Here is a 69,158-nt window from a genome sequence, read left to right as displayed (position 1 = left end):
CATGGCAGGCATGGCAGCTATGCCCCAGACTATGTATGGGGTTCAGCCAGCTCAGCAGCTGCAATGGAACCTTACTCAGGTAAGACACCCCGTTTTATTTGGGACAAGAGTTTCCAGACTTCCTCAAGGCCATTTCACCTTGTGTCTCCCTCTTATCCTTTACATCTTCACAGTAGATGAGATAACACGAGAGACATTTATGCTTAGGTTTGCGTTCTTTTCTTTCTTCTTTCTAGAAGGTCTATCCACATTCAGACTTTCTGCAGAGTTCTGGATTCCTGTAGAATAAGGATAACTGCCAAAACCTAAATCTCTCCGTGCATCCATCAAAATCAAAAAACAACCTATAGCCAAAACTGGTTTGGCTCAGTGGATAGAGCGTCGGCCTGAGAACTGAAAGGTCCCAGGTTCGATTCCAGTTAAGGGCATGTGCCTTGGTTGCGGGCGCATCCCCGGTGGGGGGTGTGCAGGAGGCAGCTGATTGATGTTTCTCTCTCATCGATGTTTCTAACTCTCTCTCCCTCTCCCTTCCTCTCTGTAAAAAAAACAAACAAACAAACAAACAAACAACCTATACTGATAAACAAGGAGCGCAAATAAAACCTCCCATAACTTACCCATGGCTACCGCGTCCAGTAGACAGAAGGCTACAGACTTCAAATTACATGGCAGTTGGCATAGAAACACCTAAACCCAGCAGAGCCAGCATCACGGAGAAGGCAACAGACCATAGATGAAGGCATCCCCAGAAAGAGAAAGACCTGCCCTGACCGGAAACGCGCTGAGAAGAGATCTGAGACCTGGTAGATTGGGGCTCTGGTTATATGGAGAATCAAAAGTCAGGGATTGAAATATATAGGAATTCAGGTGATAGCACTGGAAAACATGGCTTCTAGGGGAGGTGGGGTGACTTACAAGGAGAATTGCTCTTTGAAGGACGGTGTATTTCACCATCTTTCTCCCTGCAAAATAGTCATTTCCCTGTACTAACAGAAGAGGGTGCTCTTGAACTAAAAATGGCACTGATGGGTTGTAACACACAGAAAAATGACAACTAATAATTGTAGAAAAATAGGTATCACATATTCTCAAAGAAACAGGCTTCAGGTGTGTATTAATTACAGTGAAAAACATAATGACAGTTACCACCTTACCAAGTGATCAAAGGTAAACTTACCGACAGTGGCACCAATTACTTTCGTGTGCTTTCTGGTACCTTGCACTAAGACCTAAGAAGGGCACAATATCACCTACATAAATTCTTATTCAAACATATAAAATCCAAATGGAAGGATTTTCTGCCAACTAAGTGGCCTAGATTCTTAAAACTGTGTCAGGAAAAAAAGAAAGAGGTGGCGGGGGAAGTGTTCTAGCTTAAAGGAGACTGAAGAGACATGAAGATGAAATGCATATCAGAATATTGCATTAACCTTAAATCTCTTAAGCATGTGCACTGGATTGTGGTTCCAGGAACGTGTTCTTTATTATGAAACGCTTACTGGCGTAATGGGTGAAATGTCACAATATCTGTAGTTTTCAGTGCCCATCAAAATTTTTCAAGTGTATACAGATGAATACAGAAAAGATGGCGAAATGCTAATAATTGGTGAATTTAAGAAAGGAATAGATGGGCTTCGTTGTACTATTTCTTCCAGCTTTTCTGTAAGCTTGGCATTTTCTCTAAAAGTTGGCGGGAGAAAAACAGACCCCTAAAGAAAAGGAGCCTCTGGAGAGAATGTCCTGGGCTTAGGAAACGGGAGGCATTCTGCTTTGATCGATTGTTCCTTCTGTTCTCTGCCAGAGGCCGGTCTCCGTCTGATTCAGAAAGAGGCCCCGACCCCACTGCCTCTTTTCTCCCCACAACTTCCCTCCCAGGCACCCAAGACTCGTTGGGCTTTTTGTGTGCCTTCCTTCCTTTGTCATCTGAACACTCCGCTTCTTTCTCTCTCTGCCTGAGCGTGCGCAGGCGCTTTCACTGGCAGCAATAGCTCTGCTGGAGACCAGGCCGGGCGCTGGCAAGGCGGTTTCTCTGTGCCCGCAGGGCTGTCTTTGGAAATGAACAGTCAGCCCCTTCTTTTTTTAAAAAAAAAAATATATATATATATAAATTATTTTTTATTTATTTTATTTATTTATTTTTTTAAATACGTTTTATTGATTTTCCACAGAGAGGAAGGGAGAGGGATAGAGAGCTAGAAACATCGATGAGAGAGAAACATCGATCAGCTGCCTCCTGCACACCTCCTACTGGGAATGAGCCCGCAACCAAGGTACATGCCCTTGACCGGATTCGAACCCGGGACCTTTCAGTCCGCAGGCTGACACTCTATCCACTGAGCCAAACCAGTTTCAGCAACAGTCGGCCCCTTCTGTTTAGGATGAGGGCTTGGAAGGAAAAAACAATAACTTCTCATCTGTTTTTATGTTGTCTAGCTCCAGGATTCCTTCTTTCCCTCCCCAACTATGACTAGTCTCTGTCACTATCTCTCTTCTGAAAAGTGCTTCATTTATGTGGCCTGGTGCCCTGAGATGCTCTGTTGAGGTTCAGAGCAGTTAAGAACCATCGCAGAGTTCTTTGTCTCGTTCCGCCCATCCCGCTGACAGAGGACTCCCGCCCTGCCTTTCGCACGGACTGGCTGCGTGCCCACATCCTGGTCTGACGCCCTCTCTCCCTTCCAGATGACCCAGCAGATGGCGGGGATGAACTTCTGTGGAGCCAACGGCATGCTGAGCTACGGACAGTCGATGAACGGCGGGAACGGGCAGGCGGCAAGTCAGACTCTCAGCTCTCAGATGTGGAAATGAGAACGAGTCACCCGTGTGGCTGCCGCTCGCCTCTGCCCTCCCCTCCTCTCCTCTGCCCCCCCCTTCTCTCCTCTGGCCCCCCCCCCCCTTTCCTCCTTCTCCAACTCTTCACGCCGTCCCCTTTTCCTACCTCTCCATTTGGTTTAGAAATGGCTCAGTCTGTCATTTGGGGTTTGGCATTCTGCCCAGCCCAGCCGCCTCCCGGACACGCAGACCTCTCTGTTGTTTTATATTGTACGTGTCCCCTGCCATCCCGACTCCCTCCCGGCCGCCCCAGTCCTCTCCTGCACCAGCACCTTAGCACCTGTGGGCAGAAGGCACTTACTGTGGAAGGTTAGGCCTCCAGTCAGACTCTCAGAAGTGTCTAGATATAGGTTTTGTGTTTTAGGCCAAGATGGGAGGGTTTGGAGGTGCTTCCGTGTGTGAATAACTGTTTCTACATATTTAAGTTATTATTGAAGAGGGAGGCATCACGCTCCCATGATTTGTGGGAATGAAGAAAGTGCTGAAATAAAATCAAATGCTTATACTGGGTCTTAGATCGGGTTGGCCCCTCGCCTTGGGGAGACACAAGCCCCAGCTATGAGGATGAGCAGGAACGTCCCTCTCCGGCCCCCTGCACTGCTTTCTGGATCTGAAGCCTCAGGACTTGCTGCTTAAGTCAACCTTTATCAGCACTAAAGACTTACGAAGGCCCTCCCAAAACACACAGCCCTTTCCTGCCTCATCCTGCCTGCAGTGAGACCTGGCCCCAACTTAGAGGACCAGCCCTTCCGGAGGGAGTGCAGAGCTTAATGCCTGTGTGCGTGAGTGTGCGTATGTGTGCATGTGTGTGCGCGCGCACGTGATTGTGTGCGTGTGTGTGCGTGCGCGTGAGAGTGTGCGTGCGTGTGTGTGCGTGAGCGTGTGTGCGTGAGTGTGTGTGTGTGTGTGTGTGTGTGTGTTTTCCACCTCCCACTCTCTCCCCATCTGCTCTGGGTATTTTTGTTTTTGGTTTTTCAGGTTTAGGTTTACAACAGAGAGAAATTAATTTATCAACAACCTAAAACTGTTGCCAGTTTTTCTTACAGTTAAAAAAAGAATTACAGTCTCATTGAGGGCTCTCTTCCTCCTTTCCCCTCTCCAACCTGCTAATCCCCCGTCCATGCCTGTGTGTCCCGGGCTGCTGTGCTCCCCACCGGTGCCGGTGTGTGAGGCGGAGAGCCGGCGGCTCCCTCTCAGTCCTGTCCACCCCACTGGAACATTAAAACCAGAACACATTGCTTAGAAGCTTCCAGCTGTGGGAACCGCGGTCCCAGTCGCCTTTCTCCTGTGTGCGTGTAAATCCTTAATAAACATCGCAGGGAAGCACTGTCCGCGTGCTGTCGCTGTGTGTCCCTCCGGGAGGAGGGTGAGTCCCACCCCATTCCCTGCTCTGGGGGCCAGTTCCCTCATTTCCCGTGTGGGGCAAACCCAAGGCCCGGCCGTCAGAAGGGGCCTTTATCCCGCAGTGTCCAGGGCTGAGAGCTGAGGCAGCGGGAAACCCGCACGTGCTGGGGTCACAGAACGTGGGACCTGGAAGCATTTCCCCTCCCTGCCTCCCGCCTTCCTCTGAGTGCACCTTGTGAACACTTCCAGATGGGAGAGGAAGGCACAACGGCTGAGAGAGAGAGCGTGGGTCGGGCTGTCGGTATTCATATCCCTTCTTACTGTGTGACCTGGACAAGCAATAAGCCCCCTGCCTCGGTGTGAAATGGGCTGGTGGTCATGCTCAGGTAAAAGGAAGCAGTTCCCGGGGTGCGTGTAGCACAGTATGGAGCACTTATCAAGCGTTAGCAAGTGGCATGTGCCAGACCCATGTTAGGCATGCATTCACTCAACAACTGCTTAGTGTTTACAGTGTGCCAAACAGTGGCTTAGGCTCTGAAATGAAGTAATGGACCGAAACTCCCCAATCTTGCCGAAGCCGGTTTGGCTCAGTGGTAGAGCGTCGGTCTGCGGACTGAAAGGTCCAAGGTTCGATTCCGGTCAAGGGCATGTACATTGGTTGCGAGCACATCCCCGGTAGGGGGTGTGCAAGAGGCAGCTGGTCGATGTTTCTCTCTCATTGACGTTTCTAGCTCTCTGTCTCTCTCCCTTCCTCTCTGTAAAAATCAATAAAATATATTTAAAAAAACAACAACAAAAAACTCCCCAATCTTGCTGGAACCGGTTTGGCTCAGTGGATAGAGCGTCAGCCTTCGGACTGAAAGGTCCCAGGTTTGCTTCTGGTCAAGGGAATGTACCTTGGTTGCAGGCACATCCCCAGTGGGGGGTGTGCAGGAGGCAGCTGATCGAAGTTTCTCTCTCATCAATGTTTCTAGCTCTGTATCCCTCTCCCTTCCTCTCTGTAAAAAAATAAAATATATATATTTTTAAAAACTCAATCTCATAGGGTAGTGGGTAGGAGAGGTGGACATTAAAGTAAAATGATTTCATTTCAAACACCAACAATACAAGGCACGTTAAGGGGGAGGAGCGGGTATGGGACCATTTGAGTGGAGAAGTCAGGAGGAGGTGCCATTTGAACTGAGGCCTGAAGAGGCAGCCAGCTGGGTGGGCATCTGGAAAAGGAGCAGACGGACGAGGTCAGCGTCTGTGCTGGAAATGGTTGGGCTGGAGTGTCGGTCTGGGAGCTGTTGGAGATTGGCGGTCTGTAAAGCCTTGAGCCGGGGCTGTCACCTAAGAAAACCCCACAAGAAGAGGACTGAGCCGGGGACCCATTGGCTTCTAGGATTTGGAAAGGAGGGATCAGGAAAAAAAAAAAATTGACATAGTCCCACTCTTCTGCTCAGTCTCATGGGGCAGGAGACCTAGAGGAGAGGCGGTAGTTGACCGGTGGATGGAGAGGAGTATTCCAGACAGACAGTAGGGCGTAAACAGAGGGAGCCCTATAAGAGCACAGAACATTCGGGAAGCACAGCAGTTCCATGTGTCTAAGGCATGTGAGTGGGGGCAGGGGGACAGGTCACAGGGGCTTCCTACGCCCTAGGAAGGGGTTTAGCTTGAAGTGTGAGCCGTGGAGAGATGGATTTGAGTTCTAGGCAGCTACAGAGAACAGTGTGTTTGAGGGGAAAAGAGCAGATGTAGGGGACAGAGGAAAGGTAAGGGCTGAACTGGGGCGCGGTAGAAGGGGTAGGGAGAATGGAGTGGCAGAGAGCAGCCGTTCACGAACTGCTTATGAGGTATGTGAGATGCTCAGAGGTCTTTCAAAACAACGCTGAGATGCGTTTGGGAAAGATTGTTGTGTTGCCTCTTGTGCATCTGGAATATAATATCCAATAGTAATGGCTCTGGAAAGTCTTGTGGTAAAGACTTTTTACAAAATCAATTCTTTCTTAGTGCAGTTTTAGGTTAACAGATCTGAGTGGGAGTCCAGAGACTCCCCACCCACCTGCTGCCCCCTCCCCAACCTCCGCTTCTTTTGACCTCCCACCAGAGAGACATTCGTTACCACTGATGAGCCTACACTGACTGCGCTGTCGCCACCAATTCTCATTTACATTAGGGTTCACGTTGGCCTGCATGCTAGGGGTTTGACAAATGTATAAAAACACCAGCTCAACGTTATAGAATCACACAAATTAGTTTCCCCATCCTAAAGATCTTGTGTGGCCTACCTCTTCACCCCTCCCTCCTGGCAGATTTTTTTTTACTGTCTCCATAGTTGCGCCTTTTTCAGAATGTCCTATAGTTGGAATTGCATTACAGCATTTTGAGATTGGTGTATTTCCCTTAATAATATGTATTTAAGTTTCCTCCATGGCTTTTCATGTCTTGTTAGCTTGTATACTTTAAATATATTTTACTGATTTTTTTACAGAGAGGAAGGGAAAGGGATAGAGAGTTAGAAACATCGATAACAGAGAAACATTGATCAGCTGCCTCCTGCACACCATCCACTGGGGACGTGCCTGCAACCAAATACATGCCCTTGACTAGAATTGAACCCGGGAACCTTCATTCCGCAAGCCGACGCTCTATCCACTGAGCCAAACCGGTTAGGGCAATAACTCGTATACTTTACAACTGAACATTATTCCTTCGTCTGGGTATACCACCGTTTATTCACTCACTGAAGGACATCTTTGTTGCTTCCAAAGTTCTGACAATTATAAGTAAAGTTACTATAGGAAAGAGGAGGGGACAAATTACCAGGGAGAGCCAATAGCTTAGTGCTTTATTTCCTAAACTACAGGAAAAATAAGCAGGTGATTATTATATGGATCTTTATACTTTTTAGCATCTTTTAAAATGATACTTTGTATAGTAGGATATTTATGTGACAAGGATTAGAAAATATAAACTACTAAAAAAATAATTTTAAAATAAGTTACTATAAACATTTGTATGCAGGTTTTTGTGTGGACACAAGTTTCCAGTTCATCTGGGTAAGTACGGTGGAGTGTGATGACTGGATCGTATGATAAGAGTGTGTTTAGATTTTGTTGGTGGTGGTGGGGGGGTCCCAGAACCCACTACCTGGACCCGCTGCCTCCTTGGCCTCCTTAGCTCCGGCGGCCAGGCCAGGAAGAGCCCCGCCTTCCTGCACAAAAGGAGGCTTTGAAACTGGAGGGAGGGAGTGAGGAAGGAGGGGTCACCTGGTGTGTGTTTTTGGATTATTTCTCAGAAATCTGCTGCTCCTCCTCCTCCTCCTCCTCCTCTTCCTCCTCCTTCTCTTCCGACACCACGGCAACCAGGCGGCAGCTGGGGCAGCCACCTGTGAGCGGGGCTGAGTTGTGGGGAGGAGTGGGGAGGAGGGGCCTCTGCTCCCTCTCTCTCAGCCTCAGTTTTGGCATCTAGAACAGCGGTCACCAACCGGTGGTCTGTGAGGTCTCAAAGGTTGGCAACCGCTGATCTAGACTATGGGCATGACAACCCAGATGCTGGCTCCTGTCAACCCAGGTGCTCCAGGAAGCGGAGGTCAGGCTGGGCTCCTCAGGGGGAAGGCCTGGGAGGTAAGGGCGGGGCTGGGGCGCACGCTGCCTCATCCTGCAGCTGGTACCCTGGTGCAGTCCCGCTGTTTGGGGCGAGTGCCGTATGTGGAGAATGCCCTGCCTCCCCTCCCTGTCTGTGACTCAGATTGTTTTTCCTGGGTCTGGCTTCCGCCACCTGTCTCCCTGGCAGATTTTGTTTTACCTCGAAAATAAATTGATTGGAGGTCTGCAAACTGGCTGACTTCCTGCATTCGCTCTGTGAGACGTGGCTCTGCCCCTGTGTCGCCGCCCTATCCAGGTCCCTCATGCCACCCCGCCTGCCTCGGTGGCAGCATCTTTCATCCCCTGGAGCCCCATGCAGCACAGCACCCTCGGCGCTCCCTGCGGCTTCGGGGACCTGCTGAGTCTGAGCCCCAGCCTGCAGCTCCAGGGTCCTTAAGCCAGCCTGGGAGGGGTCCGTGGGGTGACCCCCTTGGACAGAGGGTGCAGACACCAGGTGGGCACTTTGCCCACCCCACCTCACCCACTGCCCCTCCCAGACGTCCTATGCTGCTGTCCAGCTCCTGGAGGGCTCGGCCTGAGCAGTGCAGCCACCAGAGAGGACCTGTCTGCAGAGTGGCAGGCAGAACAGGCCTCTCCGGGCATCTGGATGCCCACCTGCCCCCAGAGCCCTCCTTCAGCCTCCCACCTGCCCCTTCTAAAGGGTAACCAGCTGTGGTTTCAGCCCAGCCCAGCCCAGCCGCCTGCCTTGGGAGGAGGCGGCAGAGCCTGTCGCCATCTGCTGTCCAGTGTCTGTTACTGCAGAAGGTAAGGGTCATCCCTGCCGCCCAGCCAGTCCAGCACATCATTCCCATTTCACGGGTCATCGGAAGGTCCCTCAGCCCGGCTGGAGCAGAGCTGCATGGGGAATCAGTTCGGTCTCTGCAGCTGATGTGTGTGGTCCCCGTTTTCACGAACCCAGGAGGCTCCAGGGCCCTCTGTGCATTTGTCACTGTGGCTATGTCACTGCCTTTCCCTGCAGAGCAGTTGCAAGAGTTAACGCCCCCCACACACACCCTGAGTTCTCTGAAGAGACAAACGTGCAGAAAGACTTTTGTCAAAGGGGAGTAACGGCCCGGCCCCTCTCCTCTGGTTGCCTCCAGGGGGCGCCCACACCCTCCTGGAGGGAAGGGCGGGTCTCCAGGGCTCCTGTTGTGGGGAAAGTGAGACCCGGATCCCTCAGAGCTGGAGAAGTGCACTCGTTTGAGGGAAACTGAGGCACGGGGAGGCCAAGGGTCGTGCTCTTTGTTCTGTTGACCTTGCACTGTCCGCCCTGGTGACATGCAGCCCCCAGAATGCCACACACAGTCGAAGCTGTCGACTCTCCTGCAATACCCTCCCTGGCCCTGATCTGACCTCCATCTCCTGCGTCCTGTCGCAGGGCTGGTGAAGTGTGCGAGCGGTGAATGAATGGATGCACAAACCAACACCCGCAGAGGCCACGTGGTCTGCTGAGTGACATAATGTGATGGGCAAGAGCCAGGCCGAAGCTTCCTGCCACCCTGGGAGCACCTGATCTCGGGGCCTCCTCTCCCCCGTTTCACTCCTTCTGACTGGTCATGGTGTTTTTTTTAATTTGCTATTTAATGGGTGTGATTTTAAAAAATATATTTTATTAGTTTCAGAGAGGAAAGGGAAGAGAGAGAGAGAGCGAGATGAAGTATGAAGGGGGGCCCCTGCTAGCTCTGAGCTGCAGGCACTGAGCCAGCGTGACTTTCTCCAAATCCAGTTGGGCAGCCGGGCTGGAAGGTGCTGGGATTTCCGGCTCCCTCGCTCCCTGGTCAAACTCTACCAAGGTCTCCCCAGCTCGGGGGTAAGGGGCAGGGTTCACAACTTAAATACACCATGTGATGACAAGTCCTTTGGCCCCAAGAAAAGAGCCTGGAAAAACCCAGCTAGTTGTCACATCAGCACCCTGTCTTCCAGTGCGAACTATTGTGGCTGAGGTTGGTGTGGATGGCTTCCTGGGGAGTGCAAGTGGCTCTGGCTCAGTGATGTGCTCAGGCCTCTGTGTGTGTGGGCACCTGCACCTGCAAACAGGTGTGAACGTGTGTGTGAGTGTATGTGTGTGTGTGTGGCTGTTTGTGGCTCGGAATGAGGGACAGCTTCTGACTCCACCACCCTCACCAACATGGACGCTGACAGTTTCCATTTGCATAGCAGTGCCTCCCCGTCTTCACACAGAAGCCCTCTTCTGCACATCCCACCCCCCAGGGGATGGGCACTGAGACAGGTTTATAGAGGAAGAAACACCCCCTTACAGAGGTCCCTTCAGGGCACAAGCTGGGACACGGTGGCCAGGCCTGGTACCCAGCCTCTAGGATCAGAGCCCTCTGCTCTTTCCTCCACGTGCTGCAGGGACATCCCGCCAGACGCTCCGCTCAGAAATAAGAGGCACCTGTGGGAGCAGAAAAGAGCATTCGTGAGTTGAATTTAGCTTTGTCAGGAATACACACACTAAAACATGGAAAGGACATGGCATGGAAAATACAGAGAAAGAACATTAGAGAAATGGGAGACAGTGTAAAAGTGTAACACATGTGAGATTCCGGTCTTAGGAGGAAAGGAGAGGAGAAAGCAGAAGTATCACTAAGTATTTCTAAATAGCACCAATCCACAGACTCCAGTTCTGAGAAGCCCTGAGTGCTCCCTGCCAAACTGGTGAAAAATGAAGTTAAAGAGGAAACTTAAAAGTAGCCAGCAGAGCCGAAAACGGTTTGGCTCAATGGATAGAGCGTCAGCCTGCGGACTGAAAGGTCCCGGGTTCGATTCCGGTCAAGGCCATGTACCTTGGTTGAGGGCACATCCCCAGTAGGGGGTGTGCAAGAGGCAGCTGATCGATGTTTCTCTCTCATTAACGTTTCTAACTCTCTATCCCTCTCTCTTCCTCTCCGTAAAGAAAATCAATAATATATATATTTTTTAAAAAAAATAGCCAGCAGAAAAGACACAATTATGCTAAACTTGAGGCCCAGTGCACAAAATTCATGTATGGGTAGGGTTCCTAGCAGCTGCCGACCACTGCCCCGCCTCCCTTTCCCTGGCTGCCTGCCTGCCTCTGGCTGGCCAGGGCTAAAGTGGGGGTGTGTGTATGCGTGCGTGTGTGCGTGCGTGTGTGTGTGTGTGTGTGTGTGTGTGTGTGTGCAGGCAGTTGGCTGGCCAGCCCCACTCCCTGGTCATACTCCGGGTGGGTCAAACTCCCAGTTGAGGGGACAATTTGCATTTTAGGCTTTTATTACGTAGGATGGAGCAAGCAGCACTAGGCTAGCAGACCCTTCAGAAGGGACCATGAAGAGGTATCTCACCAGCTCAGGATTTCTCACCAGCTCACCCACACTCAAAATAAACATTAAGAGGTCATCAGGCAGTGGGAAAACTATCCCAGATGAAGCGAGTAAATAGAGTAAGAATAAAGAGTGCCAAAGTAAAAGGTAGATAAAACTAAATAAATATTGGCTGTTTTAAATAATATCTTGTGGCCGAAACCGGTTTGGCTCAGTGGTAGAGCGTCGGTCTGCGGACTGAAAGATCCCAGGTTCGATCCCGGTCAAGGGCATGTACGTTGGTTGCGGGCACATCCCCGGTGGGGGGTGTGCAGGAGGCAGCTGGTCGATGTTTCTCTGTCATCGACGTTTCTAGCTCTCTCTCTCTCCCTTCCTCTCTGTAAAAAATCAATAAAATATATAAAAAAAATAAAAATTTAAATAATATCTTGTGGGATTTAGAACATATCCACAATAGACATAATTAACAAAACAAAAACTAAAAAGTTGTTGAGAACTTACAAATCTGGAATCCAAACAACTGAGACGGTAGGGGGATGGAGGCGGCAACAGCGCCTCCCCAAATACTGGTGAGCCTACTGCCACCCAGTGGCAGCATACAGTAATTTCAGGGAAACCTAGGAGAAAAGATTTATGAGATGTAGTAAGCAAAAACCTAAAGTTATCAGTAAACATGGCAACCTGGCATCAACTTGTTCAATAAAAAATAAAAACTATCATCTGTTCATTATAAATAATTCAGTAAAACATGCTGAAGTGAAAAAAAAACCAACCCGAATCCCTCCAGCCTGAATAACCAATAACATTAGATGAATATCATTTTGACAACTTAATATGCAAATATAAGAAGAGAAGCATGGGTAATGAATAGATGGGTAGAGATACTTTTGTAAAACTGTAACAATCATATTTCGGATACAGTTTTAAATTTAATTTTACTTGAATTTCACAAAAGAAAAAGAAAAGTTGATGGAATTGCTGAATTCATATAAACCTTTCCTCTAGACAAGAGATACTTCCCCTAAAATATCCCTTCAAGATTAAAAAAAGAAGAAGAAGGAGAAGAAACTAGGAGGGCATTAAAGGTTGTAGTCATTTTGATTTTTCCCAAGGAAATATTTTCATTTTGTTTGTATAGACTAACTTCTTGCTGTGAAAGATGAGTTCATTGGCCCAGCCACACTGGCATGAACTTGCGATTCTGGAAATATTGAAGCTCTTCTGTAAAAGTTAGTGAATATTACCCACTCCACTCTGCCCAGGGCTCTCCCTCTCTCCTGGCTGCCCCGTCCCACTGCCAGGACAACCTCAACCCCATCTCGCTGGGACCCAGGGCTCCAGGGGGAAGGGGACTCTGGTCCATCTCCCTGAGGGGCACCTTCAACACACACCACTTGGCCCCAAGCAGCTTACCTTGGGCAGGACTGCCAGGAGGAGGGGCCACGGGCAGTTGGCAGAACAGCCCTGCCCCCTGGTCGAATTCTTGATGGAACTCCTCGTTGAGAGGACAATTTACATATTAGCCTTTTATTATATAGGATTATGTATAACAGGATATTATAAAAATTAAGTTATGAAATTTTTAGAGCGTCGGTCTGCAGACTGAAAGGTCCCAGGTTCGATTCCAGTCAGGGGCATGTACGTTGGTTGCGGGCACATCCCCGGTGGGGGGCGTGCAGGAGGCAGCTGGTGGATGTTTCTCTCTCATCGGCGTTTCTGGCTCTCTTTCTCTCTCCTTTCCTCTCTGTAAAAAATCAATAAAATATACTTTAAAAAAAACAAAAACGTTTCTTACATATATTATATTGGCTGCACCACAAAAATATTCATTGTGGGCCGCATGGGGCCACGAGTTTTGGTGTACGTTTAGGGTTGTTAGGGTCGTTAGGGTTTGCAAAGGGCCATGGTCAAAGGTGAGGGGTCAAAGTGTAAAACAAAAGGTCAAAAGGCACGTTTCAGGCATCAAAGGTCAGAGGTCAAAGGGCAAGTATCAGGGGTCAAAATCAATAGTCAGGATCAAAAGCCAGATGCCTAAGGTCAAATTTCTAAGATCAGGGGCCAAAGGTCAAATATCAGCATTAGGGTTAAGGTTTAGGGCTTAGGGTTGGGTCAGGGTAAGGGTTAGGATCAAAAGTAGAAACAGTAAATTTGCTTTGCAACAGATGAATTTGATATGCCCAAGATGAATTTGCTTGGCAAAATATGAATTTGCTTTGCAAAAGAGGAATATGAATTGGAAAAGATGAATTTGCTTTGCTAATGATGAATTTACTTTGCAAAAGGTGAATTTGCTTTCAAAAAAATTAAATTTGGCCCTGGCTGGTTTGGCTCAGTGGATAGAGTGTTGGACTGCAGACTGAAGGGTCCTGGGTTCAGTTCCGGTCAAGGGCGCATGCCTGGGTTGCAGGCTCGATCCCTAGTGGGGGAAGGGTCCAGGAGGCAACCAATCAGTGATTCTCTCTCATCATTGATGTTTTTATTTCTCTCCCTCTCTCTTCCTCTCTGAAATCAATTAAAAAATAAAAATGGTGGTGATTAAAAAAAAAGATGAATTTGCATTGCAAAAGGTGAATTTGTTTTGCAAAGATGAATTTGTTTTTCAAAGATGAATTTGCTTTGCAAAAGATGAATTTGAAGTGAAAAGGTAGGTTAGGGGTAGGGGTAAGGTTAGGTGGGGTGTGATGGGGTTGGTATTGGGGATGGTGTTAGGGTTAGGGTTAGGATTTTTAGGGTTGTTAGCATTGTTAGGTTTGATGTCAAGGGTCACATGTCAAGGGTTAGTGTGGAAAAATCAAAGAACATGGGTAAGGGGTGAAAAGTAAAAAGTCAAGGATCGACATGTCAAGGTTCAAAAACCTAGGATATAGCACCAAGGATCTGGTGTCTAGGGTCCAGGGTCTAGGGTGTAGGATTAGGGTTGTTAGGATTTGTCTTAGGGTCATGGTCTAAGGTTGGGGTCAAAGTGTAATATGATAAGAGTCAAAGGGTCAAAGGGCAAGTTCCAGTCATTAAATGTCAAATGTCAAGGGTTAAAGTAAGGAATCAAATGTCAAAGGTTAGGCTAGCATTGTGGTTAGGGTTGTTAGGGTTAGCATTAAGGTTTAGGATTTAGGGGTTAGGGGTTGAGGTCAGGGTCGGGGTCAGAGTCAGAAGTGGAAAAGGTGAATTTTCTTTGGAAATGGTGAATTTGCTTTGCAACAGATGAATTTTATATGCAAAAGATGAATTTGCTTTGCAAGAAATGAATTTGAAGTGAAAAGGTTGGTTAGGATTAGGGTTAGGAGTAGGGTTGGGTGGGGTGGGGCTGGGAGTTGGGGATAGGGTTAGGATTTTTAGGGTTGTTAGGATTATCAGGCTTGGTGTCAAGGGGTCAAATGTTAAGGGTTAGTGTCGAAGGTTGGGCTCAGGTCCAGAAAATCTGCTGGGTGAGGTTGGGTCCCAGAACCCACGACCTGGACCCTCTGCCTCCTTGGCCTCCTTAGCTCCGGCTGCCAGGCCAGGAAGAGCCCCGCCTTCCTGCACAAAAGGAGGCTTAGAAGCTGGAGGGAGGGAGTGAGGAAGGAGGGGCCAACTGGTGTGTATTTTTGGATTATTTCTCAGAAATCTCCTCCTCTTCCTCCTCCTCCCCCTCCCTCCCCCCCCTCCTCCTCCTCCTCTTCCAGCACTACTGCAACCAGGCGGCAGCTGCAGGGCCTCCTGTGAGCTGGGCTGAGTTGGGGGGAGGGGAGGAGGTGGGGAGGGACCTCTGCTCCCCCTCTCTGAGCTTCAGTTTTGGCTTCTAAAATATGGGCGTGGCAATCCAGATGCTCCAGGAAGCAGAGGCCCAGGCTGGACTCATTAGGGGGAAGGCCTGGGCGGTAAGGGTGGGCTGGGGAGTACCTGCCTCATCCTGCAGCTGGAGGCCCCACAAGGCTGCGAGGAGTCCCTGAGCCACAGAGTCTGCACTTCCCACCGAGCAGGCTGCCCTGGTGTGCCCACTGCACTGTCGCTGCCCAGGCGCCCAGGGGATGGGAGACAGGGCCGAGGTGCAGATACAGGGGTGGATCTCTCTGTGAGCCTGCAGTGAGGGGTCCAGGGGGCCTCCCCTGCTGGAGCACAGGGCTCTGCTGCCCACAGAACCCGATCAAAGCCCCCGAGGAGGGGCAAGGAGGAGTCTGTTTTCTGAGGCCGCTGCTCCAGTGACTACAGACTGGCCCAAACCAGCAGAACAGTGTGTGCGCGCTGGCATTCTGGGGCCAGAATTTAAAATCAGGGTGTCCGGGGTGTGCTCCCTCAAAGGGCTCCAGGGGAAGGTCCTTCCTGCCTCTTCAGCTTCTGGGGCTCCTGGCCACGTCCCTCAATCTACTGTCTGTGGCTCAGATTACAAAGTAGCCTTATTTTTCCTAGGCCTGGCTTCCGCTTGGCAGATTTTGTTTTACCTCGAAAATAAATTGATTCGAGGTCTGCAAACCGGCTGATTTCCTGCAGCCAGTCTGTGGCTCTGCCCCTGTACCACCTCATCCAGGTCCCTCATGCCACCAACCTCCGTGGCAGCATCTCTCATCCCCTGGAGCTCCATGCAGCACAGCACCCTCAGCGCTCCCTGCGGCTTCGGGGACCTGCTGAGTCTGAGCCCCAACCTGCAGCTCCAGAGTCCTTAAGCCAGCCTGGGAGGGGCCCGTGGGGAGACCCCTTGGACAGAGGGGTGCAGGCACCAATGGGCACTCTGTTCCCCACTCCCTTGCCCCAAACACCTTGAGAGCGGAGTCTGCGCTGCCACCAGAGGGGACCCGTCTGCAGAGTGGCAGGCAGAACAGGCCTCCCAGGGCAGCTGGATGCCCACCGGGCCCCGGGCCAAAGCCCTCCTTCAGCCTCCCACCTGCCCCTTCTAAAGGGTAACCAGCTGTGGTTTCAGCCCAGCCCAGCCCAGCTCCCTGCCTTGGGAGGAGGCGGGAGAGGCTGTCGCCATCTGCTGTCCAGTGTCTGTTACTGCAGAACGTAAGGGTCATCCCTGCCGCCCAGCCAGTCTAGCACATCATTCCCATTTCACAGGCCAGAGCCATTTGCTTTTCTTCAAAAGCAGAAAAATTTGCTTTTCTTCATTGCTGCCTATAGGTGAAAGTTATTTGTCCCATTACTGTCAGCTTTAATCCAAGTAACTGCCTGCCAAGCTTCTCCAGTGTACTTTCTCCTTTTGCAATTAATATGTATCCCTTTCCTCACCAAACTTTCAAGTGATTCACTTATTTGTATTAGTACAGATTCATGGATCCTATTTTATTCAGTGAGATGTAATCTAATGCTTTCATCACACACACACACACACACACACACACACATTTTTTTTTTTAATCTTTACCTGAGGATTGAAAAATGAAACTCCAACCAAGCTACCCTCCCAGGCTTGTCATCACATATTTTGTTTTTAGTTTTTAAAAAAATATATATTTAATTTTTTACAGAGAGGAAGGGAGAGGGATAGAGAACCAGAAACATCAATGAGAGAGAAACATCAACCAGCTGCCTCCTGCACACCCCTTACCGGGGATGTGCCCACAACCAATGTACATGTCCTTGACTGGAATCGAACCTGGGACCCTTAAGTCTGTAGGCCGATGCTCCGTTCACTGAGCCAAACAACTTTCAGCTGTCATCACATATTTTGATTCTCAAATTGTCCCAGATTTGAACAGTGGTTTTGTGTACTTTTGACACGTTCCTATTGTTCTTTGAGTACTTCCTTCTTTCTGGAACAAAATGATTTCTCTTGTATTTTTCCTGCCTAGACCTGGAATCACCCATTTCTCCAAGGGGCTCTGGTTTCTTTTATTGGAGAATCAAGGCCTTTGTGGGCTGAGCTAGGGAAAACATATATTCTCTGCATGGACACATATTGGCATATATATTTACTTACATTAAAGTCTGCATTTATTTAGTTTATACCAATACCTTAACTCTGCAGGGTTCATTTTTTTTTTTAATTGATTTTTTACAGAGAGGAAGGGAGATAGTTAGAAACATCCATGAGAGAGAAACATCGATCAGCTGCCTCCTGCACACCCCCCACTGGGGATGTGCCCGCATCCAAGGCACATGCCCTTGACCGGAATCGAACCTGGGATTCTTCAGTCTGCAGACTGACGCTCTATCCACTGAGCCAAACTGGTTTTGGCAAGGTTCATTCTTTTTTTTCCTTTTCCGTATTTGTAATTTCATTCTCTATTAGCTCCCATTATCTTCAATATCCCACCTACCCAGATTCCCTTTTCTCACCCTGCTTAGACTCCAATACCCCTCCCTACACAAACCTATTCCCTCTCCTTTTTTTTAATTTTTTTTTTTTTTTTTTAAAGAAAGCAACTATACTAGATGATGGGTACAGAGGGGTTATTATCCATCCTTTTGCTTGAAATTTCAAATAAAAAATCCACAAAGGACTTGTATGTATGCTGCATGCATATAAGCCTAACCAGTGGTCATGGACAACAGGGGGGTGGGGGCATGTGGGGAGGGGTTTGGGATGGGAATGGGGGAAATGAGGACAAATATGTGATACCTTAATCAATAAAGAAATTAAAAAATAAATAATCCAATTAAAATAAAGGTTTGCAGATTACTGGACTTTATTAAGATGTAATCACTGCTAAGTACATAGAAGCAACTTGCCTAACCAAAATCCATGAGGTGTTCACATGAACTTGCAGTTACACAAATAAGAAACAAATGGCATCTTCAAAACCACAAGGAACTATCCTGCTGCCCAAGGGTGATTAATCTGCACATTTATTTCAAGCTGCTGAAGAGTTTGTGGGCCACCTAGAAGGAGGAAAGAAAAGGAGTCATTAATTGGCAGCTTTAATGTCATGGCTTACAGGGTTCTGTATGACCTAGACTGGTCCTGTCCCTTCTCTCACGATTCCCCTTCTCACACACCCACACCCTCCTGAGCACAGTGAACTCCCCTTACCTGAATCTCCCTTCTACCTGGAACTCTTTTCCATTTGCTTTCATCTTTTTCTTTAAAACTTAACATGAAAGCCTTCTCTAAATAAGCCCTATTTTCACACAAATCTGTTCCTCCGTCTTCCCCACAGAAATGTATACCTCCCATATCATAGTGCTTATCAATTCCACAAATATACAATTCTAAATGCCAGGTACCGTTCTAGGTGCTGAGTTACAAAGGTAAACACAATCTCTCTGCCTCTTATGGATGGAACTTGGAGAAATATAATATACACATAAGGTCGCTTCTGAAAGTGATAAATCCTGAAGAAAGTAAAAAGATGCATCTTTAAATTCTGGGTCAGTGAGACCACCCTAAGATGGTTAAACTCAAGAGACTTACCAATTTACTAACTGTTCTCTGGCTCATAATGAAGAAAGAGACCCATCTCACTCCCAGATGTTAATCTAGTGCTTTTGCTCATAAATATAACCATTTTTTTTAAAATATATATTTTATTGATTTTGTACAGAGAGGAAGGGAGAGAGAGAGTTAGAAACATCGATGAGAGAGTGTCATCGATCAGCTGCCTCTTGCACACCCCCCACTGGGGATGTGCCTGCAACCAAGGTACATGCCCTTGACCGGAATCGAACCTGGGACCCTTCAGTCCCCAAGCCGACGCTCTATCCATTGAGCCAAACCGGTCTCGGCAATATAACCATTTTTAACAATACATTTTTATGGTACTAAGTACATTCATACTGTCCTGCCATCATTAATCTCCAGATTCTTTTCACCATCAACTGAAACTCTGTGCCAATTAAATAATAATTCTCCATTTTCTCTTTCCTCAAACCTTGGCAACTACCATTCTAGTTTGTCTCTATGAATTTGACTACTTAAGGTATCCCATATAAGTGGAATGATATTTGTCCTTTGTGATGGATTCGCTTAGTATGTCTTTAAATTTCCTATTTTGTTTATCCATCCATTAACGAACACGTGGGTTGCATCCACTTTTGGATATTGTGAATGCTGCTATGAACATGCATGCATAAATATCTTTTTCAAATCCTTGAACAAAGCCTCACTTCTTTTGGGTATATACACTGAAGTGAAACCGCTGGATCAATACAATAATTCTATGTTTAGAGTTTGGGGTAAAGTGCTTGATTTCCGTTTTTTTATTTTTGAGAGGGAAGGAAGAGACAGAACAGATTTGCTGTTCCACTTATTTATAAGTTCATTGGCTAATTCTTTTTTTTTTTTTTTTTAAGGTATGTTATTATTGATTTCAGAGGGAGGAAGGAAGAGGGAGAGAAAGAAACATCAGTGATGAAAATCATTGATTGGCTGCCTCCTGCACACCCCCTACTGGGGTTGAGCCTACCACCTGGGCATGTGTCCTGCTCAAGAATCTAATTGTAATCCTCTGGTTCATAGATCGATGCTCAAACCATTGCTCAATGGCCGGGCAGCTGGCTGATTCTTACATGTGCCCTGACGAGTGAAGGACCCTGCCACCGTGGTGTATAAGGATGACTCTCTAACCAACTGAGCCACCCGCCCGAGCCTTGATTTCTTTTTATTGCCAAAGAATATTTCACTATATGGATATATCAGTTCATGGACACTTACATTGTTTCTACATTTTGGCTATAAAGAATAATGCTTCTGCTGGGCCAGTGTGGTCCAGTGGTTGAGCATCTACCCATGAACCTGGAGATCACAGTTCGATTCCCAGTCAGGGCACATGCCCACATTGCAGGCTCAATCCCCAGTAGGTGGTGTACAGGAGGCAGCTGATCAATGATTCTCTCTCATCACTGATGTTTCTATCTCTCAGTCTCTCTCCCTTCTTACTCTGAAATCAATAAAAACATATATGTATATTTTTAAAAAATGCTATGAAAATTTTTGTGTTTTTATGTAGACATTTTTTTTTTAAATATATTTTATTGATTTTTTTACAGAGAGGAAAGGAGAGGGATAGAAAGTTAGAAACATCGATGAGAGAGAAACATCGATCAGCTGCCTCTTGCACACCCCCCCAACTGGGGATGTGCCTGCAACCAGGGTACATGCCCTTGACCAGAATCGAACCTGGGACCCTTCAGTCCGCAGGCCTACGCTCTATCCATTGAGCAAAACCGGTTTCGGCTGTAGACATGCTTTCATTTCTCTTAGGTATATACCTGAGTAGAACTGATGGGTAACTCTATCTTTAATCTTTTGAAAAATGACAGTTTCCTACAGGCTTTACCAATTTACATTCCCATCAGCAGTGTATGAGGTTTCCAATTTCCCCATAGGCCCATATTGCTACCCACTTTTTTGTTAGGAGTCAATCTAGTGCAGCGGTTGCTAACCAGAGGTCTAAAAGGTTGGAGACCGCTGATCTAGTGGATGTGAAGTAGTATCGCATTGTGGTTTTGATCTGCATTTCCCTGATAGCTATGGTATCGAACATCTTTTCATAATGCTTATCAGCCAACCAGTTTTAACACAGGCAACCATATCCCTATAACTTATTATTATTTTAATGTATTTTATTAGATTTTTTTAGAGACAGAGGGAGAGTGTGCCTACCCTATAGAAAATACCTTATTATTATATGTCAGAAAGCCAAACAAGTTTACTTAAAAAAAAAAAAAAAAAAAAAAAAGCCTTTTTGGACCAACTGCTATGTAAAAGACACACTGGAGGATATAAATTATTTTAAAGAACAGCTGTTACTTAAAAGTACAAAATCCAGCTTCCCCACTTTTTAGCAGTACAAGTTGGGATATCGTTTATCTTCTGAGTCTCAGTTTCTTTTTTTTTTTTAAATACATTTTTATTGATTTTGTACAGAGAGGAAGGGAGAGAGTTAGAAACCTCGATGAGAGAGAGTCATCAATCAGCTGCCTCTTGCACACCCCCTACTGGGGATATGCCCGCAACCAAGGTACATGCCCTTGACCGGAATCGAACCCGGGACCTTTCAGTCCCCAAGCCGACGCTTGAGCCAAACCGGTTTCGGCCTGAGTCTCAGTTTCTTATCTGTAACATGGGGGTGATATCTGGCTCAAGTGAAAGTGGTAGGATTACGTAAGATTACGTATGTAAAGTGCTCATTACTGTGCCTGACATATATTGGGCCACGATAAATGCTAGGGTGAAAAGGTTGTCAGAACCAAGTCTTCCCCGGCCACTGTAAGCTCCCCCCTCTCGACCGGAGGCTGACTTACACAGTGGTCCCTGGCGTGCAGGAAGTCAAAGAGCTCCTCCGTGCAGTCCTCCTCCGTCTGTGACCTGGAGGAAACGCGCTCATCGCAGAGCGCCAGCCGCTCCCGAGCCTTCACACATTTCTCCAACTGCTCGCACTGCTCTCTCACTGTGGTCAGGGGGTCCTGATGGAGAAACAAACAAACAAACCAGAAAACAAAATGGGGGTTTCAGGGGGCAATCTACAAATCATATGCTTTGATTAATACAACCACTAAACCAAGGTGCTGCCTAATTACCATGCAGAAGGCTAGCTGGCAGAGCCATGCTGTCACCAGAAACGGCAGAATGGGGTCTCATTCAATTCTGATGCTAAGCAGTAGGAAAAAGGTTCACATTTCTGCCTTCCAAGGCTGCCAGTATGTGCTGAGAGCCTCAGTCCTATCTGAAATAAGGCGATAAAGGAAACCTGGCCAAACTTGAAGTAGATCTATAGGAGGCCTGACTTGTTAGCATAGCATTTGGGATTATGTAATGTCTGTGAATTTCAATCTGACAGCAAGGCCTATCCACCCCAGCTAGAAAGGCAGTGTTAACATAGAGAAGGGCCGCCCAGGAAAAGATCCTTTCAGAATTCTTCATTAAACCACAAAGACCGAGTGCTAGGCTTTCAAAATGCTGCTATGCTCCCTGACACAACTGGAGAAGCCCCAAACCCAGAAAGGACCAGCTTCCCAGGCCACACCCCTAAACACTCCACTGCACCAAGCCAAGCCTTCACCACTCCCACTCTCTCCAGCTTCAAACACAAAGACTCTTAAAATGGCTTCAGAGTTTTAGGAAGCTCAACCTTCCTTTTATTGCGACGGTTCCAAAACGGAGACAGCTCTTACCACTAATTCCTCCTCCTCTTCCTCCTGCAAAAGGAAAACAAAATTAATGTTAGCAGCATTTTTATGACATATGTATTCCCAATCATATTTATCCTGTAATTATTGATGACAGACATTACATTAACCATGTTTTAAAATTTCTGTATTTTATGATGTTTTGACATTTTAGGGGCCCTGCCAATCCAGGGCAGATAATTTCTAGAGAGTGCAACAACTCGCCTGGGGACATGCCTCTCATATGTAAAACAACCAATCCAAATACCTAACCAACAACTACTTACTTAGCTAACTCTCCCACACTAAACCAAATATTGCCCCTGCCCTAACCACCCCAGGGCCAAACAACTAGGGACCACCCCCTAGCCCAGAAGCCTCAGAAACGATTCTATCCAATCCTAAACTTGCTAAAGCTTGCCTATCCTCCTCACCTACTCCTCCCCTTAGAAACCAAGGCTCTCTCTCCTTTCCCTGCTTCTTCTGCTCCTGAGTGGTCCAGGCACTTCTCTACATGGCCCTATGTGGTATGGCCTTATTACTTTTTAAGTTCTTTGGGGAACTATCTATAATAATAAAAGCGTAATATGCTAATTAGACCAGACAGCTGAAAGACCTTCCAGATGACTTCCAGACAAAGCTGGAGCTGCCAGGGCCGAGGGCAGCCTCTGTGGCTGTGAGGGCTGGGCCCATGCACAAATTTCGTGCATCGGGCCTCTAGTAAGTAATAAACTCTTCTTTCAAAAACAATCCTCTCAATGTCTGTAAGCTTACCATACTGCGTTAAAACAAATCCTGGGTTACACTTCAACAAGGACATACTATCTCACTTTCATTAGCAACGACCTAAAGCAGTGGTCACCAAGGGTGGCCCACAAGGCCTGAAAGGTTGGCGAATGCTAAGAATTCACAACACTATCAAGTGTATAAAGCACTCTCATATGATTTGGTTAATCACAACAGCACTAAGGGACTTCCAGTCGAGAGATAACACTAATTAGACATTTTCTGATATAAATTCAAGCTGCCGGATGTTCATATGGAACATTAAAAAAAGTATTTTGTTCTGCCCTAACCAGTTTGGCTCAGTGGATAGAGCGTTGACCTGAGGACTGAAGGGTCCCAGGTTTGGTTCTGGTCAAGGGCATGCACCTTGGTTGCGGGCACATCCCCAGTAGGGGGTGTGCAGGAGGCAGCTGATTGATGTTTATCTCTCATTGATGTTTCTAACTCTCTCCCTCTCCCTTCCTCTCTGTAAAAAAATCAATAAAACACATATTTTATTAAAAAAATATTAAAGAAAGTATTTTGTTCTAAATTATGGTGAGTCCCATTATTACTAGAAATAGCTAAATTTAGTCCTTACATTCTAAAACCAAGTTAGGAGAAAAATTAACATTTTTTCCTAGATTATGAACTTTTGAATTGAATTGTGAATATGAAAATGGCCAAACCAACACTCTTCTTTAGCCAGAGCTTAACTAAAGATGGTTACAGCTGCTACTTTTTGGCTTGCAGAACTCCCAGGGCTCTAAGTAGACTATCAATATAAGATGTTTACATGTTTCCATCCACAAGCTTGGAAACACCAGGCCCTTCCTATTTATTTCCGATTCTGGTGCACAGCCTCAAGCTTAGTTTTCTTTCTTCCAAAGAGAACAATATCAAAAAAGATTCCCTAAGGGAGCATCAGCATAGGCCTAAATCTGGGGCAGAAGAGTCTATTTGATCAGTATTTCAACCTGTCATGCATGTGTCAATTTTTGGGAGAAGGGAAAGTGTAGAGTGCCTGGGAAGGCACAAATGCATTTCTTTCTTTCTTTTTTTTAAAAAAAATATATTTTAATTGATTTTTTACAGAGAGGAGAGAGGGAGGGTCAGCTGCCTCTTGCATAACCCCCATTGGGGATGTGCCCGCAACCAAGGTACATGCCCTTGACCAGAACTGAACCCAGGCCGAAACCGGTTTGGCTCAATGGTAGAGCGTCCGTCTGCGGACTGAAGGGTCCCAGGTTCGATTCCGGTCAAGGGCAGGTACATTGACTACGGGCACATCCCTGGTGAGGGATGTGCAGGAGGCGGCTGGTCGATGTTTCTCTCTCATTGACGTTTCTGGCTCTCTATCTCTCTCCCTTCCTCTCTGTAAAAAAAAAAAAAAAAAAAAAAAAAAAAAAGAACTGAACCCGGGACCCTTCAGTCCACAGGCTGACGCTCTATCCACTGAGCCACACGGGTTTCGGTGAACCCAGGACCTTTCAGTCCGCAAATAATCTCCTTTGTCTTGACATTTAGTAAGACTTGCTATTTTTTTTTTTTTTTTTGCTGTATAAAATAAACTCGCTGTATTGGCTCTGGGTCCCTGTCCCTGTCAAAGGACTGTGGTCCCATCCAGCCCCAGCTTTTTCCTTCCATCTCTGTGTCTGTCTCTTTCTTTCATTTTCTCAATCCCCAGCAGCCCCTACTCAGGAACCAGGCCAGTCTCTAGCCGTGTTGGACATGGAAACCAGAGAAATATTTACAGGGAAGAGAAGGTATAGAAGGAAATAAAAGAACTAGCTCAGCCATCCCTCAATGTTTCCAAAATTCCAACACAATCTGGCTCATTCTCTACCTGCTCTTCAGAAAGGACCAAAACAAAGCCTATGACAGCTGGGAGGGGTAAAGGAGTTCAACTGTAACCCAGGCCATTTATTCCCACCATCGGCAAAGGCCTCATCTAAACATGAAGATGTTGCCCTAGCCCAGTGGCTGGCAAACTCATTAGTCAACAGAGCCAAATATCAACAGTATAACGATTGAAATTTCTTTTGAGAGCCAATTTTTTTAAACTTAAACTTCTTCTAACGCCACTTCTTCAAAATAGACTCGCCCAAGGCCGTAGTATGTTGTGGGAGAGCCTCATTCAGGGGCCAAAGAGCTGCATGTGGCTCGTGAGCCGCAGTTAGCCGACCACGGCCCTAGCCGGTTTGAATCAGTGGATAGAGTGTGGGCCTGTGGACTGAAGGATCCTGGATTCGATTCCGGTCAAGGGCCCATGCCCAGGTTGTGAGCTCAATCCCTAGTAGGGGGCGTGTCACTGATGTTTCTATCTTTCTCTCCCTCCCTCTCTGAAATCAATAAGGACATTTAAAAATAAACAAAGATGCTATTTAGGAAGTAAAATTTTAGTTCTCCATTAAATAAAGTTTCTTGACTTTGCTCTTTAAAGAAAATCCATACTAAAAATATCTTTATTTTTATTTTTTTTTAATTTAATTTTATTATTATTTTTTTAAATCAATCTTTATTGTTCATATTATTACTAAGGTTCCTCTTTTCTTCCCCCTTAAAAATATCTTTAGCCGGGACCGGTTTGGCTCAGTGGATAGAGCGTCAGCCTGCGGACTGAAAGGTCCCAGGTTCCATTCCGGTCAGGGGCATGTACCTTGGTTGCAGGCACATCCCCAGTGGGGGGTGTGCGAGAGGCAGCTGGTCGGTGTTTCTCTCTCGTCGACATTTCTAACTCTCTATCCCTCTCAATTCCTCTCTGTGTAAAATCAATAAAATATATATATTTTAAAAATATCTTTAAAAAACAAATCACATTCTGCCTGAGTTTAGAAACCAGAAATTAATTATCTTAGGAGCAAGACCTTTACGTCATTCCCCTATTAGCAATACTACTACATTAATTGTTCTGTGTCTTTGGTAATTTTGTGACAAAGGTATCATGGCTTGTTTTGGAAAAACAAATCCAACTACAAGTCTGGTTATGGAATACTTCCTGTAAAATTTCCAGTCAATGAGGAAAACCAACATCACACGAACTAAAAAGATTTAATCTCCAGGAGACCTCCATTTTCTTAAATTTAAAACTAACTACTTATTTATTTTTCTCATCTACCACTGTAGTGAGCCCTACTGAAGAGTCTAATATTCTCCCTGAACTTCCTAAGGCTGGCTCCACATCTTTCTGGTCCTCTTTCTGAAAATAAGAAGACTAGGAAAAATTATGGGATAAACTAGTTTCCAACTATTCTGAACCCAAAAGCACAAAACTGCCAGAAGACAGGACATGTGATTGGAAACAAACGCTAGGTGGCCTCTGGACGGCTGCAGAGCATTGGGGCTAAGTCTTAGCTCTGAACCTCCTCTCGGTTCGGTTCCTGGCTCAAGGATTCAGGAGCTGTGTGTCCTTAGACAAGATGCTAACCTCTCTACGCCTGTCTCCTCCTCTGTAACACGGCAGTGCTAGTAGCTACTACCTCATAGGATGACTGTGTGGCTTAAACGAATTAGCACACTTAGAGCACTTGAAATGGTAAGCAATCATTACGGGCATTCTTACTCTGGAAAAGAACACATTCCTACACTGTCCCCCAAAGAAAGGTACCTCTCCCCAACCCCCTCAAAGGAAAAGAAACCATTTTTTCACAGAAACGAGTGAAAAGGCAAATCTCCACAGAAGATGTGGCAGGGGCTCCTGACCTGAGCTGCTTCCCCAAACACGTCAAATCAAGACACCCGACTGACTGAAAATATAGGTAGTATTTTAATGTTTTTTAAATATATATATTTATTGATTTCAGAGAGGAAGGGAGATGGAGAGATAGAAGCATCAATATTGAGAGGGAATCCGTTGATCGGCTGCCTCCTGCCCGCCCCCTACTGGGGACCAAGCCCGCAACCCAGGCATGTGCCCTGGATCGGAATCGAACCCGGGACCCTCCGGGCCGCAGGCCGATGCTCTATCCACTGGGCAAACCGGCCAGGGCTATAGATGGTATTTTTACAAGAGTAGTCAACATAGCATTTTCGCTTTCGTTAAACCTTCACCATATCCATAGACGAGGAAGGTCGAGGCCCAAAGACTCGTCACCTGCTTGCCCAAGGTCACTCGGGGGGTTCTGGGGGCCAAGGGAACCGGCTCTCCCTTCCCTGCAAACTCCGGGGGGGAGGGGGTGGAAGCAGGGCCATGAGGGCCCGGCGTTTTGGCGGGCTGGGTCCTGACCCTCGACCGCCGTCTCGCCTCACCTCCTTGGGGTCTCCGGACCCGGTCAGCATCCTGCGCTCGTCCTCCAGCCCCATGTCCGGCTGCGGTTCTGGATTGAACAAGAGCGGCAACAGCAGCGCCTACTCCACTTCACAATCCAGAAGGACTCGCAAGGGTCACTCGCCGGATATCCGGCGGCCTGGCCGGAAGTGCGGCAGACTCCTCGCAGCCCCGAACACACGCTCGGATTGGCACGTACCAACCGTCCGCAGGCAGGGCTCAGGGGGAGCCGGTCTTCCCACCTGAGAAGGATTCACTAAAAAATGTCTCTTTCGTCGCGCCAGACCCACATAGGTTGACGTGGGTGTTTATCTGAAATATCTCCTTCCCAGACACGTTGTAAGTATGAAGATCTGCTCGCCGCTCCTGTAAGCGCCGTTCTCCGTCTCACCCACATTTGCGGATGAACCCGTCCTAACTGCTGACCTTTTCAAGATGGCGGCCGGCGGCGGCCGCCCCCGGGCTCGCGCACCTCCCCAAGATGGCGGCGCCCGAGGCCTGGCGCGCCCGGAGTTGCTGGTTCTGTGAGGTAGCGGCGGCAACGACCATGGAGGCCACGTCCCGGGAGGCGGCGCCAGCGAAGAGCTCGGCCTCGGGCCCCAGCGCTCCCCCCGCCCTGTTCGAGCTGTGCGGGCGGGCGGTGAGCGCCCATATGGGGGTTCTGGAGAGCGGGGTGTGGGGTAAGTCGCGGGGTGAGGGGCTACCTCCGGCAGCGAGCGGGGGCGGCCCGGCGGCCGGGGGGCGCGGGGGGCGAGGCCGGGAGGCCCGGGGCAAGGCCCAGCTCGGGGCGCCGGGCGCCGGGCCGTGTGGTCGGAGCGTGGATTCGGTGTCGGACTGACTGGACCGGGCGGAGGGAAGACGGGCACCGCGCCGGCAGGTGGACCCGCTCCGCGGCCTGGCCGGGGGGCGCGGGGGGCGAGGCCCGGAGGCCCGGGCCGGGGCGAAGGCGGCGGGGCTCGGACCTCAGAGGCCGGACTGGCGGGCCGGTTCGCGGGCGCCGCGCTGACACTGGCGCCGGACCGGGCAGCGGAGGCTCGGATGCCGAGCGGACGGGCAGGGATGGCCCTGCCGTTTGGGGGCGGGGGCCGAGGCGGGGAGGCCCGGCCTGAGGTGAGGAGGCCCGGCCCGGGGCCACCCAGGCTGATTGACAGCGCGGAGCCTCCGCGCTCTGCCCGACACCCATGGGTGCTGCGACCCCGGAGGCCAAGCCGATGGGAGAGGGCAGCCCACGGGATGGAGGCGGGAGGGAGGGCCGGGGCCGGGGGGAGAGGCCGAAGGGCCTGGGGTGCCGAGGCCTGTGTGACGGCCCGGGGCGGAGGGGGGCGAGCTGAGGTCGGGGGGCCTCCGGGCCGAGCTGATGGAGCGACGGGCGGACGGGCGGACGGGCCGGGCCGGGGGCGCCCGGGGCCGCGCGGACCGGCCGGAGGGCCTGGCAGGGCCGAGCGCGGGCGGCGGGAGGCCCGGAGGGAGCGGTCAGCAATCCCGGGAGGCCCCGATGACGGACGGGCGGGAAGGGCCCCGGAGGCCCCGGCGGGGCCGCGGCCCGGTGTCCCGCGCTGGGAGGGGGCGCCGCGCCTCGCCGCTCGGAGGCCCCGATGCGAGTGGGAGTGCAGGGAGGAGGCCCCGGGCCTGAGGGCGGCGGCGCCCCCCGGGCCCGGCTGGGGTGGAGGCCGGCGGCCTGGGGCGCGCGGATGCGGGGCCGGGAGGACGACGCGGACAGCCTCGCTGAGGGGCCGGAGAGCGTGGCAGGCCGCGGTGGGCCGAGTAACGGAGGGGAGGAGGCCTGCAGCCCGTGGGCACTCGGAGGCCTGGCTGAGGGGTGGGCACGCCTGGCCGCAGCCCGGCCGCTGGTGAGTAAAACTCGGGTGGGCATCGCGGGGACTGACGGCGGGAATGGAAGAGAGCAAAGCGAGGGCCCCGGGAGGACAGGCCTGCCCGCGCAGGGGACAGGAGGCCCGGGGCCTGACAGGCGGTGGCTGAGGGGTGGGGTTGAGGCCTGGACTGAAGTTGGTGTCTATCACAGGCCAGGCCAGGCCCAGGCCTAAGGGGGAGGGGTGGGGAGAGGAGGCCCTAGGCCTGGGCAGGGGGGTTCTGCAGAAGGCCTCAGGAGAGGTGGGGGTGTCTCTGCCTGGAGGAAGGCCCTGCTAAGGTCAGGATGGATGGCTTGACGGCCTGGGATGGGGCTTTGGGTTATATTCTGAGGAGGATGTGGAGAAAAGGCCCAGGAGGATGGGTCTTTTTCGGGGGGTGGGGGCCCCCTAGGAATAAGCCCCCAGGCGGTGGAGAGTGGTTGAGGAGGCCCAGGGGGTGGGAAGGCCCTGGTGTGGGGGGGTCGGGTCCTGAAGAGGCCCGTGTCTTTATGTCCTGGGGGGAGGCCGTGGAATACCTCAGGCCTAGTGGGGGAGGGGATTGTGGAGCCTCTGTGCCAAAATCTAAGAGAAGGGTCAGGCTGGCCCACAGGAAACAGGAGGAAAGTCTCCGCGGAGTGGGCAGGGGGTGCAGGAAAGTGCTGGGGCAGGTGGAAGAGGTGGCCGGGATCCGGCTGTGTCAGCCTGGAGCTTCTAGGATACCAAAGGCCATGAGAAAAGAGGGCTCAGTGTGCAGGCCCGGGCTGAAGGCCCCGGGTTAAGAAGAGGAAGCATTAAAGGTGTAGGCTGGAGAGAAGCAAGGACGAGCCTGGCTTAAGAAGAATGAAGAAGGGAAGAGAGGAGTGTGTGGATGATAGGGGCTCTGAGAGTGGATGGCTAACCGGGGAGTAGATTGGAGGAAGAGCTCCATGGCCTACTCCAGGTAAATGGTCACACAGGGAAGCTGGATCTTCAGGCCTCTTAGAGGCGCCAAGGAAGAGGCCTGTTGAGCAGTGCTGTTTGGGAGGGAGGTCTCAGTGTGGCCTGAACAACCAGGAAAGGCTTCCCGGAGGAGGTGAACTTTTTTTACTTTGTGGAGGAAGTGAATAGAAATAGCAGAAAAGTATACAATGAGGAAACTTAAGTAAAACAGGTATGTGATACCTTGAATGCCAATATATGGGTTGGATTTATCTGAAATGCAATAGAGAACCTACATTAGTGTAATAGCATAGGGAATTAGTGCTTTTATTCAGCAAGTACTTTGAGTACCCAGTATATACAAAGAATTGTACTAGGTTCTTAAATAGCAAGATTCATTTATTCTACAGATAAATATAAAAAGAGATACTAAATGGAAGTTTTTAAAGATTTTCATTAGTTATGGTATACTCCCAAGTTCTTAAACTTATTCTTGGCTGGACAGAGATGCTATTGACAGAATAAGAATAGTAATTGCCAACATTTAGTGAGCTTATTATGGCCAGCATGGCCTTAAAAAGATTACAAGCATGATCTTTAATTTTCACAACAATGTTATAAGGTAGTTATCTCTGTTTTAAAATTGAGGAAATTTAGGTTTAAAGACATTAATTTGCCCATGGATTCATAATTAAGCAGTACAACCAGCATTTCATCCAGTTTTGTGCAACTCTAGGGACCAAACCATTTAGCCATAATACTGTAATGCCTCTCAGATCTAGGGAAGTCAGCAAGCAAGTTTTGATTTTAAGACATTGAATTTTGAGTATAGAGCCTAACTATTTCTATTTTTCTTAGGAGAGTACTAGTTTTGGACATAGTGGGTGCCCAAAGAATGGAAGTAGCCAACCTGGAAGAATGGGAAGGGAATTCAGGAAAGGCTTAATAAAGTGCATGTGATACTTGAAAGATGAGTAGTTGTTATTCAGAAAGTGACAAGGATATTCTTGATGGGAGAACAGTTTAAGAAAGTGAATCTCATGTACAGAGGCAGAAAGCAGGTTAACACCTTAGATAAGTGAAAAAAGTAGTTTAGTGTGGCTGAAGTGCAGCAGACAAAGCAGGGAGCTGGAAAAGTGTGTAGGGCCCAGATTATGAAGGACTTACTTAATCACCCATATTCAACAGGACATTTAAAATATAGGATCATTCATTATGCTTGGACAGAAATAAAGTGACCAGCTCCTAAATGAGCATATTAGCTTGCTTTGTGGGATTATCTCACCCTTGTAAATGTGTAGGGCCATGGAATTCTAGCTGCCAATAAGTGGCTAAAGATAAGTGGACCAGAGTTTGAATTATCTTCAGGTTCGTGTCTATAGGTTCCATTTGTCAAAAGAGATGTTTGCTCTTCTTTTTTCCACCCCCAATAGGATAAATAATGCTAAGAAACCTGGCAGAAAAAAGTAAATTTTGTGTTTTGTGGTTTTTTTTTTAGCCCTCCCAGGCCCAATACTTCAAAGCATCTTACCTCTGCTCAATATATATTACTTGGAGAGGATTGAGGAAACTGCCCTCAAGAAAGGTGAGTGTCTTTCTCTCTCTTTCTATGAATGATTGTAAGACACCATAATGTTTTTCAGGTAAATATTACACCTGATACTTGTGTAAACTTCAGGATTTTCCAAAAGTACCCTCACTTCTACTTTCTTATCTGATTCTTCAGTGCCCTGTAAAACATAAAACAAGTGTGTGATTCCTGGTATACTAATAAAAGTGAGACCACAGTCACACCACAATTAATAGTAAAACAAGACTAGGACCCAAATCTTCTTAATCTTTGTTTTTCTATTTTACCAAGTTACCTCTCAAACCCCACAGTTAAGAACTAATATTTATCTAACTCTGATGTGCCAAGTACTGTCCTAGGCACTTTTCCTGAAGAAACTTATTAAATCTTTTCAACAGTTATGTGAAATAGTTATTATTAACTACATTTTACAGATAAGGAAACTAAGGTACAGAAAAATTAAGTAACTTGCCCAAGGTCACACAGCTAGAGTGTGGTTTGCTGATATTTAAACCAAGGCAGTATGTTTTTAGAGCCAGTTGCTCTTGTGAATCCAGAGGACAACAACATTAAAAGGCTGATATACTTCACTCTTGGTGCCCGAGGAGCAGCCGAGTAAATGTGATATTTCTCCCTACAGGCCTCTCCACTCAGGCCATCTGGCGCCGACTATGGGATGAACTGATGAAGACAAGGCCTTCTGGTCTGGAAGTAAGTTAAGACACCAGGTAGAACTCTGGCCTGACTGCACAGTGAAAAGCAGGAGCAGTGCACAAACATAAGTTGTGTATGGGTAGAGGGCAGGGAGGGATGGAGTGAATTTGGGAGGAGGGCTCTGATGGCTTATCACAAGATACCTTACCATTTGGCCTTTATCACTGACTTGTTCGCTCACCGTGTTTACAGGTGACTCAAAACAGAGAAAGCAGTAATCACAATGATGGCAGAACCCCAATTCACAGAGGTCTTAACAGGCCTGGGGCAATGGTAAAACTTAAGATAAAATTTAACATGATAATCCAACTCTTTTTATTTTATTTTTATTGATTTCAGAGAGGAAGAGAGAGATAGAAACATCAATGATGAGAATCATTGATTGGCTGCCTTCTGCACACCCCCTACAGGGGATCAAGCTGCAACCTCAGGCATATATCCTTGACCAGAATCGAACCTGGGACCCTTCAGTCTGCAGATTGATACTCTATCCACAGAACCAAACCAGCTAGGGCCAACTCTTCAGTTGAGTCTAAAAAATTCCAATTGGGTGACCTCAGGGTAGGAGATGGAGGGATCTGGCTTGTATGAAAAAATTAAGGCGTTTTAGTCAACAGTGTACTGAAACCACTTATATAGAGACTGTACCCTGAGCTGTGTGAACTAATGTAACTATAATATAGACCAGAGGTCAAGGGAGAGAGTAGACCTGCCTGGCTCTGCAGTAGCCAGGCTACTCCTGAAGTATGGAGAAAGAAGTCAAAGCCACATCACGTGAGTCACATATGGAAGACTGGAGATGTTTTTCCTGAAAAAAGAGAAGACTTGGGGAACATGAACTGTTTTTAAATATTTGAATGGTTGTCTCATGAAAAAGGGATTAATTTACTTGTTCTATGTGGAACTAAAGGAGGATAAATGTTTGCTAAACTAAATGTAGAACTTTTAAACTCTCAGTTTATTGGTGATGAAACATGAGAATTCCAGTTGTAAGAAGCTTCCCATTTCTAAGTGTTCAGAGAGATCCTAGATCACTATTTGACACAGGATATTGTAGAGGAAATTCAACATGGTAAAAGTTTGAACAAGATGAGTTTTAGGGCTCCTTTAACCCTGAGATTCTATTCTTCATTGGTTCAGATATAACTCATTGGAGATCTCATTTAAGCAGAACTTTATTTTTTACTCTATAATTAGGTAACAGGACAAATTGAGTTCAATAAACATTTACAAAACTTACCACATACCAGATATTGGAAATACAGACACAATTCCTAATCTTGAGGAATTACCAGTTTAGTGGGGAAATACATCATGTATGGTAGGATAAGTGGTGTGATAGAGAGTAGCAAGGAGACTGAGGAAAAAGAGGAAAACATCTTTTCTAGGAAAGAGTATTTGAACTGGGATTTATATGGTGAATGAGGCCAAATGACAAGGCAACCAGCTCTTATCAGGAACTGGAGGTTGCATTTCTGGGATGCACTGGGTTCAGTTATATTCAGCTCCATATCCTTCAGCCTTTTCACTTTCAGATTTGGACACAACCCCTGGAGTTCAGTGTGATGACACTGAGGAAAATACTCAGGCACTATGTATAGGAATTAGCTCTTATTAGGAAGAGAATTGAATGTAAAAATATTAGAAAACAGTAACAGCTTCATGCAACCTTTCAGAAACATGAGGTTCACTTTGTTCCAGTGTTTCCAAAGCAGTATGGTTGACTAGCCAGTGGTGGAGATTGTGATATCTTTCTCTTGGGGAAAGCCCCCCCCCCCCCCCCCCCCCCCCCGCAACATTAGCTTGAGCTTCCTGGAAAAAGAATGTATATTTGTTAAATTGTTTTTTTTTGTTTCAGCTTTTCAGAAATTTAGGAAACCCCAGACTTGGTGACCCAACAATCACCTAGACAGGGGTCCTGACTTGGAGCATACTCACTTATTCCAGAGGGTGTCTTCTTCTGCTTCCCACTTTTGCATGACAGTAACTTTCACTTCATTCAGAATTCGAAAACACTTACTGAATGCCTGCTCAGTTCCAGGCACTGTGCTAGCTTCTAGCAATACAGTGGTGAGCAAGTTAGACATAGCCCCTGACTGCTTACAAAGCAATAGTATTTCTAACTGTGTAGTACTAGTGTGTATGTATTAAGAGATCTGTAGAGTACTATAGATATTCTGGAGACAAAGCAGTATGGAAATGAAGGATTATTCAATAAATGATTCTCTAATAATTGATTAACCATTTGGAAAAAATAGTCTCACTTTTCAGTACACTAAAATAATTTCTATATGGATTAAAGATTAAATTGTAAAAAATAAAAACACAAAACAACTAAAAAAGAATAAAGGTAAAAAAAACAAAAAAATAAAAAAGAATAAAAAATAAATAAAGGTTACTGGTGCTACAGAGTGCTAATTATTAAATGAGCAGGATCAAATAAGAAAACATGAGCATATTTCACCATATAAAATGCCAAAACTATGAATACAATCTAAAAGATAAAAACTGGGAAAGCATGGTTGCAACAACATTTGCAAATCAAAAGGATACAGAAAATAAGACAGAAGCCCCAGTGGAATAAAATGAGTAAAGATTTGGATAAGTCACAAAATATATAAAAATCTCCAATAAAGTGAAAAATGTTCAATCTCAATAATAAAAAAAGAGAAAGTAAAATTGTACTTCTTATATTGTAAAGTCTTGTTTTGATTTGATTTTGTTTTAAAAGGTAATTCTAGGGGTGGGTAAAACTTGCATTTTAATATGCTATTGATGGGAGCAGAAAGTTACAACTTTCTTGGTGGGCAATCTGGTGATAATTGTCAAGAGTCTTTAAAATATTCTTTGGAAATTCTACTTATAATTTATAGTATATAAAAATTGAGATACTCATGAAAATTTATTTCCAGATGTTCATTACAGCAAAGTTTAATATCAAAAAGCTAGAAACAATTTAAATACCCAATAGTGCAGGAATTATTAAACACTAGAGGTCCAGTGCATGACATTCGTCCACTGGGGGAGAGGTCCCTCAGCCCGGCCTGCACCCTCTCGCAGTCTGGGACCCCTTGGGGGATTTCCAACTGCCAGCAGTCTAAGTCAGCAGTCTTACATCCTCCAAGGAGTCCTTAGCACTGCTGCGAAAGTGGGAGAGGCTCCCACCACCATTGTTGCATTCGCCAGCAGTGAGCCTGATTCAGGGCTTCTGGCTGAGCACAGTGACCACCAAGGAGCAGTTCCTGCATTGAGCGCTGCCCCCTGGTAGTCATTGCACATCATAGTGACCAGTTGTTCCTTCGTTTGGTCAATTTGCATATTAGGGGTTTTTTTTATATAGGCTAGTACATCCATATTTTCAAAATATTCATAAAGTCATATTCTAAAAATATTTAAATATATGGGGTAAAAATGTTTAATGAAATGGTGCTATAATGTTAAAAAAAAACTTTGAAACTTCTGAATTGTCTCAGTTTTATAACAAGTATCTAAAGTTATTCACATACATATATGTACACTCCATAAAGTTGGTTTACACATGACTTTTTTATTGAATACAGAGGAAGGAAGAGGGAAACATCAATGATGAGAAAAAAGTTATTAGCTGCCTCCTGCATGCCCCCTACTGAGCCCCCAACCTGGGCATGTGCCCCTATGGGAAATCAAACCTCAACTTCCTGGTTCATAGGTCTATGCTCAACCACTGAGATAACCTAGCCAGGCTGCACATGATTTTTTGCTTCTTTATAATTCCACAAAAAAATATTTCTATTATCAGAAAGGCAACAGTGAACAATAGTTTAATAAACACTTGCCGGCTGAACAGTTTAGTACAAGAAAATATTTCACAATTCCTAACTTATACACACACTTCTTCCTCTCCCCCCCCCCCCAACCTGAGCTGCCAGCCCATTGTGCATAGGCCAAGGATTATATTGAGGGCAAATATCATTTCCCCTGCTATCACTAAAATAAAAGTGTGTGTGTGTGTGCGTGTGTGTGTAATTTTTTAAATTTATTTCAAAGAGGAAGGGGGAAAGGGACAAGTAGTACCATCAATAATGAGAGGGAATCATTAATTGGCTACTGCCTGCATGTCCCCCGCTGGAGACAGAGTCCACAATCTGGGCATGTGCCCTTGACCGGAACTGGACCTGGGACCCATCAGTCCATAGGATTACACTCTATCCACTAAGCCAAACCAGCTAGGGCTAAAATTAAAGTATTTAAATCAGTTTTCATTGTCTGAGTTATACAGGTTCATAAAATGAATGGCGTGGACTAGATTTCTCAGGTATTTTTCAGCCTTAAAGTTTTAGCATAGATTTTAAAAAGTAGTGATGGAATAAAATGCAGTGAAAACTGCTGTCTGCTCATGCATTAATTCATGAGAATAAAAGCCACTGCAATAGTGGTCATAACTAACTTTATTACTCATTTAATCCTTACAACTCTGATGTCAGTATATTTATCTTCTTCACTTTGCAAATGATGAAACAGAGGCAGAAGGAGGTATAGTGACTTACCTAAGGTTATTTGTGAACAGAAGACCCCAGGATTCAAGTTGAGGCAGTCTGGCTCAGGAGCATATTCTCCTAATCACTATATCATGCTGCTCTCACATGATACAGAGAGCTTGAGGTGTTCCATTTCTGATGGAACCAGTACTCTTCATCAACCAATAAAATATCTGAAAAATCCCAGTCTATAGTTATCTAAACTACATTCCTCATGGTTGGAAGCGGCCACAGTATCTTGGTTCACATCTTTGTCCATATTTTAGGCCTAGATCTACCATAACCATTTAACCTCATTTGTGAAGTTGAAGCCTTGCTAATGTTACCAATGTTTTTCAAGGATGTGTGTGTGGGCCAGTGAATGTGTAGGAAAAGTGCTAGAGTGAGGTAGGATTTAGATTCAGGAATAACCCTTTTGCTGAGTAGAGATTTGGTTGCCAGGTATTTTTTTCTGGCCCCCTAACACCTCCAACTGCTACTGGTGAGAGAGGTCCTCTTGTTGCCATGCAGTTACTTCAAGCATGAAGAAGTCATTCCTAATTAATATTATAGCAGGCAGGCTTGGTGAATAGTGAGGGTAAAGGGAATGACAGTTTTGCCTCTGAAAAATAGGGGCCCAGGTCCTGCCAAGAACCTCAGATATAGATTGGGGGTTATTCTGGTATGAGGGAATGCATAGAGGTCGGGTAAGTACCAATGTCTTTTAAGCTTGGGAAACACTTAGCTCCCTACTACCTTTGCTTCAGGCTGAGTATTATAAATACTCTGCTTAGCAGGCTCTGCCTCCATCAAGTCCATTTCACATTGCCCCATCTTGGCTAATCATCAGAAGTTACATTTTGTATTTTATATTTTACAAAGTACTTTAATGTTCATTGCCTCATTTGATCTTCACCTGTGAAGCAGGTTTTATAGATGAAGAGTTCAGAAAAGTCCATAGTATAGTAGCAGAGCTGGCACCTGTATGAAGGTCAGCCTACTTTCAATGCACCGTGGGAGAGAATGGCAACTTAGGGAAGTCTGTGTGTCCTTTTGGGGTAGATAGCAGTGAATCCTAACCTCTGTGATCAAAATCATTAGGGGAGGTTTAAAAATAAACAGATGTGCAGGCCTTACATCAGATATAACATAGAATCTTCAAGTCTGGGTACCCAGTGTATGAATTTTAGGCGGAAAAGTCTCACAGTAAATACTGATGTGCAATTAAGATTCAAAATCACTTGTACTTAAATTTTATGTATCAGAATAGCCTGATGAAGTCATATATTCATCAAAGCAAATAACTTTCTTTGGAGAAAACAAATTTAAGATTTGGTTCCTGCCGAAACCGGTTTGGCTCAGTGGTAGAGCGTCGGTCTGCGGACTGAAGGGTCGCAGGTTCAATTCCGGTCAGGGGCATGTATGTTGGTTGTGGGCACATCCCCGGTAGGGGGTGTGCAGGAGGCAGCTGGTCGGTGTTTCTCTCTCATCGACGTTTCTAGCTCTCTATCTCTCTCCCTTCCTCTCTGTAAAAAAATAAAATATATTAAAAAAAAAAGATTTGGTTCCTGCTCTCCAGGAATTTCTAATATGTCTGGGATAAGATGTGCACAGGCATAGAGACTCAATACCATGAAGCCTAGGATCTGAGTATTCCCAACGAGAGAGGCAGGAGGATGGTGAAGGGGGCATACTGAGACAAACACTAACAGAGTGTGAAAGGTTAGTAGGTCCTTCCAGGAAACCTATTTGCTTTGGTAATGGAAAGCATTTGGGGCAAATATAAGGACCTAGAAAGCAGATTGGGTCAGTGAGATAATCAAGCTTGGCCAGAGCAAAGCATTCATGGAGTAAATGTGTGGGAAATAATACTTCTGAGGTAGGCAGAGGTTATATTGTGGAGAGCTTTTCCTGACAAGGTGAGGAACTCAAATTAACCCTGAATAGTGGGAAAAATGTCCTTGTATTTCTTTAAAAAAATAACAGATAATGTACAAAAAAGAAAAAATAAAGCCGAATAATGTAAACAGGTATTTTACAAAGATAAGTCCAGTGGACTTGCAAGTTTTTAAACCTCCCCTAATGATTTTGGTCACAAAGGTTAGGATTCACTGCTATCTACCCCAAAAGGACAGGAGGCTAATAGTCAGGCGTGAGGTGATAAGGTTACTAAACAAATGTAGTTTTAAGAATGTAAAGTTGGGATCAGATTCTAGAAACATGGGAAAATTTATAGGATTGACTTTCACTTGTGAAGCATTTTAGCAAACTGGTCTCCGGAACCAACTTTCCTAGGCTCAAATCTTTGGGTTTTGAAAAAAACCACAAAAACTTACTGGGTGTTTGAGAAATATCAATTTGTTGTTCCACTTATTTGTGCACTCATTTATATGTGCCCCAAAGATGTGAGGCTTATAGTAGGAATACATGCCCCAAAGATGTGAGAATTTGTATAAATTTAGTGTTGCCTGGCACATTAGCTAGGAAACTAGTATGATGATGGTTCCATGGGTAGCACTCCTATCACAGCTGTCTGGCATGTTCTCTGCTTTCAGAGCGTCACGTGTTGGCGAGCCAAGTTTATGGAGGCTTTTTTTTCCCATGTTCTACGTGGAACCATTGATGTGTCTTCAGACAAGCGTCTTTGTGACCAGCGCTTCTCACCTCTTCTGCACAGCTCCCGCCATGTCCGGCAGCTCACCATCTGCAACATGCTGCAGGGTGCAACTGAGCTGGTGTCTGAGCCAAACCGCAGGGTTCTGGAGACCCTGGCCAGTTCTCTGCACACTCTCAAGTTCCGCCACCTGCTATTCTCCGATGTGGCTGCTCAGCAATCACTTCGACAGCTGTTGCATCAGCTTATTCACCATGGGGTTGTCAACCAGGTGTCACTCTACTCCTGGCCTGTGCCTGAGTCAGCCCTTTTCATCCTTATCCTCACCATGAGTGCTGGCTTCTGGCAGCCAGGCCCTGGCGGTCCTCCCTGCCGCCTCTGTGGAGAGGCCTCTCGAGGCCGGGCCCCATCCCGAGAGGAAAGCTCCCTCCTGCTGGGCTCACGCAGGCCTCGCAGGGATGCTGCTGAGCGATGCGCTGCAGCCCTGATGGCTTCCCGTCGGAAGAGTGAAGCCAAGCAGATGGCCAGAGCCCCACCTACCACTCGGGTTACACGCAGGAGCACACAGGAGAGCCTGAGAGCAGGTGGGATAGACCGTAAGAGGGAGCTGCACCCTCCAGCTACCTCCCATGAGGGTCCTGGCACCAGACAGCCACCCTCTGCTCCAGCCACCTCCTCGGCCTCTCCCTCTTCTTCCACATCCGCATCTAAAAGGGCTCCAGCTAGCTCAGCCCCACAGCCTAAGCCCTTAAAGCGTTTTAAGAGAGCCACAGGGAAAAAGGGTGCTCGCACTCGTCAAGGGTCTGGTGCAGAGTCTGAAGACCTGTATGACTTTGTTTTCATTGTGGCTGGTGAGAAGGAAGATGGGGAAGAGATGGAAATTGGGGAAGTGGCTTGTAGCGCTTTGGATGGGTCAGATCCCAGCTGCCTGGGGCTTCCAGCGCTGGAGGCCTCCCAACGATTCCGCAGCATTTCCACCTTGGAGCTCTTCACAGTCCCACTCTCCACAGAGGCAGCTCTGACACTGTGCCACCTGCTGAGCTCCTGGGTGTCTCTGGAAAGCCTCACACTATCCTACAATGGTGAGTGCCCTAGAGGGCCAGGGTTTGGGTCTTCTAGCAGCACATGTATGCCCAATCCAATGGAGGAGTACCTAGAGTATGTGGCCGTCTGCCTCACAGGGAGGCAGAAGGCATGTAGCATGGCAGGCTGTGCCAGGGAAGAACATGAGGTCTGCAGGCATGCTTAGTTGTTGGAAGGGTTCCGAGGGGCAAAGAGAAACTGAAAAATGAGTACATTTTAGATATGGCAGGTCAAAGGCCAGTGGGAGTAGTGTATGCAAGCCTAGCCAGGACTGAAGCTGGATCCCACTGGGCATATAAAAGCAGCTGTACAGACAAGGAAGTGTGGGACTTCTTTTTTAAATCCTCACTCGATATTTTTTCAGAGTAGAGGGGGAGGAGATGGAGATAAATATTGATGTGAGACACACATCAAGCAGTTTCATCCTGCATGCAACCCAACAGGGGTGGTGGTGGTGAAGGTAACCCACCAAATGAGTTACGTGTCCTTGACTACAAATTGAACCTGCAACCTTTCCATGAGCAGGCGGACAGTCTAACCACTAGACACACCCGCCAGGGCAGAGGTGTGGAGCATATCAGACCAGTAACCTGTAAAGCAACTCTTTCCTACCTGGTTGTGCCCAGCTAGGCAAAGTTAATTCTGGCTAAATTCAGCAATTTGCCTAGTTTACCGAACATTGCTAGAGAAGATCATACAACTGCATATTGGTGCTACTGTAGTTACCAACCTTAGATAAAGCCTGTTTGCAACATCAGCTCCCATTCTACCACTTCCAAACCTTTACTTCCCTTCCTTTTTTTGCTAGTAGGTGACCTTACCTCCTACTTCACAGAAAAGATACCACCACATAAACTCCTTCAATTAGCCAGCCTACAAACTCTCCATCTACTTGCATCCTTTCTTTCTCCACCATCCTGTCGAAAGCTAACTCTTCTGTCTGTGCTCTGGACCCATACCCTCTCACCTTAGGAAAGCTTGTTTAATATTAAGAGTTTTCATATACTGCTTAGTATGTGCCAAGCATACTTTAAAGTATTCCCATTATATTTATTTAATCCTTTCAACAACCCTGTGAGGTTAAGTGACTTGCCCAGGATACCTAGGTAGTAAATTGTAGAGCCCGGGTTGAAACCCACACAAGCTGGCTCGAGTTCATGCTTTTAAACTACTATGTTGCCTCCCTTCTCTACACTGTCCCTCCCCCACCATTTAAACATTCAGTTGGGTATTTACCAAAATCTACCACCACCATTTCTTTCCCATATTAACTAGACCTATTTTCTCTTGCCCTTCACAACCTTAAGAGTTACCTGTTTTCTCTCAGCCCACTCGTCTTGCTTACATACCCACTATGCATCAAAGATCTGTCAGCAAGATCTTCCTTGTTGCTAAGTTCAATATTTAAGTTCTTGGCAGCAATTGCCATTAAGCAGTCTTCCTCATGAAATACTCATTCCCACTTCCTCAAAAACTCTTTTTCCTTCTATCTCTGGATATTGTGTCTTTCCTAATGGTCAGAGCTCTCCCACTTCACACAATTCCTAGACAATTCTGTCCATTCCCTTGGTTTCAAAGGCCAACTATGCTGAACACCCCTCCCCCCAGTTCTGACATTAGTTCAGACATATCCATCCAACTGATTACTAGATGTCATTTTATAAACCACAAGCTCCCCAACCTGAATGTTATCTTCTTCCCTCTCTATAATGTTCCTTCTCTTAATGGACATCACAGTTGATTCAGTTGCCAAAAAAGGAACCTGCATTATTTCTTATTCCAAATACATTTGGTTGCCAGGTCCTGTCTTTACAGTCTATTTCTCAAATCCATTTATTCCTCTCCACATCCTTAATTCAGACTGCCAGTGCTTCTCACCTGGATTCACTTCAGCAGTTCCTTCCGAGTCAGTACTCACCATGTAATTACGCTGAAGCCCATTTTTTCACTTAAAACCCTTCAGTGGTTTTCTGTCACCATATGTCTTAATTTTGCTTACAGGATCGCCATGTTTTTACTGCTGCTTACCTCCATCTTGAACATTTTACCCCCATACACCAGCCACTTTGATTTTTCAGTTTAGAACCTGCCACTCTTCTTCAGGCCTTATGTATACCAGGTTCACTGTGCCACTGTCACTCTTCTCCCTCCATTTAGCCCATCTCCTTTATTGAAAATGATTTTTTAAAAACATTTTTTGAGGGAGGGAGAAACATCAATGGGCTGTCCCCTGCATGCTCCCTACTGGGGATCAAGCGCAGAACTCAGGCATGTGCCCTGACTGGAAATCAAACCAGTGACCTTTGGATTCATGGGCTGATGCTCAACCACTGAGCCATGCCAACCAGGCTCCTTAGTGTTTTTTAGGACTGAGCTGGAAACCTTTACTTACGTAAACTGAACTGAGCCTGAAGCATCCTTTATACTTCCACAGTACTCTACTTACCCAGTTCCCATCATGTTTTTTGTTATCAGACTATAGAGGCAGGAACAAGATGTTACTACTGTCTTAACAACAAAAAAATGGTCCCAGGTTCGATTCTGGTCTAGGGCATGTACCTCAGTTGCAGGTTCCTCCCCAGTCCAGGCCCTGGTCAGGGCGTGTGCAGGAGGCAACCAATAGATGTTTCCTCTCACATCGATATTTCTGTATTCTTTCTTCGTCTCTCTTAAAAAAAAAAAAGGCAAAATATCAAGTGAAGATTTAAAAATAAAACCCCACCTTATTTACAGAGTTCTGGTTTAGTTGAATGAAATAAGCAGATTCCACGGAATTATTTGCTTTGTGGCATTAAGCAACTTTTCTAACTTTCTAGATCCTACTCCTTTCTGTGGGATATGGCTATTCTTTTTTGCCCCATTCCCACCCAATACATTTTTTAAAGTAGTCCCTACTGGATCACTGTCCTTGATTTTCAGAAAATGACTTGTAGAAAAACCCGAGACCTCTGCTGCTGTCTGGATCTATCATACAGCTGGCAGCTACATGCTGCCCCACCATATCCTGTCTAAGGACTATGCCTGACTGATGCTTGAAGGCAAAACCCAGTACAGTAGACATCAGTTTGCTGGTTACCTGAGGAAAAAAAGCAAGACAGCATAGTTGAGACAAGTGATTTTAAATAATCTGATCCAAAGTTCAAGATTTTATAGTTATCAATGGAATATTTGGAGTTGTCTCTGAATGCTACCCTTGCTGACACTCCCACGTGACTCTCTCTCGCCATAGGCCTGGGCTCTAACATCTTTCGCCTGCTGGACAGCCTCCGGGCCCTGTCAGGCCAGGCTGGATGCCGCCTCCGTGCCCTGCATCTCAGTGACCTGTTCTCACCACTGCCCATCCTGGAGCTGACACGTGCCATTGTGCGAGCCCTGCCCCTGCTGCGGGTCCTCTCTATTCGCGTTGACCACCCCAGCCAAAGGGACAACCCTGCTGCGCCAGGGAATGCAGGGCCCCCTAGCCACATAATTGGGGATGAAGAGATACCAGGTGAAGCACTGTGTGTGCGTGCGCGTGTTTGTCTCTACAGAAATGTGCAGGTGCATTTGTGTGAGGGAAGATCTCAAATTCAGCCCTGCCACCTGATTTATCTGGAATCTGTTCCCTTTATCTTGCTATTCTTAAGGGCCCAGACTACAAATCTAGTAAGGAGTGACTTACTAGATCAGCTTCCAGAAAAGGGGTCTGAACCAAGAACAATTGTTAAACTAGATTAGGTCCTCCTGCTGTATGTGTATTCCCTGAACTCCGGTATGTCTCCTATCCCATCACTCTGCATACTTTGTTATATTGGCATGTCCAGGTAGTCTAGTCTTCCTGGACTAAAAGCTCCATAAAAATAAGGACTAAATTTCATATGTACTGCTCTATTCCCAGAACCTAAGACAGTGCCTAGCATATAGTATAGGTACTCAAGGGAAAGTACACATGACTAAGTGAATCACTTAAAGTCAAGTAGGACTTGCTATATGGGTGAAGTAGATGGCCAGCTGAAATCCCCTTTCCTTACCACATCCAGAAAACTGCCTGGAACAGCTGGAGATGGGGTTTCCACGGGGAGCCCAGTCAGCCCCACTGCTCTGCTCTGTACTGAAGGCCTCAGGTTCTCTGCAGCAGCTGTCCCTGGATAGCACCACCTTTGCCTCTCCCCAGGATTTTGGGCTTGTGTTGCAGACACTCAAAGGTAAGACCCAGAGTGGTAAAGGAGGGCAGGCGGAACCTTGCATTATCCGTTGGAAAAGCTAATGATGCCCATGGCCTGTGCTCCCATCCAGAGTACAACCTAGCCCTGAAGAGACTGAGCTTCCACGACATGAATTTGGCTGACTGTCAGAGCGAGGTGCTCTTTTTGCTACAGAATCTGACTCTTCAAGGTAAGTTTTTCATCCAGAACCTGTGGCATTCCTGAGTGCTTATTGTAGCTCTGCCACTGTCTCACTGAGTGAGCCAATTTTTATATTGGCCTTATGTCAACTATAAAATTATAGAGCCTGCTTGGCCTTTCTAAAAGATTCCAAACTCAACACCTCCTATACTACACATGGAAAATTCCTCTTTTAGAGTGCCTCACCCAAAAGTTTTTACCTTTCAGTGGCTGACAGAAGTGATAGTAGTGGACAGGGATTAATGTGCCAACAGGCTCTCCTCATAGACTTGACTCTAATCCCCAGCCCTACAAAGAGGGCAGTCAAGGGATAAGTGAAAGTGAATGGAGACTTTGCCCATGCAGAGAACCTTCCTAAGTAAATATCTAGGCTTAATCTGTGGTTTGAATCTTAATTTAGTTCTAGCCTTACTGGGGGTCTTGGACAATTCCTTTCTCTGTCTAGGCTCTATAAAATTTTCACACCCTTTGCTAAGGCCAATTGGGACAGGAGGGGCAGCACCAATCCTAATGCAGCCATCAGAATTTATTCTAATTTCTCTTGACAGAGATTACCTTCTCCTTCTGCCGTCTGTTTGAGAAGCGCCCGGCCCAATTTCTGCCTGAGATGGTTGCTGCTATGAAGGGCAACTCCACATTGAAGGGCCTCCGGCTGCCAGGGAATCGCCTGGGTGGGGGCAAGGCCCTGGGAATGGAGGGAAGAGAGGGGGGAGGAGCCAGTCTTTTGACCTAGAAACTCAGTGGAAGCATGGGGGGTTAGAATATAGTTGTGTGCTGAGACTTCAGAAGGCTGGGCTCCTCCCCAGCCAGAAACCGGCTGGGATAACCTTATTCCCTATTCTGAGTGTTTATCAACATTTCTCCGCTTCTCCCCAGGGAATGCTGGCCTGCTGGCCCTGGCAGATGTTTTCTCGGAGGATTCATCCTCCTCTCTGTGTCAGCTGGACATCAGGTACACATTGGGGCTGGGAGGGGAGGAAACATGGGATGGAGCTGCAGGAGCAGACAAGAGATTAGTTGCTTTCTGGGTGTCTAACCCATCTCATCCCTACCAGTTCCAACTGCATCAAGCCAGATGGGCTTCTGGAGTTCGCCAAGCGGCTGGAGCGCTGGGGCCGTGGAGCCTTTGGTCACCTGCGCCTCTTCCAGAACTGGCTGGACCAGGATGCAGTCACAGCCAGAGAAGCTATCCGGCGGCTCCGGGCTACCTGCCATGTGGTTAGCGACTCGTGGGACTCATCCCAGGCTTTCGCAGATTATGTCAGCACCATGTGATGGGGCCCGTGCCTCACAGGTCCGTGCTCAGTATCATCAGCTTGCAAGGGCTGAGGCACGGGCTGCCCAGAACTCCCAACCAATTCTGTCTTTCTCTTTCTGCCACCTTCCCCCCCTCTATTTTCCTTCTTCCCTTGCACTGAGGTTCTGGAGGCCTTGGTGAGGCCCAGCAAAGGCATTCCTAGAACTTGGGTTAGAGGCTTTGGGCCTCTCACTCAGCAACCTGAGAACCCTGAGCCAGGAGGTCACAGTGGTCATCTGAGGACAGCCCCCTCCCCCCTGCTCCGGGGTTCCTGCTTTCCCACCTCCAGCAGGTCCCCAAGCTTTAGAGAAATATAGGAGTGCCCACTTCCAGGCCTCTTCTCTGCTGGGCTCACCATGCTGCTCCCAGGCCTCAGTCCCTTTCATACCTTTATTCCTTTCTTTTTTTTAACCAAAAAAGTTTTTCTTATAAAATAAATTTTGGGCAAACATCATGCAGCCCTTCTTGATGATTTTTCTCCCAGAGAACAAAATCCAGCAGGGCCCTGAGGAGCAAGAAGCCCCTCTCCCTGCCTCCTCCCGTTGAACAGCTATACCCAGACTAGTTATCAGCGGAGGCCCCGCTGCTCCTCATGGGAACGCTGGTGGAAGACGAAGGTGATGGCAGTGGAGGCAGCATCCCAGGCAGCCTGGAGTACCTCATCCCTGAGCCCCCGCTTATCAGTGCTATGGTTCCATTGAGCCAGGTCTGAGGTGCAGTCAGAACCATCAGGGGGTGGCCTGACTTGGTGGTTGTTGACACAGCGGCAGCAGCGCAACCTGGGGGCAGAGGACAAAGCTGTGGTCACTGTACACCCCATCTCCGAGCTATAAGGAACGTCCAGATAATGGCTACACGGGCACTCCACCCACCTATCATGTGTGTCACTGAGGCTAGCCTCATCCAGGGTAAACAGCTCCTTTAACTCGCCCAGAGAGAAGTGTCGCTCCACATCCTGCTCTTCATCCACCACACAACTACTCAGTGCCTTCTTGTGGCTCTGGCGCTGAAAGATCTTCTCCTCGATGGTTCCTGCCTGGGGGAAGATTGGGAAGACAGGGCTGTCATCTCCATACACAGGGAGCAGAAAAACCAGGGGATGAAACTGTAGCCCCCTAAGAGAAAGATCAATGGAAAGTAAGAATCCTGCAGCAATACCTCTGCTTAGCTAAGCCCATTGCCTAGCTTATCTCTTGGGAATATGACTTATGCAGGTGTGCCCAAATTTTCTGTACCAATGGAGGGTTTCAGGGCCTGACTAAATTCCTATAGGGTAAGCTGAGGTTTGTCTGTAGCAGCTTCACCAGATTTTCACCCAATAACTCATTTGGGTAGTATATGCCAGACGCTGTGCGAACACTAGGATATAAAGAATCAAATATGACCCTTATTCTTCAACTCAGACTAGTGGGACAGACATATAAGCTACTTGGTACAATAACAGATTTCTGTACAGAATACCTAGTAGCCCATAAAATGGGCAGAATGGAATAGTGTTGAAAAGCTTGAAAGTAAAGATCCTCAAGCTGATTCTTAAAAAAAAGAAAGAAAAAAAAAAAGAGGCTGAAACCGGTTTTGCTCAGTGGATAGAGTGTCAGCCTGTGGACTGAAGGGTCCCAGGTTCGATTCCAGTCAAGGGCATGTACGTTGGTTGCGGGCACATCCCCAGTAGGGGGTGTGCAGAAGGCAGCTGATCAATGTCTCTCTCTCATCGATGTTTCTAACTATCCCTCTCTCTTCCTCTCTGTAAAAAAAATCAATAAAAATATATTTTTTAAAAAAAGAGAAACCAGACCAATTAGAAAACCATAGAGAAGGGAAGCATTTCCTGCATAGGAACAAAGGAATAAGCCTGGCCTATTGGAGGACTGATGCGTTCAGCCTATACAGATGACAGTGGAAGTATAGTAAAACCTGGGACTGAGAAAGTCAGACGAGTCTGTATTGGAGAAGCTTGGATGCCAGGCTGAAGAGCTTGACCTTGTTCTAAAAAGCAAAAATTAGAATTTTTTGAAAGCTCATTCTGAAAGAAGTATGTAAAGAATGGGTTAGGATAAGACCAAAGGTCAAGAATTAGGAAGCTGTTTGCAATATCCAAGTAGGAGATTACTATGACTAGCATGGGATGGAGAGAAACGTTAGATTAAGGACATTTCAAGAGGCTGAAACCGGTTTGGCTCAGTGGATAGAGCATCAGCCTGCGGACTGAAAGGTCTCGGGTTCTATTCCGGTCAAGGGCATGTACCTTGGTTGCAGGCACATTCCCAGTAGGGGGTGTGCAAGAGGCAGCTGATCAATGATTCTCTCTCATCGATGTTTCTAACTCTCTATCCCTCTCTCTTCCTCTCTGTAAAAAAAAAAGAAAGAAAGAAAGAAAGAAAAGAAAATGAAATATGCCCCAGCCAAAGTGGTGAATGTGATTAATGACAGTGCTCATCTATAAATGCAAATTTATCTGATGTAAAAGCTGAGAACAGCTGTAATGAGCCAAGTGAAGTAGGTATTAGGGAAGGATACACAATAAGGATTAGGTCCAACAGAAAAGGAAGTAAAGCTACATTTGAGGACTGGAGCCAGGGTACTAGGGACATTAGGTTGAAGCAGAAAGCTGGAGGACAGGAAGTGATAGCTATTATTGAAGTTTTGGGTACTATGTAAAGTTTCAGTATTGTTTAAGTTCCAGTGTAGCCTTTAGAGTAATTAAAACTGGGTGTGTGTGTGTGTGTGTGTGTGTGTGTGTGTCTCAAGGAAACATGAAGGCCAGAGTGCTGGATAACTGCATGGTCCTTGAAGTTCACCAGGATGATAGCTGGATTTGGGAAAGAAATGAAGATTGAGCCGAAGCCGGTTTGGCTCAGCGGTAGAGCGTCGGTCTGCGGACTGAAAGGTCCCGGGTTCGATTCCAGTCAAGGGCATGTACCTTGGTTGCGGGCACATCCCCAGTAGGGGGTGTGCAAGAGGCAACTGGTCGATGTTTCTCTCTCATCGACGTTTCTAGCTATCTCTCTCCCTTCCTCTCTGTACAAAATCAATAAAATATATTAAAAAAAAAAAAAATGAAGATTGAGCTGGTGTCTGAAAAGCATTAACGAATTACAAAAATAGCAGGAGGTAGATGACTGTAGTAAGGAAAAGAAAAATCAAACTACACAACTTGAGCTTCAAAAGAACTGTAGGATGGATGGTCTGAATGATCACTGAGAACTTGGAAATGCCAATAGCTCTTTTTAATACCATGGGACATGGAGTATAAGACTACTACAAGGCCACATCGGAGAGTAGAAATCAGGCATAAAGGAAGTAGGTCCTGTGAAAAGGATGGGGCCACAGGGGAGTTTGTCAACTAGTGAATACAGGTATCCAGAGAACATTGTGAAGAAGGGTTTGAAGGAATGGGGTGGAGAAACAGAAGAATAAAAGGCTCCTGGCTTAGTCCATAGCTAAGACCGCTGCCAGAGTGGCACTAAAAAATAACCCAAGATGGTCCTAAAGGTCTTATTCCATGACCCACCCTTACTCTGACCACTATCACCATCCTTACAGATAGCAGGCGATAGATATAGCAGGTCTTCTTTTGACCGTCACGCCAGACCCGAGCCATAGCTTGTTCATCATTAGCCGGGTTCCAGTCAGGGTCAAACATGACCAGTCGGTTAGCCCCAATGAGATTGAGGCCACAGCCCCCCGCTTTGCTGCTCAGCATGAAGACAAAGTCAGGGCTCTGGAAAGAGAGGAAGCAGAAAAGAACCTTTCACAGCCTGAACTAGAATCCTACTCAGCCCAGTTAACTGTTCTCTCTTACACATCTATATTCTTAGGCTCAGATCAACTGTGAGGATCACCAGTTTGTCTGCATATCACCCAATTTCCTAGCCCACAAAGTCAGTTCCCAGCCCAGCCATCACTAACCAGCCTAACCTGCCACACCCACCAGAAAAAAATCCAGGAAGACACTAGAGCGCAACCTCCTTATAGCTTCTCTATCAACCTTAATCCTGATGTTACTACATTGGTGGTGGGGGGACAAGGGTTGTGCATTTACCGATGGGCTGTTGAAGCGCTCTACAACCTTGGCTCGTTTCTTAATGGACATGGTGCCATCCAAGCGGACATACAAATACCTAAAGGGAAATCCAAAGATCAAAACCCAAGAAAGAAGCAGTTTCCTGGAGCCAGAACTATTGGAGGAACTAAACTAACAGTACTTGAGGCTGTTTATGCAGAGCCTGAGGCCCCACACTCACAAAGGGAGGGGCAAGAGCTAGGAGCAAGGTTCTGTCCTGTGGGAACACCTAAAAGACCAGGGGATATTCTGCGGGGGGAGGCACTTCTTTGGCAGCCTACCTTCGGGCCCGGCAAAGCTTCTCAAAGAGGTCCAGTGTCTGGGTGTAATTGGACACCAGCACTACTTTATCACTGCTGCGGCTTCGGGTCACCGCCAGAATGTAATCAAGGACCAGCATTTTACCTGGGAAGATGAACTATTAGCTCCCAATGGCCCAAAATTCTTACTCTTGATATCCTGGCCTTGAGACAAGATAGGTTTAGAACACAGAGACAATCTCCCACCCTTCCTCTCAGAGATCCAAAAACAAAAAACAAAAAAAACAGTAGAAAAGGGCTCACCTGACAGCTGGGGCTCTAGAACCTTAGAGCTATAACCAGGGGGGAACACGTCCAAGGCACCTTCAAAGCCGTCCTCTTCCTCCACACACTTGTCATAGATGAGAGCTGGATCTGTGGAAAAGAAAAAGCCAGCTACGTTACCTTCGGAAATTTCCACTTCAGTATTCATTAGAACTTCCTCTAGAAGCCTACCCAAATGACCTCCTTCAGCACCAGATTTGCTTGGTCCCAAATTCCAGGGTGTAGTCAGTGCCATCTGAGAGCATGAATGGATAACCTGGCTCACTAGTGTGTTCTCCCAACAAGGAAGCTATACCAGAGACAGTACATTTGTTATTTTTATTCCTGCCGGACATTTTGTTGCACATGTGTTCATGAACACACACACACACACACACAGTCCTATATACCCCAAGCATTAAGCATGGGCTGGGCAGAGTATAGCCTAAAGTTTACAAAGTAAACAATGTAGGGCTCATGCCTTGGGGAGGGCCGGAATCACAGGTGGCCTCTATGAGGACCCTGTGGACAAGCATTAATGAAGGTGGCTGGATCACCTGTGGGAGCCTACCCTCCTTGCTCAATCTCACAGAAGACCTCTGAGGAGCATGGACTCAACTCACGATTACAAAGCTTCTTTAGTGAGGTGATGGAAGACAGGGAAGATACACTCATTTTGCCCTCACGCAACTCCTCCGCTGGCTTGGCCTGTCTCAGAAACCTCTGGTATAATTCAGTCTGAAGCGGTGTCAGCCTGAAAAAAAGGCAGCTGGGTCAGTGAGAAAGGCTGAACCACACGTGGCCCTCTGAGGACAACTTGAAAACTGGGCTTTTACTCTCTCCACACCCCTAAGTTGAGTTCAGTACCTACAACAAACCACTTGCTCAATCTTCACAGGCAGATACTTAGACAGGATATCAGATGTCCTCCGTATCAGACACCTAGAGAGAACAAGATAAAAAGGTAAGGGCTGGTAAAACCACTAAGCAAACTACTGGAATAAAAATTACCACCTAAAAGACCAATACTGACTCTTTTGTACTATCAAATGTCAGAGACCCATCAGCCCTACGGCAAAGATATCTATATCGGCGTCACATGGGAATGGAGACCCTTACAGTTTAGCTTTAACTGACCACTTTCTCTTCCCCTTCAAAAGGTTAGCTGGTCTTCAAGAAGAGGCCAAGGTCTCCCATTGAGTCTAGTGCTCTGATGGGGAAAGCAAGCTGCAAACCACTAAGTCCTTAGGGAAGTTTTTGCATTGGCCCAAATGCCTTTTGTCAAGTGACCCAAGGCTCAATGAAACTAAGCCCACACATCCTGGCAGACCAGGAAGAACAGGGATCAGGCACCTGAGCAGCAGCTTCTGATACACTGACTCTCCTTCTTGCCATCTAAAATTGAGGGAGAGGTGGCAAGTGGGAAGAATAGGATTCCTCAGGATGTAAATCAAGTGTATATACCTATGACAGAAGTCCAGAATGTAACTGTCCTTCTGTGCTATGTGGGACCCTTAGAAAAAGCCATCTCAGCCTGAAAGCCACACCCATCCATCAGCTCTATCCATACTTATGAGGCCTGGGAAGGTAAGTGTGGTTCTTTAGATTTGAGATCAACTGATAAGAAGCTTCTTAAATACTAACAGTGTTCCAAGGGTTATTTTGCTCAGGAAATCCAACAACATCAGAAAAGAGCTTCCTCAACAGGTTGCTAAGCAAACCAAAACCAGACCACAGGACTGAGGCCAGGAAAAAAGCAAGGACTTGGCCTGTAAGATGCCCTATTTATTCAGTAGTTATAGTCAGAACACAGATCCCACTTCCTTCCTAGAATCCTGGCCCTCGTAGGTCAAGGTGCCAAGATTGGCCTTGGATGACTAAGGGGGCAACTCTGATGACCTCAGTTGGGGGAACCCAAAGAAAGTGCTGCCTGCTAGGCCCACCCTGCCCTTACCTATTCACAATGCCGGTGAGCTCTCGCAGTCGCTCCTCTCCTAGCTGCCTATCTGCTTCACTGGCAGCTGCATCTCTACCCTTCAAAATTGGCAACTCAAAATGCTTCTTGAATTCAGGGGCAGTTCCTAAACACAGAAGAGAAAGGAAAATGAAAGAATGTAGAAAAAGAATTATTTTCCCACTGCTAGTAATGGCAGACTTCTTTATTACAGACCAACCTTCCTGCCAAGACCAACAAAGCTAAACAAATTACAGGCAATTTGTTTGAATGAATCGGAGAGCTACCAAAACACAGAAGACTTAAAAGGCCAAATAGTGGATAGTAAATTAAAATACGAACATGTAACTAATCACATTAACTGTAAATGGACAAAATAATCCAATAAAAAGACATTTCAGCCTGGCCAGCGAGTGTTGACCCATGCACCAAGATGTCACTGGTTAGATTCTGGGTCAGGGTGCATGCCTGGACTTCGGGCTCCATCCCTGTATGTTTCTCTCTCATTGATGTTTTTATCTCTAAAAAAAAATCAATGAAAACACATATTTTTTAAAAAGACAATCTAATGATCAGATTGGATTTTTTTTAGAGCCCCACCTATATTCTGTTTGTAAGAGATAAAGTAGCATGTATCAGTACAAAGAAGTTCATGCCACAGTGTGAACCTTGAAAACATTACACTAAGTAAAATAAGCCAAAGACAAAAGTTCAGATATTATAGGATTCCACTGATAAGAAATATCCAGAGTAGGTAAATCCGTAGAGACAGAAAGCAGCTTGTCGGGGAGATAGGGGAAATAGAAAGTAACTGCTTAATAGGAGGAAAAGGACACATATGTAATATCTTAATCAATAAAGAAAAAAATAAAAAGGTAAAATATAAAATAAAAATATATATAAAATTAAAAAACTGCTTAATGGGTATATGGTTTTCTTTTGACCAGAAATTTAAAAAAAAAATTTTTTTTAAATCAGCATCTCCAAATAGCCAATGACTATATTAAAAGATATACAACTTTATTCAACATTAGGCAGATGCAATGAGATATTACTAAACACTAACAAAATGACTAAGATGATTTATTTAATTTGTTAATCCTCACCTTCGGATATTTTTCAATTGCTCTTCAGGAAGGGAGAGGGGAGGAGAGAGAGAAACAGACAGAAAAACATCAATGTGAGAGAGATAAATCGACTGGTCGCCTCCCACACACACCTGACTGGGGGTGGGAATGGAACCCACAGCCCAGGGATGTGCCCTTGACTGATAATTGAACACTCGACCTTTCAGTGCACAGGCCAAAGCTCTAACCACTGAGAACACCTGCCAGGGCGACTAACATTTTTTGAAAATGTTGAAGATAAATATTGGTGATACAGAGCCATGGTTAACAAACTATAGCCAAGGGCTATCTCTTTCTGTAAATAAAGTTTAACTAGAATATACCCATGCCCATTCATATATATTTTAGGGCTGCTTTCACTCTACAATGGCAGAACTGAGTAACTGTGATAGAGCTTGCCTGTAAGCCGAAAATACTATCTAACGCTTTAGAAAAAAAAATGCTGACCCATGATGTACAACACTGGTACAATCACTTAAAGTGATTATAGAGCTGAACACATGCATAACATATGACCCAGCAATTCCACACTTAGGACAGAGAAATGCATATTATGCTGAGGTAAAAACATGCAAGAATGTCCATAGCAACATTATTTATTTATTTTAAATATATCTTGTTGATTTTTTACAGAGGAAGGGAGAGGGATGAAGTTAGAAACATTGATGAGAAACTTCTATCAGCTGCCTCCTGCACACCCCGGTCAAGGGCAGGTACCTTGGTTGTGGGCGCATTCCCAGTGGGGGTGTGCAGGAGGCAGCTGATCTATGTTTCTAACTCTCCCTCTCCCTTCCTCTCTGTAAAAAAATCAATAAAATATATTTTGAAAAATAGTAAAATTATTGTATATTATTCATTAGACAAATCATGGTATATTATTCATTAAAGGGAATAATATACAAAAATGAAATACTACATCTGTAGGCAACTACATGGATGATTTTTCATAAATATAATGAACAGAAGAAACCAGATGCAAAGAAATATCGTATACTGTATGATTCCATTTATATATATAAAGTTCAAGAATATTTCTGGGGAGAAAAAAGTAGTTTAGAAGGGGGTGTGAGAGTGCCTCTGAGATGGGAGGGCTGCTGAGATGGTAATAGTAACTGATTTGATGGTGGTCACTCAAATATATTCTTTGTGGAAATCTTGCTGCTCAGCTGGTTCTCACCTTAAGTGATTTTCCTAAGCACTGTCAAGTTGGGGTGACACTAACAAACCATTCCACAGATATCTAAGCATAAGAACTGCCCAAATGGTGGTAGGGGGGTGGTTAGGGCCGGGGGTGAAAAATAGGGAGCTATTGTTTAATGGGTAGAGATTCAGTTTTGCAAGATAAAGTTCTGGAGATAGATGGTAGTGATGGTTGCACAACAATGTGAATATACTTAGTGACACTTAATTGAACATTAAAAAATGGTTTAAAAAAAAAGAAAAAAGCTGCCCAAGACCATCTGCTCCGAGGTCAAAGCTCTCGTGAGGTAACAAAAATATCTGGAGATATTATTTCCATCCGCAGTTCATAGTGACCCCATGCCCTGCATAGAGCCTGCCACCTCTGCCAGAGAAAAATGGCCAGAGTGGGGAAATCCTAGTCACAGCATCCAGACAAGAAGAAATAAAAGGCATCCAAATTGGAAAGGAAGAAGTAAAACTGTCATTACTGCAGATAACATGATACTATAGAGAGAAACTTAAAGATTGCACCAAAAACTACTAGAGCTGAAACCGGTTTGGCTCAGTGGATAGAGCATCGGCCTGCGAACTAAGAGGTCCCAGGTTTGATTCCGGTCAAGGACATGTACCTTGGTTGCGGGCACATCCCCAGTAGAGGGTGTGTAAGAGGCAGCTGATGTTTTTCTCTCTCATTGATGTTTCTAACTCTCTCTGCCTTCCTCTCTGTAAAAAATAAATAAAATATATTAAAACAAAAAACACAAAATACCACAATGAGCTATCATCTCAAACCTGTCACAATGGCTATCATAAAATAATCAGCAAATGTTGGCAAGATGTGAAGAAAAAGGAACCCTTATGCCACGTTTTTTGGAATGCATATTGTTGCAGCTACGAGTAGTATGGTTGAAGGCTCCTCAAAATATTAAAAATAAGACTGCCTTATAATCCAGCAATTCCACTTATGGGTGTATATCCAAAGAAACCCAAAAAATCTAATTTGAAAAGATATATGCACCACTATGTTCACTGCAGCATTATTTTCAATGGACAAGATATGGAAGTAACCTAAGTGCCCATCAGTAGATGACTAGATAAAAAAGTGGTGATACATACATACTATGGGCTATTAGCCATAAAAAAAAAAGAGTGAAATCTTGCCCTGGCTGGTGGCTCAGTTGGTTGGAGCATCATCCAGTACACCAAAAGGTCACAGGTTCGATTCCCAGTCAAGGCATATACCTAGATTGCAAGTTTGATCTCCGGTCAAGGTGCATATGGGCAGCAGCTGGTCCATGTTTTTCTCAAACAAAAAATAAACAACAAGAATAAAATCTTGCCCTAGCCAGTTTGGGTCAGCGAACAGCATCAGCCTGCAGACTATAGGGTCCTGCGTTTGATACCCCATCAAGGACACAAACCTCAGTTGCAGACTCGTTTCCTGACACGGTCTGAGGAGCATGCAGGAAGCAACCAATGGATGTGTCTCTCTCACATCCATGTTTCTCTATCCCCCCCTCCATACCCTCCTCTCCTAAAAAAAAAAAGGCCAGAATGGACCTTGCTGAGTTGCTTGGCAGAGCCAAGGTCTCCCTGACAAGAGAAGTCCTCCTGTAAGTACTAGCATTCTCTTTCTCTCCTCAGCTGGAGTTACAGGTAAGACTCCTCTCCAGTGTAGCAGACAAGGTTGGATTCTTACCCAGGATGCCTGAATTAACAAAATGTACCAAGCTGAAATACTCAAGGAGGTCATTCTGGATGGGAGTCCCGGAGATGAGCACCCGCCGGCTGGTGTTCAGGCTGTCCAGGGCCTGGTAAGTCTGATTCTCAGAGTTCTTGAGTCTGTGTCCCTAAAAGGAAATTCTCACTTAGGCCTGGGCACAGTATGACATCCCTAATAGGAGCAAAGTCTTGTGTAGAGGATCTAATCTCTGGCCATCAGCTCACAGCACCTCACCCTCCTCGGAGTTCTAAAAAGCGCTTACTCCCTCTTTTGACAGATGGGTACCATGGGCTCTCCTCTCATTTGCCTCCTCCAAAGCAGCATCCTCTATACTCAGCATTCCCCAGTGACTGACATAGTAGCCCTTGGAGGGAGCTCTCAGTGAGGAATAACATTTAATTAAGGAACATTTCTCCTATCACCTAGACTGCTGAGAGTCAAGTACCTCGTCACATATGACCAGTCCAACACTCCCTTTCTGGAGGACTCCAACATGAAGGCGGAATGTCTCATAGGAAATGATGAGGATGGGAGAAGGCACTCTGGCTCCACGCTGGTTCATGAATCCTTCTACAACAGAAAACGGGTCGAGAACAAATCTTAAAATATATTAAAGAGAAAAAAAGTTTGATAGTTGTTTAATTCAGCCTGGAAATAACTATTTTAACTATTTTCCATAGAATTCTATTCTCTGCCACCCCTCACTGCCCTCAACCCTGGCCATGAGTGAGCATTCACATAAGAAAGGAATATGCTGCCCAGCTGGTGTGGCTCAGTGGTTGAGCATTGACCCAGGAACCAAGAAGACACTGGTTCAAGTCCAGGACAGGGCACATACCCCAGTTGCAGGCTTGATCCCCAGTAGGGGACATGCAGGAAGCAACTGATCAATGAGGTTTCTCTCTCATCAATGTTTCTATATCTCTATCCCTCTCCCTTCCCTTCTCTCTAAATATCAAGAAAAACATAAAAAAGTAGTTTGTGTAGAAGAGTGCAGTCATCTCTGTTAAGACTCCATACCCAGCTTTCGATCTATCTCGTCCTTAGAGCCTCCATCGATGGCCAGAGGTTGAATCCTCCCTCCAAGCCATTTCCCAACTTCATTGTACCAGTTCTTCACCAGGCTGGAGGGCGACACCACCACTGCCTTGTCAATTTCTGGCTTGCACTCTGGACTCTGGCGCAAAAGCGTCCACATCAACGTGATACACTGCAGCGTCTTGCCCAGGCCCATCTCATCAGCCATAATGCAGCCATGGCTGCCGGGGATGCGCCGACTGGTGACACACTCCCACAGGAACTTCACTCCCTGGGGAAGAACAGCACTCAGCCCACCGTGGCATCCACACATGTCCTAAAGATGGCAGCCCCCTAAGCTCAGACCCCAGCCCGTACCTCATCCCTCCCGCCCCCTCCACCCCACTTACCTCTCTCTGATGAGGCCGCAAGACCTTACTGAGAATAGGATCAACAACCACATGGACAGGGAGTTTTTCCCTGAGAAAACACAGCGAAGAAAATGTGGAGCTCAGACTAGGCAAGGGCGTGCCCTAAGGAAGTTATGTCCTGCTGATCCAGAAGCCATAGAGGCAGCTGCCTAAAAGAGGGCCTTCTGGGCCTGGTAATCAAACCATAGTAAATTCCTGCCCCGGGGAGATGTAGGTAAGGGGGATGGGCGCTCTCTGTTATCACCTCAACCCCTCCTGCTCCTGAGTGCGGAATCCCCACCTTGGTCATATCCTAGGCACTGTCCTTCCCCTCCACTCTCTGGATGGTACAGCAGTCATGACAGCACTCTGAAGACGGATGCCAGTCTCCAGGGTAAATCACACCAGAATGGCCCCTGCCTTCCAGGTCTGTGCACTTAGAGGACCAGAACTGCTCAAGAGATACCCACACACATACTTGTCAAGCTTCAGCTGGTCATGGGCGCTCAGCGGGGGAGGTTCGTACAGAACCAAGGCACCTTCTTCCAGGGGGTCATGGAGGGCCCGGCGGACCCCAGCCCTTTTGAGGCCCAGTGCCCGAGAGCCCAGCGGACCTAGAAACCAATAATCTGTTAATTAAGCCTCTCTGTTGAGGAGCTCCAGCAGGCCCAGCTCAAATTCCTACCCTTCACATAACCTTTCCTAAGCCTCCATATGACCCTCTCTCTCCCAGAACCTCTCCAAGTAGTTTGGGCACCTCTGACCATTATCCCAGGCTGCCTCAGAGCAGAGTCTTTATTATTTTAGTTTGCCATTCAGCTACAAACCTCAGAAGGGCCAGGTCTTGTTCATCTCAACGCAAGTCAATCCTGGGAACGTCTAAAACCCTGAAAGGGCCTTTCAAGACTGAGAGCTCTTGAGAGTTGGCCTCCCCTCTCCCAGCCCCAGTGCACAATGCTATGTGCAGTCTATATAGGACAAGGAAAACTATGTAGAACCTCCAGCAGAGTCGACCTCATAAAGATGCCATTGAACTCACTTGGACTAAATGAAACCTGGACCCATCAGTCACCTGGGCCATCAGGAGCTTCCTGAGCACGGGCACATCCCCACCGAGAAGATGGAGGGAAGCCCTTGCTGGCGCTATGTAACAGCTTCCTTTCATGCAGGCCTCAGTGGAGCCACCCCATACTCAGTCACCACTGGACTGGCATCTTCAGCTCCAAGGTAAGCTTATATGTTCAAAAGCTGAGGTTTCAATCTATGCAGGCACATATACACATGACAGAGTGAAAAAGAGAAAAGTCTCCATTTTTACCTTGATAATTTGGAATGGGGATTTTGAAAGGCTTTGACAAAATGCTTCGAATAAATGCTTCCTAAAAAGAAACACAGAGAGAAAACAGGGATTCAAGACTCTTTAGAGATGTTATGGGATATTATTTCTAAATATGCAACAATAACAAAAAAATGTCTTCGTAAGCATCATAATACAGTGAGAGCACTGTATTTTTATCACAGTTCATTAAGAATCACCTAGAACATTGTGTTCCATATTAGATTTGTACAACAGCTTCTTTTCTTGCTTTCTTTTCTATACTTTGTCTCATGATTAAAATCTTCCCCTCAAAAAAAACAAGAGGTCTCCTCCCTCTCACTGGAAACAAATGTGTTACTATCCTTGTCTTACTAGACAAAGCTGGCCTCAAATATTCTGTTTTTTACTTCCATGCCACCACTCCCACTATTCTCTTCTCTGGGACCTCCCGCTCAGTCCCCTAAAAGGTTTTCTTTTCCTCTGCCTAATCCCCCTTAAAATTAAGTGTTCCTAGGGGCTTGGCTCTAGGCTCTTCTTTTTCTTTTTTAATCCTCACCCGAGGACATTTTTCCATTGATTTTTAGAGGAAGTGGAAGAGGGAAAGGCGGGGAGGAGACTGCAACTGCCACTGAATTTGCCTAGAATCGAATCCAGGATCCTTAGATCTGCAGGCCAATGCTCTATCCACTGAGCCAAACCAGATAGGGCTCAGGCTCTTCAGACTGCACACTCACCCTGACACTTCAACAGTCCAAGTGAGTTCAATGGCATCTTTATGAGGTTGACTCTGTTGGAGATATGGTACTAAATATCATCAATGCTAATGACCCCAAGTCTATTTCCAATCAGAACCTCTCTCCTTGGCTCCACACCCACATTTGCAACCACCTCCAAACCTAGACATTCTACTGGTGTCTAAGGCTAAAGTCCTCATCTCCAGGGTTGCACTATGACTTTTGTGGGTCTGAGGCACTTTTGCCTTTGGGGCCAGAAGGTAAGTAGTTTTTGCCACCCCAAAATGTGCCTTTTGGGATATTAATTATTTTAGACTGGTTATTTTTAACAAACAGCAGACTTGGAAGAAGCTCTGAAAACCAAGTAGCAGTTATCCTTGGTAAAAGGACATTTACATTTGTAAGGGAAATCTTGGTTTGTAAAATTGTCTCCCTCACTAAACCTGGCCTGCCTCTACTATCCAAGGAAAAGGCTTGGACTTAAATCTGCATACCCTTGTTTATTGCACTTTTCCTGGTCACCTCCCTTGACTGACTCCACCATTTTTTGTTTTTAGCTGAAGGTGGTATTTAAGGTGATGGCTTCTGCCATTTTGGCGAGTTACAGTTTTCCTGGATCTCTCCCATGTACACAGGAGGCATTCATGTGATTATGTTATTAAGCTTTAAATTTTCTCCTGCTCATCTGTCTCATGACAATCTGATTATTAGTCCAGCCAGAAGAACCAAGATAGAGGAAAATTTTTCCTCCCCAAGAGGCTCCTCCTCCACTGCTTTCACACAGGCTGTTCCCTCCATCTAGATGCCCCACTCTCTCCAGCTGGCTGACTTCTCATATCCTTCAGGACTCAGCCTAATCAGTATGTCCCTCAGATTCAGGTCTTCACCAACCTCCACACTGTTAGGACCCTACTGCATACTCCCACCACACCTGCACTTATTGTCAGATAGTTACTTGAATGAAAAGTCCCAGAGGACTACACGTAACCATGTAGAAACTTAATTTCCTTAATATAACTTTTTTCCTTTTTCTTTTCTTTTGATTCAAACTGGCCTCATCCAGTATCCTTCTTCCTTGCATGTCCACTTCCTTAATCATTAAGCCTGCAGGACAATGAGATTCTGATCAGAATCAAATAATCTTGGGAACACAGCGTCTGGTCTGTTGACCAGCAGAGACAGTTTCAGTCAAACTAGAGAAGCTATCTAAGCCTCAGTTGTGTTTCAGCTCCAGACCTCAAAATGCAGGGAAACCAGACAAACTGGTGCCATGGCTGACAATCACCCCCTACCCTACCAATCAGCAGACACCACAACCCTAACTCCGTTAGTCACCATGATTAATGTTTCCCTAATGTAGCCCATCCATGGAAGCCAGGCTTACAAGCATTAATTCATTTGTGATTCCAGGTGTGGGCCATTTCCTAAACTAATAAATCCTTATTTTGCCCTAACTGGTTTGGCTCAGTGGATAGAGCATCAGCCTGCAGACTCAAGGGTCACAGGTTCGATTCAGGTCAAGGGCATGTACCTTGGTTTCTGGCATATCCCCAGTAAAAAGTGTGCAGGAGGCAGCTGGTCAAGGTTTCTCTCTCATTGATGTTTCTATCTCTCTATCCCTCTCCCTTCCTCTCTGTAAAAAAAAAAAAAAAAAAAAAATCATGCCGAAACCGGTTTGGCTCAATGGATAGAGCGTCGGCTTGGGGACTAAAAGGTCCCGGGTTCGATTCCAGTCAAGGGCATGTACCTTGGTTGAGGGCATATCCCCAGTAGGGGGTGTGCAAGAGGCAGCTGATTGATGACTCTCTCTCATCCATGTTTCTAACTCTATCTCTCTCCCTTCCTCTCTGTACAAAATATATTTTTTTAAAAATCAATAAAATATATTTTTAATAAATCCTTATTTTCTTTGCTGCAAGCTCCTATTCGTGTTTTATTGAGCTTTGATGCACACAGGGAAGCAGACTCCTTTAGACCAGTGACATACATATTATTTTTTTATAACCCAATAAATAAACTTAGTGACATATGGTAAAACTATCACACAAAGCAAGAGATGATGAACATAATTCAAGATAGTGGTTTACCTCTGGAGATGGGAAAAGGGGGGAGTGGGCCTAAGCCAGCAGTCAGACATCCTTAGCACTGCAGTGCCAGCTGTGAGCCCAGCTTCTGGGTGAGCAGCGCTCCCCCTGTGGGATTGGGCTTTAACTGGCTCTCCAACATTCCCAGAGGGGTCCCGGACTGTGAGAGGGCACAGTACAAGCTGAGGGACCCCACCGGTGCACAGTCGGGGCTGCGGGAGGGACTGCGGGAGGTCTCCAGAGCATGTCCGGCCTTTCTGGCTCAGTTCTGATCAGCCGGACCCCATCAGCAAGCTAACCTACCAGTTGGAACATCTGCCCCTTGGTTGTCAGGGCACATCATAGCGAGAGGTTGAGTGGCCTTAGCATATTATGCTTTGATTGGTTGAATGGCCGACCAGTCGACCAGACACTTAGCATATTAGGCTTTTATTATATATAGGATGTTACATGTGTATTCTTTCACATTTATCACATAAAAATGTTTGCTGAGTGCACAAATAATCTCCATTATATACTCCTATAAACAGATTCCCATTTTTTCCTTCAAAAACTCCCTGTAAAGGAAAAGCACACTCCTGTATGTGTCCTCTACTCTCAATACTACACTGCTTCACTTCTGACTCCACGGTTTTCATAATCAAGCACCATGTGGCAAGAAACAATTTTTTAAATATATATATTTTTTATTGATTTCAGAGAGGAAGGGAGAAGGGGAGAAAGAGAAACATCAATAACGAGAATCATTGATGGGCTGCCTCCTGCATGCCTCCTACTGGGGATCAAGCCCTTAACCCAGGTATGTGCCTTGACAGGAAATCGAACTGTGACCTCCTGGTTCATAGGTTGATGCTCAACCACTGAGACACTCTGGCTGGGCTACAATTTGTTTTTAAATCCTCACATGAGGACACATTTTTACTGATTTTTAGAGAGGAAGGGAGAGAGAAACATCAATGTGAAATAGAAACATTGACTGGTTCTTCCCATACACACCCCAACAGGCCAAGCATCAAACCCGCAACTAAAGTATGTGCCTGGACTGGGATCAAAACTGCAACATTTTGGTGTACCAGATGACACTACAACCAAATGAGTCACTCCTGCCAGGGCTGGGCGTCCTACAATATAACTCAGTTCTGATATTATATACACACAGAAAGCATCAGATTAAGACTTCACAAGACTGTTTTCCCACCACCACTGCAGGTGGTTCTGTCTGACAGGCTATACATTAGAGGTTCCCACAACCCCCTCCTTGGTTTTTTTGTTTGTTTGTTTGTTTGTTTTTTAATATATTTTATTGATTTTTTTTACAGAGAGAAAGAGAAGAGGGACAGAGTCAGAAACATCGATGAGAGAGAGACATCGATCAGCTGCCTCCTGCACACCCCCTACTGGGGATGTACCCGCAGCCAAGGTACATGCCCTTGACCAGAATTGAACCCGGGACCCTTCAGTCCGAAGGGTGACGCTCTATCCACTGAGCCAAACCGGTTTTGGCCCCTCCTTGGGTTTGATTAATTTACTAGGGCAGCTCAAAAAACTCAGAAGTTTACTTACTAGATTACTTGTTATCTCAGAGGATTTTTAAAAAAATATATTTTTATTGATTTTTTTACAGAGAGGAAGAGAGAGGGATAGTTAGAAACATCGATGAGAGAGAGACATCGATCAGCTGCCTCTTGCACACCCCCTACTGGGGATGCGCCCACAACTAAGGTACATGCCCTTGACTGGAATCGAACCTGGAACCTTTCAGTCTGCAGGCCGACGCTCTATCCATTGAGCCAAACCGGCTATCTCAGAGGATATTAAAGAATATGAATAAACAACCAGATGAAGAAATACAGCAAAGTCTGGAAGGTTCCCAAGCACAGGTGTGCTCCACTTCCCGGCACATGGATGCGGTGCTGTTTACCAACAGGAAGCTCTGAGACCAGGAAGCTCTCCAAACCCTAACCTTTTGGGTTTTTATGGCGGTTCATTTACATAGGCATGATTAAGCACTGGCCATTCATTGGTGGGTTGGCTCTCCTGGCAACCGGCCTCAAAATTAGGTGCTTTACAAAGGTTATCTCATTATCACAAACTCAGGTGTGGCTGAAGGGGTTATAAATAACATTACTTAAATTCCAAGAGCCCAACATCACAGTCTCACAGAAAACTTGGTGGAAAAAGCTTTGGATGGAGCTAGGCAGATCTGACTAGGTTACACTGTAACTTTGGACAAGTAAACCCCTCCAAGACTCAGCTTCCTCATCTTAAAAAAGAATGACAGTTACACAAGATAATGCACAGAACCTGCCTTAGTGATGATTACATTTGATTTTACTAGGCGAAACACATGAAAGCTGTAGGACTCTTGTATTCTTAAAACCGTATGCAGAGTCAGAGACTGAACCAACACCCTGCCACGGCCTTCTTTCTCCTGTACCCTCATGTCCTCAGGAATCTGAGCCACCTGAGATCTGGTGACTAAGTACTTATAAAAGAAGAGGACTCCATGATGATGTTTCTCTCTCCCCCCTCTCCCTTCCTCTCTCTCTAAAATTAATAAAAAATACATATTTTTTTTTAATAAAGAAGGAGACTCCAAATCAGCACTCTCTAAGGAAAAGAGGCCAGGCCTCTTCCAGTCCCCGGAACTGTGAGCAGACTCATAGTCCCCACCAAAGTCTGTCTGCTGGCTACTTTAGTGTCTTCAGGGGTAGGCGCCTCCCTAGGCAAAACAACAGGGACGCATACACGTTGGCAGGCTGTGGTTCTGACTTACATGCTGACTGCTGTCCAGACAGGGCGGTCGATTTGTTAGCTGGGTCAAAGCTTTCCGAAAAGGAGACTGGAAACACTCCTGGCTCTGGGTCTCCCTGCTGGATTTCCGTTTCTTAGGAGTCTAGGAGAGAGTAATGGGGAAGGTGAAGTCTAGAATACCACATGGCAACTAACATTTAAAATGCTCTGTAATTTTAAACCCTGGCGGGATAGTTCAGGGGTTAGAGCAAGGTCCCAATAATGCCAAGGTTCTGGGTTGGATCCCTGGTTAGAGAATCAACCAACGAATGTACAAATAAGTGAAACAACAAATCAACATTTCTCTCTCCCTCTCTAAAAATCAACAATAAAATTATTTTTAAATTTTATTAATTAAGACACGTATTAAGTGCCAGACCCTGTTCAAAACTCATCACACTTATTCCCATATATCATTTTCACAGTGGTCCTATGTTAAATACTTATTGTCCTTATTTAACAGGTGAAAATTGGAGCTTAATGAGTGTAAAGAACTTGCCTAATCTGAGATGGGCACTGAAAGAGGTGAATGAAGTGGGCCTGTGAAGGGCAATCCACCAGCAGCATGGAGTCATGTACCCCCAAATCTTCACTCTAAAAGGCCCAAAGAATAATTGAGCAACTGTATGCTTCCGTCCCTGAGTTTTCTCAAAGGAGAGACAAGAGTACATGCCGAAACCGGTTTGGCTCAGTGGATAGAGCGTCAGCCTGAGTACTGAGAGGTCCCGGGTTCGATTCCGGGCAAGGGCATGGACCTTGGTTGCGGGCACATCCCCAGTGGGGGGTGTGCAGGAGGCGGCTGATCAATGTCTCTCTCTCATCGATGTTTCTAACTCTCTATCTCTCTCCCTTCCTCTCTGTAAAAAATCAATAAAATATATATTTTTTTAAAAAGAGTACAGCAGTCCCCAACTCTCAGGTCACTAAAACCACTCTCCAGTCAGTTCACACCACGGCAGTGAGGACCCCAACACCAAAAACATTTTCAGGAGCAGCCAGAGCAGTCAGCACCATTTACGGCACAGCTGCACCAAGGGCTGCCCAACTTCAAGTCTGAGACCCAGGGAAGTGGCAAGGGGCAGCCAATGTGCCGCCATCACAGGTAGAGGAGCCTCCCCGCCCCCCCCCATAAACCAGCGGTGCAACTACAGAGCAAGCCCCTCTGAGCCACCAGGCAAGAACCCACTTGTGCCAGCTTGCCAAGGTACTCGGAGCTTCAGTGATCACATAAAGGCCCACCAGAAACGAACGCCAGGCCCTTCCCTCTCCCTACATCCAGTTTAACATGCTTGCTCTACACGCTTTTACTCACCAACTGCCCCTGCCCAAAACTGCCTTCTAGACCTTCTTAAGCTCATCTCTTCCTCCACAGTTTCTGTGGTCAAGCCCTTGCTTCTTGAACTATTCTCTCTGAAGTAAATGCTGCATTGTCCTATAGGTTTTGGTTTACACAGATCCTGCTACAGCCAGCCCCGAAAGCCTCGGAGGAGAGCAGAGCGCAGGACCCAGGCTCACAGCTGAACACACTATCCTTGAGTCTGAGCAGAGACTGGAGGGGAACGACCCCTCCATTCTAGGCCCAGGTGAGCTCAGGATTCTAAAGTGGACCCAGCACATCCCACTACTTTGTGACATTGGGTAAAGGGACAAAAAGCAAAAGAACGGCTGCTAGTTGTTGGGGAGCACTTTTTTTTCCCAAGGAAGCCAAAGGGCCCAACCCAACGCGCTCTTTTGCTTTGGAATACTCCTTCCGACCAGGAAAACTGAGTCTATGTTAGCTTCTAGTGAGCACTTGAGAACATTGTATTTACTAGTATCTATGTTCAATGCCTGACACTGTTTACTGAAAGAGGCCTCTGGAGGTCATAGGTTCGTTCCATGTAACCCCAGAAACTGAGCACAGGATTCCTTTCTGCCCAAACACACTCCTGCATCCCCACCTTTTTTCTATCCACTTGAGGGCAGAGTACTCACCACCACCCCAGGCTGCCAATCTTCATCCTCAGGTCTGCCTTCCGGTTTCCTCTTGGCCAGCTGGCTGGGAGCTAAGCTCCTCCTCTGAAAGAGAAGGGAAACTGAGCCCCCGCAGGAATCCTGCCGCCTGCGCCCATCGGACCCCGTCTCCCCTAGGCCCCACTTACCATCCTAGACCCAGGAGCATAAATATTAAGTACCCATCAGCCAAAAGGCAAAGGCACCCAGAAGCTGGAAATGCAGAGCCAGAGCCAGTAAAGAGCGGCCTGCTATACTAGCGAGAACGTGTCTGATTAAAGAGAATGGGTGGAGGGAATTCAGCCAGGAGCTGGGGTTTGGGCGCAAACCTGAGCGGCCAGTTAGCTGAGGCCGGAGGGCGGGCCAACCGAGCAGAGACCTGGGGCGGCTGGGCAAAGTGGAGTCGGTAGAATGGCCTCAGGAGGGCATGAAGAAAGGAAGTAGTTAAGGGGAGGAAGTGGGGGAAGGTGAGGGAAGGGTGATCACAGGCCAGGAGAGGCTGGGGTGAAAACCACAGGCCAGGAGAGAGGCAGGGGTGAAAATCTGGGACCCGGGGATGCGAGGCGCCCGAGCCCAAAGAAGGGGATTTCCCAGGTCTGGACCGCAGATGCGGAGTCCGGACTGAGGGAGGCCGGGCAGGGATCCAGGCAGGAAAAGTAAAAGACCCAGGCGTGGGAGGGGAACCCCAGACGGGGCTAAAAAAAACAAACAAAAAAACGGCTGAGACGAAGGCGCTCCCGGCACGCCGGCTCAATCTGGTTCTTCCTAAAGCGCGCGTTAACAGCCGCCGCGGCTCCCCGGTCCCGCCAGGCCGGGTCAATCGAACCTCCCGCGGTGCGGCTGCCGCACCGCCCATTGGCTGCGTTCGATGCGTTCGGCGCTCGCGACCCAAGGAAGGGGCGGGCCTAGTGACGGGATGTGGTAGGTGCTCTGCGCTCCGCGGCTGAAAGGGCGAAAGGGGCGGGCCTGGAGGCGGGGCTTAAGAGGAAGGGCGGGGCCAACGGCGGCGGGAGCGGTTGGGCGAGGTGGGCGGGGCGAGCGGGCGGGCAGGACTCTGAGCCTTTGGGCGGGCCGCTAGCTCTAGCACCCAGACGTTTTTGTGGTGGGCGGTGAGCTGGCCTGGAGCAACCCCATTAAAGCTGAGGATTATAAAAGGCAGAACAGGTCTCCTGCTCCGGAGCCGGAGTGGGGGGTCGAGATCTGGAGTCAGACATGGCCTCTCCAAGGGTGGAGGTTGGCATTCTGTCTGCTCCGGCCGTGAGAGCCTCCAGGGAATGTGATCTTTTTAGTTGGGGATGTTTTGGAAAAAACTGCCTTGCTCGTTTGCTAGGCAAAACTGGATTTGGAGTTTTTAAGAAACTTACTCTGTCAATGTAATAAATGACCAAATCCATTTTTTTTTACTAACATTTTAAAAAAATACTTTTTATTGATTTTTTTACAGAGAGGAAGAGAGAGGGATAGAGAGTTAGAAACATTGATGAGAGAGAATCATCGGATCAGCTGCCTCTTGCACACCTCCTACCAGGAATGTGCCCGCAGCCAAGGTACATGCCCTTGACTAGAATCGAACCTGGAATCCTTCAGTCCGCAGGCTGAGGCTCTATCCACTGAGCCAAACCAGTTTCGGCTTTTTTACTAACATTCTTTTTTTTTTTTTTTTTAATAAGTTTTTATTTTTCATATTATTACAAATGTTCCTCCCCCCCCACCACCATTGCTCTCCTCCACCAGGTTCCCACCCCACCCTCTGCCCTTTCCCCTCTCCCCATTGTCCTCATCCATAGGTGCACAGTTTATGTTCAGTCTCTTCCCACGCCCCCCTCTCCCCTTTTCCCCAAGAATCGTCAGTTCACTCCCCTTCCATACCTCTGATTCTATTATATTCAACAGTTAATATTGTTCCTCAGATTTTTTTAATTTCCTTGGTTTTTAGATTCACTTGTTGATAATTACGTATTTGTTGTTCATAATTTTTATCTTTGTTTACTTTCTCTTCTGAAAGAACCCCCTTCAGCAATTCATATAATTCTGGTTTGGTGGTGATGAACTCCTTTAGCTTTTTTTTATTAGTGAAGCTCTTTATCTGGCCTTCGATTCTGAGTGATAGCTTTGCTGGGTAGCTTATTTTTGG

The 69,158-nt window shown here is 46.5% G+C and overlaps 4 protein-coding genes and 2 long non-coding RNA genes across 12 annotated transcripts in view; 2 read left to right on the top strand and 4 right to left on the bottom strand.

The window, feature by feature from the left end:
* The window catches only part of SMAP2 (small ArfGAP2), a 54,475-nt gene extending 44,619 nt beyond the window's left edge, over positions 1-9,856 (top strand). Inside the window, exons 9-11 of one of the 2 annotated variants that reach the window (XR_014794186.1) lie at positions 1-79; positions 2,680-3,621; positions 9,840-9,856. The exon at positions 1-79 is cut by the window's left edge and continues 238 nt beyond it. Coding sequence is in view for 1 of the 2 variants with exons in the window: in XM_084874650.1 (XP_084730776.1) it covers positions 1-79; positions 2,680-2,805 (205 nt within the window). In the remaining variant the exon portion in view is untranslated. Of the gene's footprint in view, positions 80-2,679; positions 4,161-9,839 lie in introns of those variants that run through there. The other variant, XM_084874650.1, reaches the window with a different exon arrangement.
* LOC311617868 lies at positions 3,787-9,827 on the bottom strand. Its single transcript, XR_014794196.1, has 2 exons — positions 6,218-9,827; positions 3,787-6,186 (listed from the first exon to the last, which is right to left on the bottom strand). It is a non-coding gene; the product is annotated as an uncharacterized lncRNA (long non-coding RNA).
* Positions 9,857-17,667: 7,811 nt separating the features above from the next.
* UQCRH (ubiquinol-cytochrome c reductase hinge protein) lies at positions 17,668-27,303 on the bottom strand. Its single transcript, XM_084874747.1, has 4 exons — positions 27,119-27,303; positions 22,112-22,135; positions 21,242-21,403; positions 17,668-17,878 (listed from the first exon to the last, which is right to left on the bottom strand). Exons 1-4 carry the CDS (start codon positions 27,170-27,172, stop codon positions 17,846-17,848), a joined length of 273 nt encoding a protein of 90 aa, XP_084730873.1. The 5' UTR covers positions 27,173-27,303; the 3' UTR covers positions 17,668-17,845.
* On the bottom strand, positions 18,504-21,235 carry LOC311617865. The gene is made up of 2 exons (XR_014794193.1): positions 21,035-21,235; positions 18,504-20,810 (listed from the first exon to the last, which is right to left on the bottom strand). It is a non-coding gene; the product is annotated as an uncharacterized lncRNA (long non-coding RNA).
* A 117-nt stretch (positions 27,304-27,420) lies between the features above and the next one.
* On the top strand, positions 27,421-46,518 carry LRRC41 (leucine rich repeat containing 41). Of its 4 annotated transcripts, none has more exons than XM_084874497.1 (10): positions 27,421-27,817; positions 31,404-31,490; positions 32,116-32,186; positions 39,241-40,381; positions 43,612-43,872; positions 44,402-44,566; positions 44,658-44,756; positions 45,316-45,438; positions 45,644-45,719; positions 45,823-46,518. In XM_084874497.1, the coding sequence occupies exons 1-10, from the start codon at positions 27,619-27,621 to the stop codon at positions 46,040-46,042; spliced, it is 2,442 nt and encodes an 813-aa protein (XP_084730623.1). In that variant the 5' UTR covers positions 27,421-27,618; the 3' UTR covers positions 46,043-46,518. The 4 variants fall into 4 exon arrangements, with proteins under 4 accessions (XP_084730623.1, XP_084730624.1, XP_084730625.1 ...); XM_084874498.1 differs by lacking the exon at positions 27,421-27,817 and adding an exon at positions 28,848-28,987; XM_084874499.1 differs by lacking the exon at positions 27,421-27,817 and adding an exon at positions 29,265-29,286.
* RAD54L (RAD54 like) lies at positions 46,441-67,877 on the bottom strand. 3 transcript variants are annotated; one of them, XM_084874521.1, is made up of 18 exons: positions 67,354-67,877; positions 67,174-67,237; positions 67,007-67,090; positions 65,016-65,135; positions 59,422-59,482; positions 58,582-58,717; positions 58,104-58,173; positions 57,697-57,985; positions 57,122-57,246; positions 56,653-56,803; positions 52,645-52,771; positions 51,558-51,632; positions 51,314-51,444; positions 50,691-50,801; positions 50,409-50,532; positions 50,107-50,185; positions 49,606-49,785; positions 46,441-47,100 (listed from the first exon to the last, which is right to left on the bottom strand). In XM_084874521.1, exons 2-18 carry the CDS (start codon positions 67,174-67,176, stop codon positions 46,633-46,635), a joined length of 2,334 nt encoding a protein of 777 aa, XP_084730647.1. In that variant the 5' UTR covers positions 67,177-67,237; positions 67,354-67,877; the 3' UTR covers positions 46,441-46,632. The 3 variants fall into 3 exon arrangements, with proteins under 3 accessions (XP_084730647.1, XP_084730648.1, XP_084730646.1); XM_084874522.1 differs by having other exon boundaries at positions 46,441-46,843; positions 46,937-47,100; positions 67,174-67,876; XM_084874520.1 differs by having other exon boundaries at positions 67,174-67,876.
* Between the last annotated feature and the right edge of the window lie 1,281 nt (positions 67,878-69,158).

This window comes from Pipistrellus hanaki, assembly GCF_964339955.1.
Source record: "Pipistrellus hanaki genome assembly, chromosome: 2".
Taxonomy (NCBI): Eukaryota; Metazoa; Chordata; class Mammalia; order Chiroptera; family Vespertilionidae; genus Pipistrellus; species Pipistrellus hanaki.
Note: the sequence above shows the minus strand (reverse complement) of the source record. Positions and strands in the feature narration are given on the sequence as shown.

Coding starts and splice junctions, on each gene's coding strand:
- RAD54L (XM_084874521.1), bottom strand. Junction 59,483..65,015: donor GTCTGGACAGCAGTCAGCAT/GTAAGTCAGAAC, acceptor GTTTCTTTTTAG/GAAGCATTTATTCGAAGCAT. Junction 51,633..52,644: donor CTCACCGGCATTGTGAATAG/GTAAGGGCAGGG, acceptor TGTTCTCTCTAG/GTGTCTGATACGGAGGACAT.
- LRRC41 (XM_084874497.1), top strand. CDS start 27,619: ATGGCGGCGCCCGAGGCCTGGCGCGCCCGGAGTTGCTGGTTCTGTGAG. Junction 27,818..31,403: donor TCTGGAGAGCGGGGTGTGGG/GTAAGTCGCGGG, acceptor TTTTTTTTTTAG/CCCTCCCAGGCCCAATACTT. Junction 45,720..45,822: donor CTGTGTCAGCTGGACATCAG/GTACACATTGGG, acceptor CATCCCTACCAG/TTCCAACTGCATCAAGCCAG.
- UQCRH (XM_084874747.1), bottom strand. CDS start 27,172: ATGGGGCTGGAGGACGAGCGCAGGATGCTGACCGGGTCCGGAGACCCC. Junction 21,404..22,111: donor AAGAGGAGGAGGAATTAGTG/GTAAGAGCTGTC, acceptor TTTCTCCATCAG/GACCCCCTGACCACAGTGAG. Junction 17,879..21,241: donor TGCACGCCAGGGACCACTGT/GTAAGTCAGCCT, acceptor TCCTCCTTCTAG/GTGGCCCACAAACTCTTCAG.